This window comes from Paroedura picta, chromosome 5, assembly GCF_049243985.1.
Source record: "Paroedura picta isolate Pp20150507F chromosome 5, Ppicta_v3.0, whole genome shotgun sequence".
Lineage (NCBI taxonomy): Eukaryota > Metazoa > Chordata > Lepidosauria > Squamata > Gekkonidae > Paroedura > Paroedura picta.
The window spans coordinates 78,124,154-78,196,242 of NC_135373.1; the positions used below are offsets into that span (position 1 = coordinate 78,124,154).

The following is a 72,089-nucleotide window of genomic DNA, read 5'->3' on the forward strand; positions in this document are numbered from 1 at the left end:
GGAACTGGTACTGGTCCCCGGACCAGGGGTTGGGGACCACTGTTCTAGAAGAATGGTTTCTTCTTATGTATATTTGCTAGAGCATGATGCGGGACAGTTCCTATGAGAGCATGTAGAACAAATTAGTTAGCCTTTAGGTACCACAGGACTGTCATTTTACTATAATAGAGCCTATTGACAGTTCTCTATTTCACAACAACTTGGCAGAAGTCTGTTCCCATGGGTGTTCTAAGTGAAATATTGACATATTGTGGTCAAAATACTGACGATGGCCAAGTTGAAACAGTATACTTTCCCCCCTTATGTTGACAACTAGCAGTGAAAATGTAAACTTTCAAATTATGTGTATGCATTAGGCATAAATATTGAGAACAAAACCAAAACAAAATTATAATGTATTTCAAGACTGGTAACTGTCCAGGTGTCTCCTCCATGCAGGCAAAGATATGTGCTTATTAGCTTCAACTTGGAAAGGAAATATCTGCTATCCAGTCTGCTTTCTGGCATTTATATACTCAGAAATAATTTGCTGGTGGTGATCTTGGCACCCATCTGGAAATGGATCTTCTACACAGCCTGGTTGAGGAAAACTAAATTGGAAACAGCTAGATATCTTGATAGAGAGGTTTATTAAGAGTGCTTTGAATATGATACAAGATAGCCTCAATGCTGCAACTACCTGTTCTTGGCAATTAGTCCTCAGTCGGTGACCATGCCATAGTCAACCAAGGGATAGGCTTCTTTGTTTTGTTTTTAGGACTAAGACTCTTTCAACTGGTAATTATAATTCAGATTAGGTTTATGAATGGGTGATTTTAGCTGGTGGATTGATAGGAAGCACAGCAAGCTGCTTACTAAACAAACTGTCAAAGGCTTTTAATACAGCTTGACCTTCAAGTGTTGACAATAGGGCTTTGGAAATTGGCTAGAGCATTTAGGATAGTGACCAGACGTCCCGCTTTTGGTGGGACACTCCTGATTTTTAAAGATTGGTCCTGCAGCATTTTCTAAAAATCCTGATTTTTAGGCACTCACTACTAGGGTTGTGCAAAGTGGCCATTCCCACCTGTCGCAGCCAGAACATTGTTGGGGGGGGGGGGAGGAGCAGTCCAGTGCCGAGACCTAGGAGTGAAGTGGCCATTAGGAGCAGGCAGCACGGCGACCCTTACTCCCCACCCCCCTCGTGGGATGCTCTGCCAGGGGCAAGCCCTGGTCCAGTGGCTGTTCCACTTCAAACCTTTCCCTCCTTCGGGCCTGGCCCCCACCCCCCCTCCCGCCCACTGAGCCTGACACCGCGGCCTCATTCACTCCCCAGCTTCCTGCAGCAACTGTCTCACCCCCCCCCCCATCAATGGTGTCCCGCTTTACCATTGTTAAAATCTGGTCACCTTAATTCAGGAGCATTTTCAAGTAGTCCTGTGCATTCCACAACTTGGCTTTAAGCAACTGTTATCATTGTAGTAGTTACTTTTCCTGTGGGCTTCTCTTGCAACCTATTGCTGTGATACTCAGTGGCTTGGGTGTAACATGTGGCACTTCTAAGCACTGTTTCTCAATATGGCACTCGTTTCAGGACCGAGGACAAGTCTCTTAGCCTGGTGTGGCTCATGGTTGATAGGCAATTCACAAGTTTAGGCCTTATGATAAGGATGGAAGTAAATGTGATATTTGTGGTTGATGGTAATTGCAAATGTGATGCTCAGTAAGCTCTGGACTGTGAGGCAGCTTGGTGTAGTGGTTAGGAGTGCAGACTTCTAATCTGGCATGCCGGGTTCGATTCTGCACTCCCCCACATGCAGCCAGCTGGGTGACCTTGGGCTCGCCATAGCACTGATAAAACTGTTCTGACTGATAAGGGATACTTTCCCTCCCTGAAGAAGCAATAAAAGAAATTTCAAGAAAACTGCCTGATATTGTGTTAATCTTAAAAGACCCTATGAAATCAGTATGGTGACCTGCTTCATCAAATAGCCAACATGATCTTAGCAGTCAAAAGAATGTTCTTTAGCCTTTAAAAGCGTTAGACTTTCAATTTGTCTATTACTGAAAATCACCAAAAAAATAATGACCAAAAATGTATTTATTATCCCTGGATAAGAACTATGCAACACCCACTCAGTGAAAGAAAATTTGTAAAAACTAGAGTAATTATTCAAACCAACTTTTGGAATTGAGCATTTGTGAATTTATCTATAAGAACAAATATCCCAAAAGCTTCTGACAAGCAAACTCAGTTGATACAGAAAGAGTGTAAGAACACTGTAACAACTCAGTATCAGCTTGATTCTATGAAATGAATGAAAAATCCTGTGTAGATCGAGGACTAAACTGCATTGTAGAATGTCTCCTAACCATCTGAAGGTCAGCAATTGGCATTATGCATTTAGCTGTTCAAATGTTTGGGTCCAAAAAACCATATATGAGGCACTGCTTTCTTGCTTCTCTCCCCAACAAGTCAATACAGATGATAGGCCCAACAAGCCAATACAGATGAGACCACAGGGAAACACAACTGGCAAGGTGGAAACTGACTCCCATATCTGTGAGTAGAAGGCATATTGCTCAGCCTGTAGTCTTTTCCCACAAGTAACAAGTGCCTCACAGGAAAGGTGTACAGATAACACAGCGTCTTCGTACATACAGATGGCCATTCGTCTCAAATTCTGTATCTTGTCTTGAGATCTTTAACTGAAGAATCATTGAAACCCAACTGTTCCAAATGACCAAACAATGAATCTGCAGCTATAAAAGAGATAAGCATAAACCTTTACTAAATTTCCTAATTCATTACGGCATAATAATAAAAAGGCAGGCTTCAACCCAGCATATAAATAATGCTCATTTAACAAATCACTCGTTTTAAGACCAGATATACCATCATATGACCTAGTTTCTCACATTGTACTTTTCCAATGGTGGGAATTAACAATGCACCACCATAAGCTCTTTAAAAATGATCAGAATTATGTGTCAAAAGTTGTATAAAAATGGGTAAGACATATTTTTGAAATTAACCACATATCTGTGAGTAGTAGCCAACCCAAATCAGCTCATAAAATGGGATTTTTCCCTTACTTGAAACCATTATGCAGAAGCTTAGGTTTACTGAGCAATGCTCTTGAGATTCTTCTTGCAGAGACAGATGCACTTCAGCCATGTTACTGAGTTTAGGTATATTTGCACAGGATCAGACTGCAAGCTGTAACTCTTCTCTTATAGTCAGACACTATCCTAGAGTCTCATCCCTAGAATCCTGCAAATTATGGCTGTAAAGAAAGCCTTACATATTTCCACTGTACCAATTATGACTGGTAGGAATGTTCAGTCTTTCTAAAAAATTCAAAGTTACATAAATTGCACAGTGACTAGAAATTTGAGCCACACTATCACTGTTCTTAGTGCTTTCCAGAGCAAAGTATTTTTTCTCATAAGGATGGACAGAAATCCCTTCTTAAAAAGTTAAAACTCAAGGAGCCATTGGACAGATTCTTTTTTCCTTTGTTGTTTTTGGGATCGTCCACTTTCTTCTTGAAGCACTTAGAAGTTACTGCAGTCTACAATAGCAGCCATTGGTGATCTCAACTTAATAGATTTTGATACTAATCTGAACTGCATTTTCACTTACTTTTTTTCTCTGAGTCACACATGAACATTACTGCCATATCAAATCGTTTTGATTCTGACAGTTTCTGCAGAATTTCTAAGATCAGTAAAGGCTTCTCTTTTCTACAAAACAAGATATTATGAAAAGTAACACTAATTGGGAAAATTTATGATGCAAATATAGTTCTGTCAACCTAAAGTGGAAGCAGAGCATATGAATTAAAAACTAATACTTGCACATGAGCTATAATGAACACATAAAGAAGTGATTACGCTAAAAGCTCATCCTTTGACAAGCTACAAACCAAATACACACCTGATGATAATTTAAAAATCAAGTTGTATTGACAGAAGCAAGAACATCTTAATGAACTCTTCTTGTTAGCTCAACTTCCAAAATAAGCACCTTGATAAAAGATGTTGCAGCAAAATTCCATTTAAGGAGTACCTCAATTTTAAAAAGCACAATAGCTATAGCTGTTACATATGAGAGACATCCCATTACGGACATTCTAATGATAAAAGATGTTCTTGTTTCCCACCAACTTAAATTCCCACAGATATTTTTAGCCTTTGTTTCCTGTTTGACAACCTCATCTTACTTTGCCATAGCTATTTGGTTACTCCCACCTCAGCTTCTTCCCTTCTATATGTGTAGCATAAATACTAAGTTTTATATACAGAAGTGAGGGTGCAACACCATTCTCAATCTTCTGGAATGCAAATTAGGTTCTGGGGATTGCAGTTCATTGTGAGATACTGCCTCTCCCATTACTCTGAAACTGCATTGTTTCCAACTGAGCAGCAAGCTTCAAAAGTATTCCCAATGGCTCCAAAATACAGTGCAAACCCTGAGACCAATTTCAGAGAGGGCTGGGGCTTATCTTCAACTTTGTTCTATGCTTCAGGAACTCCAGTGCCTCTAAAGCAAAGAATGAAGTCAGATGATGGAAGAGATGATTGTCATGGCTACTCTGCGATCATTTCACAGTGATCTATCTCTAGAGTTTCATTCAAATATCTGGCACAAAAGGTGCTCCAGCAAAGTATTTCAGCATGGAGTAGCGATTTTGCTGCCACTGTTCCCTACATTTAAACTGCCTACTTTGTTTAATAAAACATCACATTTAATACTGCTTCAGACTACAGGAACTTGAAGTACTGACATCTTGTTTGTTTCAATCAGCAATGCAACAATTTCAGTGTGGCAGTACACATGCTGGGGAAAAAATGGCAAAACTGCTTTCCAGGGCAGAGTCCAAGTAAAAAGCATCAGCGTTGAACAGCAAACAATCTAAAAGTTCATCAACTTACCCAATATAAAATCTCTGCAGAGTTCTCAAAATTTGGCTAAATACATCTGGATCCAAGGAGTTTTGGAATATATTAGGATAAAGTGAAGGATCAATTTGCTTTGGGAAAAACACACACAGTTAAAGTAGATCTTAAATATGTTCCTTCTCTTTCCACAGAGTTGCACAGTTTTAAAAAATGGACTAATTAACATGCTCTATTATTGCAGCGGACGCAGGGGGTTGATGGAAGCTTATTCAAAGTGCTTCAGCGAGAACACTGATACATGAGGTACACGTTTCTATTAAAGACAGCATGCCCTTCTCCTGAAACATTAGTCTCAACCAAGTACTAGATAGGTCTTCAAGCAAACTTTTGGTTCATAGGACATCAGTAAAAGCTACATCAACAGAATGGATACAGATGAGGTACCTGTGACAATAAACTGGGTTGTGTGTTACATGTTCTTATGCAGCCAGAAGCAGGAACATCTACAGGGCCCCTGCTCCCTCCCTCCCAGAAACCCATTCATGTGTTCTGCCCTTGGACTTGTTTGCACTGTTATAGTTATCTCTGTTACAGTTATTCATGTTATTGTTGTTGTGGTTATCTATATATTATGGAAAATCTAAGTTCCTTGTATTGTTTCTACGTTCTATGTAAACTGCCCTGAGCCTCAGGGGAGGGCGGTATATAAAGATAACAAACAAACACATAAATAGACTATATATTGTTTTAGAAAGGATTACTGTGGGCTGTTGTAACTGGTGCCCTAGATATAGATATGCTGGACACCAATACAAGAGGAGAAAGAGTGCAGGAATACAGCCTTTCAGTCATAAGGTCCGAAGGGATGAACAAAGTAAGTTTTAAACTTCTTGGCCTCATTGCCATCACGGGGCTCCAAAATGCCTGATCCCAAGACAAACTTTGCAGCAGTTTCAGTAATTCTTCTGCACAGCCATTACTAAGTCCCTCCCACAGTCCAGCAAGGTAACTCCAATTGGAACAGAGGGTTCTTGTGGGTCTCTACAGACCAGACACATCAAGTGGGCCCTGAAAATCTTCTCTATGGGCTCTACAGACTCTTATAGCTAGAGCCAAGAACTGCACCCATGGGAACCATTCACAGAACTTAATATGATGAGGGCTGACACACCTGCTTATCCCAAACTATGAATGTAAAGTTCTATGTTCTTCACTTGCATTGTCTCCTACATAATTTTAACTCATGATTTGGTAAAGTAAACATTATCTTTTCAAAAGTGATTTAAACAGTGGCTTCTGCTATGTTAACTTTATATCTCAGAAGTTCACAACATGGTTTCTTAAATTAAAAACAGAGTCTAGAGAATATACCCATGCTATCAAAAAATCAGATAAAGATCCAAAACATTTCTTATACAGCGAAACAATACAATAGTGACTGACTTCAATACAATAGTGACTTAACTTCAATTAAAAATTCACTCTAAATTTTGCCCACTCTGATTCCTGGAAAAGCCAAGGCTTGTGTGTGATGAAGGCTTCAACTCCAACAATATTAATTTATTGATTCCCCTCTCTTACCATCAATTTTATTAACATAGAATTAATTCCCTCACCATGGCTATTATCCAGCATTTCCCATTTTGCAGGAAAGACTAAACTGATGTACAGCTGTCTCAAGAAGTCTAACAATGATCTCAGGAACCCAAAAGTAGTTCATCACTCACCCTGCATTGAGTTTCAAGCAGGGATGTCAGAAAACTAATCCTTGCAAAACCGAAAGAAGCAGCCAGACTCATATTTAGCTATTTAAATCCTATGTAACATCTTCATGCGCCCTCTTGCTCAGCTGATGTGGAAGTTTGGGCTGGGACGCCATCAATATGCAGATGACACCCAGCTCTTCCTCCTGATAGGATAGCTGCCCCGATTCTGCCCCAGATGCCTTAGCCAAATGTCTGGAAGCAGTGATAAGGTGGCTGAAGCAGAGTCATCTGAAGCTCAGCCCTTCAAAGATGGAGGTCCTATGACTGGGCAGGAAGGGTCCAAGCAAGGAAGAGCGTCTGCCAACTCTGCTAGGAACCTGGGCATGATCCTTGATACCTCCCTCTCTACAGAGGCGCAGGTCACAAGAGTAACACAGGTGACTACACCAAGCCAAACTACTAGGGGCCTACTTGGCCCCAGATCACCTAGCTACCGTGATCCATGCAATAGTCACGCTAGCTGGTGTAGTGGTTAGGAGTGTGGACTTCTAATCTGGCAAGCCGGGTTTGATTATGCACTCCCCCACATGCAACCAGCTGGGTAACCCTGGGCTTGCCATAGCACTGATAAAACTGTTCTGACCGAGCAGTAATATCAGGGCTCTCTCAGCCTCACAGGGTGTCCGTTGTGGGTAGAGGAAAGGGGAGGGAATTGCAAGCTGCTTTGAGACTCCTTCAGGTAGAGGAAAGAGGGATATAAGAACCAACTCTTCTTCTTCTTCTTCTAGACTTCTGCAACTCACTCTATGCAAGGCCTCCCCATAACAGCATATGCTGTTTTCTTAATATAAATGCAGATAAATAATAAGTTTACAGCCCAAACAGTTCTGCTCCTATGAATTGCTTTCATAGAAACAACTGTGCTGTCAAATATGATATTATGGCATGAAACATGTCCAACATACTATTATGATTTGGCGATGCCGGGATACAAGGGACAGCCTTTCAATGTCTGATCTCCTTTCTCTGGGATCATGGACAGAGAGAGATCATCAAGCCACCACCAGCTTGTTTGTGGAGTCCCTCAGGGAGCCGTTATCTTTCCAATCTTATTCAACATCTTTATGTACCCTCTTGCCCAAGTGGTGCAGAAGTTTGGGCTGGAAATATGCTGATGACACCCAGCTCTTCTTCCTGATGGATTATGATAATCACCTTTAAGGCCATACACAGTCTGGGCTCAGTGTACTTGAGGGATGCCTTTCTGCCTGCACTCCTCAAAGAGCCTTCTGCTCTGTCACCTCCAATTGGCTGATGATCCCTGGCCCCAAAGAAGCTCGCTTGACCTCAACTAGGGCCAAAGTGTTCTCCATCCTGGCTCCAACTTCGTGGAAGGAGCTACCAGAAGAGATCAGGGCCCCCAGGGCCTGCAAAAGGGAACTCTTCCACCAAGCATTTGGTTAAAGTTGATTTGACCCAATGCCTTCCATGGATCCTCGAGCCTCTCTCCCATGAATCTCTATACAGGAACCAATCAGCCATGGGTCCATCAGTATGCTTCAGTGTGAATTGCTTTTTTCAGTATTGTTCAACTGTACTATTTGTTCTATTGTTATTACTGTATATTATCATGGCTACCAATTTCTCTGTATGGTTCTGTTCTATGGTTCTGTTCTATATAAGCTGCCCTGAGCCTCAGGGGAGGGCAGTATATAAATAATAATATATAATAAATAAGTAATAAAAAGCAGGATGGAAGTCTGATTTAAAGAATGTTGCTTTGATTGGCCATTCTATTAACATATACATATACAGAGAGTAATTCCATTCAGCTATTGGAAAAAAAGGTTATTTTACCTTCAAGTAAGTGTACAACTGATCAGGGAAACCTTTTAGTTTTCTGAAATCAGATTCCAGCTGGAAAGCATTCACAGGGACTGGTGGCAGAGAGAATGTAGACTCAGGAAGGAGAGTTGGGCCTCCTGTCTCAGCCAGTTTTTTCAAACTGTAAGTCTGTAGAGTAGGTGACTGTTCCTCTTTCTGATTGCTAAGAAATATAAAAACATTACGGTAGATATGACAGGGTTCTGTTGAAAACTTGCTTTAAAAAACACATATTCTTTAGGACTTCTGCAAGAATACCATAAAAATGAATCAAAACCCGTCAGCAATTCTTTGGTGGACTGACCAGTTAAATCTGCACTAATAACCTTATCATTCATTTCACCTGCTGGTATCCCACTGGCCTCAACAATCTTTGAGTGTCTGCAGTACACACATTTTTTCTCCCAAAGTTATGTATTGAGTTTCCCCTCCTTTAAATTATGGCTTAATGTAACACACATGAACACTTATGTACCTAAGCCGCTACACAAAGTAAATTAAGGAGGGAAAGAAAATGAGACACCTACAAATGACAGCCTACCATCATGAAGGAAGAAAAGCCATACAGTGGCAAGAATGAAGACTACAATATGCATTTCAGACTATAGCTCGTTCAATACAGGGCATGATTTTGCACCAGCAGTAAGCATTCATAGGATGTTTTGGACTGGACCATTTTCCCAACATTTACATCAACCAAAGAGCTCTATGCTCCGCCACTTCCAATTGGCTGGTGAACCTTGGCCCCAAAGAAGCATATTGGGCCTCAGCTAGAAACAGAGCATTTTCTGTCCTGGTTCCCACCTGGTGGAATGAGCTCTTTGAAGAGATCAGGGCCCTGATTGAACTCCCACAGTTCCACAGGATCTGCAAAAGGGAGCTGTTCTGCCAGGCATTCGGTTGAGGCCCACTGATTCAACAACACCCACTGGTCCCCCAGGCCCCCCCACCGCACATTCTGGACCCATACCAACCAATCTATGGGATCATAGTTAAAAAGTTATTGTTGGAGAAATGTTACAATACTTGTTGCCTTCAGTTATGGAACCCACTATAATTGTTGTTGATGTTGTGAATTGTGCTATACTATCCCTACATTTTGTGTAAACCACCCTGAGCCTCATGGGAGGGCAGTAGAGAAATATTATTATTATTATTCGATTTATTGCCCACCACTCCCTTGCGGCTCGTGGCGGGTTACAACATTCTAACACCCCATAAAATCCATTAAAATCCAGTTAAAACAACTACAGCAATTATTAGTTAGCAAGCTAACCTGGCAAGATTGGCTAATCCACTACCCTTTTCCCCTACTAGCAGGTGGAGAGGGGGTATTGGTGGTACCCATCTCTAATCCCAATCCCAAGTCCCGGGGGGGGGGGGCATAGATGTTAGCCTTGGCCTCAACCGTAAACCTGGCGGAAGAGCTCCGTCTTGCAGGCCCTACGGAACGATGAAAGATCCCGCAGGGCCCGCAGCTCTCCCGGGAGCTCATTCCACCAGGCAGGGGCCAGGACCGAAAAGGCCCTGGCCCTGGTCGAGGCCAGGCGTGCTTCCGTCGGGCCGGGAACGACCAACAAATTTTCTCCCGCAGAGCGTAAGGCTCTGCGGGGGCATAGGGCAATAGGCGGTCCCTCAGGTATATAAGAAATAATCAACATTTTTTCAAAATGTTAACCCTGGAAACAAGAATTCAGTTTAAAATACATCGTTCACACAATGCTCTTTGAACAGATCTATTAATTTATACATAGTTATAATGTTTCTGGCAATTGCACAACAACGCTTGTACTCGAGTTTAATTTTTTGAAGTGGTGAAATATAAAAGACTAAAAGAAACAGAAGTATTGAAAAAAGCATTTTTGTTTCCATGTCATATTAAATGGAACTAAGAAATGAGAAAAAATAAATAGAATACAATCCGGCTTAATACAGATACAACCACATAACATATCAATAAAAACATATTTCAAAGTCCTGTTCTAGAACAATTCCTCACTTTTAGCACACTAAAAGTGATTTTCTGTAGCTAAAAAAGAAAAGCCAAATTTCCCCCTACAATTTCACAATAGATAAGAAAAAGCATGTCAAATGTACAAATACCCTCAGCACTGATTATAGTGTGGCTACTTGCTCACCTATAATTTATTTGTCATTCTATTTGGCTTATTTTCAAAAGATTGAAACTTGGCTACAAGAATGATCATTTGTCAAAAGTACACCATACATAATTTCTTCTGGAAGCAGTAAAGATATGCGAATAAAAGACCTCCATGATAGACCCAGTTGTATACTTACACATTAGATCAGGTATGCAGTTTTGAAATATGAATTTTAAGATTCATTTAAAAGAAACTTGTTGTACATACTGACAACCGCAACTGTTTACATTAACTATCTGAAACTAAATTTTAAGGTAGCTTAAAGGGAAAAAAAACCCAGAAAGTATCATCAGGCATTAACATCTCTATTTCAGTTCCTCCCTCCCCCACAAAGTAAAGTATTGGATCCTGAGTCTTATGTCTGCTTGGACTCCCTCTCTGTCCATTCTGGAGTCATTCTTCCACCGCACAACACAATGTTCCTCCAGCACCAGCTCTTTCTGCTCACTAGGCCAGGAGCTGAAAAAAGCCTGGCAAAAGAACAATGTGCTTCACAGCAAAGGATCACTTTTGCAGGACAAAGGAGAGCACAATAAGAAACCAGGCACTTGATCCCAGCCAACTGATCTACTTCAGCAAAAGATCCCTGCAATTTCTGCTCAGATCTGATACTAAAAATCAGTGCACTTACTGTATAGCTGAAGAATCACTTATGTCTTCAATTTTCAATAGTTTTGCTTCGGGAGTATCAGCTGGAGAACAGAAGTCCTCTTTGCCTGGATTCTTTGTAGGCACTGTGGTTACCATTGTTTTAGTACTTGAAGAAATGGGCTGACCAGGCTGTAAGTTTGTGGTAGCTGTTGAATTAGCACTTGGCATCTCATCATCCACTTCTTCAATAATCATTCTTCTCAAGGATTTCTAAACACAATACATCTGTAGTAAGCGGAGGGGATATGGGCTCAGTTCTTGCTGATAAGCAACACAACAGTTCTGCAACTGTGTCAGCATGTCATGGCAAAAATGAAAAGCACACAGCACACACCTGATGTAGGCAAATCACTCAAGCTGACATCTCACCCTCTCTAATACAAGCACTATGGAGAGCCACCTTACACAGTATATACATTGGACTAGTCTTGTCATGGAAATGGCCCTTCCAGAAACCCACCGTGACTCCTGAAAACAAAGTTAAAAGAGCCTCATAAACAAAATTGAATGAAAGTATCCCTACCTACCATTTCTGCTGGCAGAGCAAGCTTTCTACTCATGCCAATATATGTTGTGTGTGTGTGTAAATTTTAACCATTTCTCCTGCCTCATTTGACCCCCCCCCTCCCCATGCATGGTATGTTTCTACCAGGCTCTCCCAACACTCACAGGAAGATTCACAAGAAGCTAAGGCAATAAATATCCACCTCCATAAGTGCCTGTTACAAGCACTTCACAGGATCTGCCCTATAAAGCCTGAGGACTTGGTTTACGAGTGTTTAACACAGCAGTTTTGCTGAAGCCAAAGGAGGTTAAGCTTTAGTCAGCTTCTATAGAGGCTATCCTATGTAAGGAGCCTTGAGTACCAGAATGAAAGTTGAGATATAAATGAAGTAAATACATAACTACACAAGCTGAAATCCTTTATCCACTGAAATCCACTGCTTTACCTCTCATCCTTTGCTTTAAAGGTAAAGGTAAAGGTATCCCCTGTGCAAGCACCGAGTCATGTCTGACCCTTGGGGCGACGCCCTCTAGCGTTTTCATGGCAGACTCAATACGGGGTGGTTTGCCAGTGCCTTCCCCAGTCATGACCGTTTACCCCCCAGCAAGCATTTTACCGACCTCGGAAGGATGGAAGGCTGAGTCAACCTTGAGCCGGCTCTGCTTTACCTCTGTTTGTTTCTGTATTAAGTTCAGATGTACCTTTCTCCACTCTGTCATCTTTCTCACCTCCCCTGCACACAGCCTTGCTTTCTTTTACATTGGCAAGAAAGCGAGCCAAAGCTTGCTCTCCTTTTCCAAAATGTTTTATCTTTTTTTTTAAAAAAAACACAGCATGTCCTGCTCCCACCAACTTTTTGCTCAAAGAGTGCAAGGAGCTTAAATGTTAGGGCAGGGAGAATATGATTAGCTACTGGGGATGCACAGAAAAATAACTCAAAGCCAGCCCCAAGACAATAAAAATATCTTTACCACAAATCTGCAAAGATCAATGTGGAACCAAATCAAGGATATGCTTGTATTTAATTCAAGTTCTTGTTCATTAAAGTATTTGTACATGCAGGAATTCTTATTCAGAAACGTTACATGTCAAAATGTATTTACAAAGCTACAAATACATATACATTTCTTTTCTTTCTACTTACTGTTGATCTAAGATGTATAGGTTTATCGATGGGTTTCACCAGGTTTTGTGATTCAATTTCATTCTTTAATAGTCCAGGATATTCCTGATCTGAGCACTGACTTTTTCCAAATAATTCCTTTAAAAAGATTAGTCAGCCATTCATGAAAATTTTAACAATTTCAGATTTATAAAATGCACACTTAAAAATGCAAAACAACAGAAATTCACAAACACACTTACGTTCTTTAGCTTTGTTAATTCATTAACTGCTTGTTTATTTCCAGGTTCCAGCTTCAAGACCACTTCAAAATCTGAATACATGTAATAAATACAATTGGTCATATTTCATAGATTGTTTAGAAAATATGTTTTCAAAAAAACTGCTCTTCGTCTACATGACTATGTTAAACAGTTGAGATATGCAACCCATCCTAATTTAATTACATTTAAGAATTTGGAATTCAATACAAAATGAAGCACAAATTTCTCCAAACTATAAACAATAGGACTGACTTAGTAGCTGAGCAATTATATCCCTGTTATTAATAAAAGGACTATTTATCAAAATCAACATTACTGACTTACAAAGGATTAAAGTATGCAAGAACCTGGGCTCTATCAGTTACAGCACCCAGTCTATGAAATGGAATACTGGAAAAAACGAGGTGCTTCTGGCTTTGCCAGCTTTCGTGAAGAGACGCAAGGCAGTGATGTTTGGATTTGGTTGACATTGATCAGTAAGGTTTATTACTGTTGTTATGCCCTAGCTCGTTTTAATGACACTAACCTTTTTTTATAATGATTGTGCTTAAATGATGTTGGGCTATTTTTATAGTTGTGTTTAAAGGGCTTTGTATTATCATCATCTTGGTTGTACACAGGAGACTGTCAAAAGACACCCTCCTTTCATCAAAGCCTCACCTTGTATAGCTTCTTTGAATTTTCCCAGTGCTGCTCTAGCAGTCCCTCTTCTGGCATAGGCTTTAGAATACGAAGAATCCAGTAGTACTGCTTGACTACAATCTTTCTCTGCTTCTTCATATCTCAAAGAGAATTTTAAACATATTACACATTGCTGCTTACCACACCTGATACTATTTTGATTCCTCATAGCTTACAATTGCTCCAACTTGACATTCAAACGAAGGCAATATTAGTGCTCAACCCATTAGCTTTCAGCTATGTAGCCTTACAATTGATAATAAGCACCTATAACACTCATCTCTTTTCTAAAGCTTTATTGTGCCTACTTTTTTATCAATATTACCAACCAAAACAGGTCACCAAAGCTTAAACATACACTTCTTATGATTATTAATTAGACTTATTACCCGTCAGTCTCGGCAAGCTGGCTCGTGGCGGGTTACGCAGTAAAACCCTCACACAGAATAAAACCCCATTACAATTAATATTCACACAGCACAACATGGTGGTAAAAAGAGCCCACTCCCACAACGGTACAACTACTGGAAGGGGTGTCATCAGCTGCATCAGGGACTGCATATGCTGGCCACTGCCAATGATGTTCTGGAATTTGGTAGGATGTCTTCCTTGGGGGGGGGGGGCATCAGATCTCCTCCCTGCACTGGCCTCACTCATAAACCTGGCAAAAGAGCTCCATCTTACAGGCCTTGCAGAATACTGAAAGCCCCCATGGGGCCCGCAGCTCTTCTGGGAGCTCATTCCACCAGGTAGGGGCCAGGACCGAAAAGGTCCTGGCCCTGGTCAAAGCCAGTTTCTCTGGGGCTGGGAATTACCATTACTTGCTATAAACTATTAAGTGGTACATATTGGTATGTATGGCAGCCCATTTTAGTTCCTCACAGTGATGCAAAAGAGAACGTTCCACACCTTTCTCTCCAGATTGAATGGCACATACTTATTGAAGTGCTGGCAGAATATGTATTTCCTAATAATAATTTAAAGTAAATTAATTTTATTAATTCTTGTATTTAAAGTGACATTTTTGAAATTTTCATGTAAGTTTAAAATGCCAATGACCAGCTAGGCTCTCCCTGGTTAATGCAAACACTTATTTCAATGCAGTCACTGAGATTGGTTCAAATTGTAAGCTGAGAATAGTTTAAACCTTAAGGCTTCAACTGTTATGCACCCTTACTGGGAGCAAAGCACTGAACAAAATGGGATTGACTTCTAAGTAAACATTATGCAAAGGATGCTTGTATGACGTAGCTCTACAAAGGTTTTTTAATTTTATGTACCACCTGTTTGAAGTCTGCACAGCTGGCTGAAGTTCTGAGGAAAAAGAAAGGCCAATTTTATGGACTTTCAAGAGACTGGTAACAGTCCAATTCAGGTGACAATAGAATGTCCCATAATTTATGTCAAAAGAATTGCCACAAGATTGAATCCTGATATATGTTTTAAAGAAAATCTGAAATCTGTTGTTTTAAAACTGAAATCTAAGAAAATATGCAGAGGAGTGACTGTTAATGTAGCGCCACTCACTTTTGGATTTTTAGGTAGGCCATAGCTCTGTTTGCCGGGAGAAGAGCATTGGTGCCATCTGCTGCAATTCCACGTGTGTAACATTCTATTGCTGCTTCGTATTTACCTTCTTTGAAATATCCATTACCCTAAAATATTTGGGAATGGCAAATAAGCAATCATAGTGCAGGGAGTCAACATATTTATGCTCATCAATAATACTCTGAAAAATAAATTTATATTAAATAGATTTTTCTAAAGAGAATCATTAATCTTAAGAAAAATTAAAGACAACTTCCATATTAAAAATAAATCCTATACATGTAGGTTTATAAAAACAATACAAGTAATAACCTCAGCTTATCAGTACATCAGATATTTATCCTTGCAAACATTAAAACACCCTGTCAATAATGGATTTCCTAAAGCAAAGCCATTTGTTATTCAGTAAACAATGAAATGAGTACCCAGCTTGCTGGGGGGTAAACGGTAATGACTGGGGAAGGCACTGGCATACCACCCCGTATTGAGTCTGCCATGAAAATGCTAGAGGGCGTCACCCCAAGGGTCAGACATGACCCGGTGCTTGCACAAGGGATACATTTACCTTTAACAGCTGTAAACCGAATTGCCAGGGACAAATTGTAAAAGCCTTGATAAGCCTTCATTGTAATACTATAAACAGGTTACCACCACACCAGGTGTGGGGGGAGGAAACTCAGTTCAATTATTTGCTTAGACCAAAGTGTTTAACATCTAGTTATTCAATGATGGCTCAGCCTGTTACTTTGGTTTGTCACAGACACCCTGAATGAGGCTCTAGGTCCACAATTAACATGACTAAGATTCTAGTCTTTCCCACCATCCCACAAGTTCTTGTTACAGTTTTGGCATATTTACCAAATCTTTTTCGGCAACAGCCTTCTGCTTAAACTGCTCCATGTCCATTTGTTTAATTTCTTCTACAGTTTGCACTCTTTTGAGGGCATCTGTTCCTTCAGACTGAGAATTTTCTTTTGACATAATAGCCTGAAATATAAAGTTAGTTGATGATATATACAAACTATTGCTACTGTAAACCAAAACCAGTATTGGTATCCCAAGAACACTTACCTGTTCAATTTTCTGGAGTTCATTTTTTGCTTCAAAGTTGTCTGGATCCAATTCTAAAACTTTTTCATAATCTAAACAGTAAAACAGTAAAACAGCACATGACAACTGAGTATTTTCAAGCACCAAGTGTTACATGTGGTGTGAAGGGGGAAAGGAGCTGGTGGAACCATTTGAAAATCTATGATTAACGATGAAGTATTATGTCTGCTGTATTTCTTACGTGGGAGAATGATATACATAAATCACAGTGATATACAGAAGTAAGGTATACCATCTTCCAGGGGTAGCCAAACTGTGGCTCTTCAGAGGTCTATGGACTACAATCACAATGAGGCCCTGCCATTTGGCTATGTTGTCAGGGGCTCATGGTAAAGATAGTCCATTAGCATCTGGAGAGCCACAGTTTGGCAACCCTGCCATATACTATATGCAAACGGGACACAATTCAGACTTATCTAGAGGCTAGATTCTGGTGGATAGCTGTGTTGGTATGAAACAACAGCAGAAGAACCTTTTTTAAACCCTGCTTTTCACTAACCAAAGGAGTCTTAAAGCAGCTTACAATCAGCTATCCTTCCTCTTCCCACAACAGACACCCGCTGAGTTAGGGGAGGCTGAGACAGCTCTAGCTGGTCCAAAGCCATCCAACTTGCACTATACGGAGGAGTGAGGAATCAAATCTGGTTCTCCAGATTAGAGGCCACTGCTTTGAATCACTGCACCAAGCTGGGTCCCTAACAGAACAAGCAGAACCAGGTGTGAGTCTACTAGCTCCTTTAAGCAATTTGTTTGGTCTTACAGGTGCCACTGGACTCAAATTTTGTCTAGACATAGTAACAAAAAGCCTTCAACTTCTAAGTCTCTTCATTTCAAAAGACACCAAATAAAACCATCAAAACAATGTAAAAAGGATTAAATTTCAGAACTTTAACTAGGAAGGGACTACATGGGAAAATAATAATAATAATAATAATAATTAATAATAATAATAATTAATAATAATAATAATAATAAATTTTTTTTTGCCTGCCATTCTTGGCAAAGCCGGCTTGTGGCAGGTTACAAAATAAAATAGATAAAATACAATCCCCTAAAACAGTGGTCCGCAACGGGCTGTGGACCGGCGGTGGCAAGGAGGGTGATTGCCCAGCCGCGCATGCCGCGCATGCGTGGGAGTGCCACACATGCGTGTTTGCGGCCGCACATGGTGCAAACGCGCATGCGCGGCCCTGCAGAGGCAGGGAGCCGCGGCCCAGTGCCAGTGCCGGGCCATGGCCCGGTAGTTGGGGACCACCACCCTAAAACACAGCAGTTAAAAATTACAATCCAGCAAGATCATGACAGCTAACCAACCCTCCACCTACCCCTGCTGAGGACCTGGGGAAACAGCTTCCCTCCTTACTCCACTTTTGTGGGAGCCCACAGATATGCTCTTCGCCCTGGCCTCAAGTATAGACCTGGTGGAAGAGCTCCGTTTTGCAGGCCCTGCGAAAAGCTGGGAACTCCTGCAGGGTCCATAGCTCCTCAACATACTAGTTAGTTAACTCAGTAATCAAATGCTGTTTATTCAGATCTATACAGTTTCTGCTGGTAAAATAGTAAGGAAAGAAAAAGGCTGCAGTGCCAACTGCAGAGCTCCCATTTGTGATAGCAGCCATTGTGTGGAGAGGAATTGGGTGAGACTAAGTGAAAAAGATGGCTGGATCCAATCCAAAGAATTATAAACACCCCAAAAAGATATATAGTAAAAAACCCAAACATAGCATAAAAGAACCAAGCATACCTTCTTTAGCACCAATAACATTTTGCAGAGCAAAGCGAGCTGCTCCTCTTCGGGCATAAGCCTTTGTATAATTTTTATTTATGGCGAGTGCTAAGTTACAATCTGATTCTGCCACAGAATATCTGTAAAAACAGTGTATGTTGGTTACTCACAGTACAAATATTAATTTGAAGGCACATGAAACTTCATGAAAATTTGCAATCTTCAATTACTAGAGAACTATACTGATAATAAACTGGAGACAGCATTCAGGAATATTATATCCTGCACTACACTCTGTTCCCCATTGTCTAATCGTATAGTCTTGTTGTTTGCAGTTTGGACCCCCCCCCCTCCAAAATGAATAAGTCAATGCTGATTCACAAAATTATTTCAGAAGAACCAAGCCCTGGTTTCAAGATGGTAAGCCCATTCATCTTTGAGGAAGTCACTGGCATTCCATTCTAGTCCCAAAATATTGTTATTATATGCATTATTAAAATCACTGGTCTATACTGCTATTTCATGAGCTGTAGAGAAGCAAATATGTCTGGTTCAGGAGAACCTTGCAGAGCATGAACATTGTTCCACAGGTCTGTCTCTGCCCATTTATTTGTTCACCAGCTCTCACTGCTACTTCTCTGAAAACACAATTAAATATGCATGCAGATTTTGGGTTGCTGAATGAGAAGTCATCGAGAGCCTGCATCATATGCCTTTCATACACAAACATTCCTTGAATATCAGCAATATCTTAACACCGCCCGTGGCGCCGCAGGCGCCACGGACTAAATAAAACAGTAAGAGGTCCTGGGGCGGGATGAGGAAGGGTCCAGATTGGACCCTTCCTCATGACAGACAATCGGAGGGACCCATCGGCAGGCGCGAAGCGCCTGCCGATGGGTCCCTCCGATTCCCAGCCCCAGGAACTGTGAGCCGCGCGCAGCGCGGCTCGCAGTTGCTCCCGGCCTGACGCGGCGAGAGGCGCTTCACGCCTCTCGCCGTGTCAGGCCACCACCTGAGGGAGCCCCCGGCAGTTGCGCGGAGCGCAGCTGCCGGGGGCTCCCTGCTCGGCGGCCAGACGCAGCAAAGCGCCTCTTGCCGACTCAGGTGCCTCTCGGCGACTCTCAACTCAGGCGCCTCCGGCCTCGACTCAGGCGGCGGGTAGGGAGTCCCCGGCAGCCGCGCTCCACGCGATTGCCGGGGGTTCCCTCGGGCAGCGTCCTGACACGGCGAGAGGCGCAAAGCCTCTGAGTCGAGGCCGGAGGCGCCTGAGTCGAGCCCGGCCAGCCACCACCGCCCAACGATCTGCAAGACTAGCGGCATCGACTTCTTCCCGGCCAAAAGGAGACCGGCCGAGCCGCCGCCAAGCCGCGGCGGCGCCGGGGATGCGGTCGCCGTGCAGGGCCCGTCTGTCCGCGCTCACCCGTCGCTGCTCCGCGCTGCCGTTGCCGATGCTGCGGCGGCCGCCAATTTGGAACTCGGCCTTCCTGTGTCGGGAGCGTCAGAGCCCCATCGCCTCTTCAGTCGCCGCTGGACGCGCCACTGCAACGGGACATTGCCCCCTCGCCCCACCCAGTCACTGCCGCCCTCCGGAGGACGCCTTGGGAGCTCCGCCACGACCAACATACTTCAGGAGCCCCCAGCGCCGGTGCCGCAGCCCTCCACCATGGCCTGCCAGCCTACCCCGCACTCCAGGTAGGCCACGAGCCCCCGGCCCCACAGCACAAACCTGACCTTGCCAACCCAGCCCACTGAGCCCCGCCGCCCTCATGGCCTGCCCTCCTAGCGCCCACTGCATTTTAACTGCAGTGGGCTTTTTTACTAGTATATATATGTTGTTGTTAGGGGCGAAGTCGTGTCCAACCCATCGCAACCCCATGGGCAATGATCCTCCAGGCCTTCCTGTCCTCTACCATTCCTCGAAGTCCATTTAAGTTTGAACTAACTGCTTCAGTGACTCCATCCAGCCACCACATTCTCTGTCATCCCCTTCTTCTTTTGCCTTCAATCGCTCCCAGCATTAGGTTCTTCTCCAGGGAGTCCTTCCTTCTCTTGAGGTGGCCAAAGTATTTGAGTTTCATCTGCAGGATCTGGCCTTCTAAGGAGCAGTCCGGGCTATCTCCTCTAGGATTGACATGTTTGTTCACCTTGCAGTCCAAGGGACTCACAAGAGTCTTCTCCAGCACTAGAGTTCAAAAGCCTCAATTCTTTGACGCTCGGTCTTCCTTAGGGTCCAACTTTCACAGCCATACATTGCAACTGGGAAGACCATAGTCCTGACTAGACACATTTTTGTTGGCAGGGTGATGTCTCTGCTTTTTAGGATGCTGTCTAGATTTGCCATAGCTTTCCTCCCCAGGAGCAAATTAAAAATTTCTTTGCTGCAGTCCCCATTTGTTGTATCTTGGAGCCCAGGAAAATAAAATCTGTCACTATCTCCATTTCTTCTCCATCTATTTGCCAGGAATTGAGGGCCGGATGCTATGATCTTCGTTTTCTTGATGTCGAGTTTCAAGACAAATTTTGCACTCTCCTCCTTCACCCGCATCAACAGGCTCTTTAGTTCCTCCTCACTTTCTGCCTGTAGAGTGGTATCATCTGCATATCTGAGGTTGTTGCTATTTCTCCCTGCAATCTTAATCCCAATTTGTGACTCATCTAACCCCGCCTTTCTCATGATGTGCTCTGCATACAAGTTAAATAGGCAAGGCGACAGTATACAGCCTTGCTGAACACCTTTCTCAATTTTGAACCAATCAGTGATTCCATGCCCAGTTCTCATTGTTACTTCTTGACCTGCATATAGGTTTCTATATATATGTGCTTTTACTCCGTTCTTGCCTTGCTACAGGGTTGAATTATTTATCCACTCCTCATCCCAAACTCATCTTGTCAAAGTTTATTTATTCATAACTTCTTAAGAGTCTAGTATTTGACAGACAGCATCATATGCCTCTCTCTCACGAACTCTAGGAAATCAATATTTTTTCACTTGATATTAAAGACTTAGGAAAGCAGGTGATCAACTGGAGAACTGTCAGATGATTAGTTTCTTAGTTAAACTGAAGGGAAGAAGGCTGGCTTCATGCTCTGTTTACAGATATACCAAACGAGAGGGGCACCAGAAAAGACAGAGGGATGAAAGAGACTACACATTAAAGCTCCAGCAGAGAAACTGCAGACATAACAATTAAGGGTTGGAATAGCCATGCTGGGGCTACAATTGACGCAATACATACTAGATGTCTATATTTAAAGATAAGGAAGAGACAAGCTATCTCTCGTTTCCCGTTCTGACTTATGGTTTCACCCATGAATTCTGTATACTAGGAAGTCTTAACAGAGGGAAGGGGAGTAGAAGTTGCTGTACACTGGATGGAAGTGCATTTAATTGATTTTTTTTCTTTCAGCTCCTAGAATCACAGAATCATAATTGGAAAGGACCTCTGGGGTCATCTAGTCCAACCCAGTGCACAGTGCAGGAACTCTCAACTACCTGCCCACCATAGTGACTCCAACTTCATGCCCCCCCTCCAAATCTTGGGAATGCAGCCTGCCCTGGAGAAAATTCACTTACCATCCCTTCCTGTCCACCCACTAACAATCTTCCTAACTTCATAAAATCAGCATTTCTGTTGACTTTCTAGCCTCTGCTTAAAAATTTCCAAACCCACCACCTCCTAAGGAAGCCTGTTCCACTGAGGAACCGCTCTGTCAGAAACTTTTTCCAGATGTTTAGCCAAATATTCTTTTGAATTAAATTCAACCCATTGGTTCTGGTCTAACCGAAAACAACTCTGCTCCATCTTCTATATGACAGTTCTTCAAGTATTTGAAGATGGTTATATCACCTCTTAGTTGTCTTCTCTTCAGGCTAAACAGACTAAGCTCCCTCAGTATTTCCTCATATGACTTGGTCTCCAAACCCCACACCATCTTTGTAGCCCTCCTCTGGACACACTCTAGTTTGTCTCCACTTGGGGTTCACTATTTCTTTATTTCTGGGGTTTTCCTCTAAGCACCTCTCATGCTTTCATGGAACTGGAAAGAGCAGAACATCAAAACTTGTACACGGAATCTTAAGTCATATTCCAGAAATGTCCATAATATCTATGAAAACTGGGCTTTTTATTGATTTGAAGTCCCATAATTGTGTACATATGATTTTATATGACTCACAATCAGGATCCTAAGAAAAGTGCACCCCTGCACTGCAACTTCAATCCAAAGATAAAAAGCAAAAGACAAAGTTAAATATGTATTTTAGGTATGCTAAGTGTTAAATTCTGACATCTTTCTGTAGTAGTTTGTTTTTTGTTGTACAAGAGTGGAATTAAACTCTTTTGTGAAGGAGTGTGCTGAAAAATTAAAGTGTATGTTTTTGGTCACTGAAAGACCTAATTCTGGAGGAGTTATCAAAACATGAGCTTGCTTTTTTTTTGAGGAATCTCTAAAGCTGTAGTCATGGAAATGTGCAATCTATGAGAATTTTAAGGGAAAAAGAAGTCACTTGGTGATTACATACAAGGGGGGGGGGCATGGACGTCCAGATGTTTTTGAAGTGAACAATGCAACAACAACAACAAGCCTTTAATAGCATGTTGTTGACTTCCCCAATGCAAGCTCCTCTCAGATTGACTGCTCATTCAGCAAGTAACATTCTGATTTGAAGAGTATTCAAGCAGAGAGTCTAAGATTTGATCATAACATACACTCTGACAGGATTGGTGATATTCCCTTAAAACATTAATATTTCTAAAAGAGCTGATTTTAGAGACAATGAGATGAAAGGACAACAGTAATATTCAGATTTCATCAATGGAGGGGCTCTTTCTATTAAAGTACCTGCGGGTAATTAAGTAGTGCATTATTTTTACCTTTGAACTCTTTTTTACTTAGCGGATCTACAATATATAGCATAGAGCTTTAGTTCTTAGATTACTTCAGAAAATGAGAGAGAAAAATTCTCTCCTGTTCAAATTTTTAAAAGTTAATACTAAGCAACTTGTGAATTTGAAAATGAATTAGTCTCGAGGATTTAGCTTCTTAAATAATACAATCTGAATGAGACCTTTTGAATTAGACCCAAGATAACAGAATCTTTTAAGGAAAAATGGTGATAGCATAACAGAATCCTCAAGGATAAGCACACAATGAACTTATCATTAACCTCTTTCTTATGATTATACAGCAAGCAAAGCATACAAGTATACAATATAAGCCTTACTTTTTTATTCGGAAAAAAGCAGATGCTCTGTTCGTAGGCAAATTTGGATTGTAAGGATCTGCATTCATTCCTTTTGTGTAGCACTCTATTGCAGCATCATAATTTCCTTGTTTAAAATACTTATTGCCCTGGTGTTTTTTTTTAAAAAAAGGAGACAACATGCAAATTAGACAGTGCAAGTAGAGTACTGCAAGTTATCACCTCTCTATGGTCACTCGGCCTGCTTCAGGAATAAAGAGGTTTCAGACAGGGAATGGTCTCCTCACTACCTACCACCAGAACTACTTTAATTGAAGTTGGGAGGAACTGAGCCTAACCTCATACATACATACATACAGTTACCATGTTCTTTTGTCTTCTAATGAGATTCAGTAGTAATCATAGCATTGAGTTTTGACATCTTATATGCAACTAGCCAAGACTAGTACAGCAAACCTGGTTTGTGCTGCAGAGAATAAGTTCTATTGGCATTAACAATCTGGGAGGCTTGAATATAGAAACACTGTTCCAAGTCTAGCCTGAGCAAGCAATTACATTAAAATATTTCTTAATTAAAAACAAATAAGCAGGTACTCACAATAACATAAGCATTTTTTTGTAAGCCTTCAAAAAACAAGTCTATTAAGTAGACTTCTGGGAAAATGGCGACCTGACGATAAGCATTTCTAAAAGCTCCAGGCCTTATCTCACTGTAAACATATTTAGGCCAAGGTGGAGTGAATTTATTCCTCCTCTAATCTCATGCCTCTCCACTACAGGGGAAATCCAACTGCTAGGTGAACCCGGGGAGGTGTGTGTCTAATTTATTCAGACTCCACTTGGGTTCTGGTAACAACAAAGTCAGAGCAGAGTAAGGCTGCTTTTGTTGGCAAAGGTTATGGCTTCCTTTCTCTCTTTTTGATACATTAGCATTTTTTTTGGCTCACTGCCTTAGAATTATAATTTATCTTGGGGGAAAAATCTATCATATCTCAGTATCATGGCTAGAAGAGTGATGGTGCCAAATAAACTATAAATCGCAGCTGTGATTCAAAGAACGGGGGCTTCCCTATACTATGGGATTTTATTTTTTACTGAGGTCCAGATGTTTTTGAAGTGAACACTTCCATTTACTTCCTTGAGGATGTGAAGAACAATCACATGTTCTTGGAGAGATCTGGATATCCACCTTGCAATTTTAGATAGGTGAGAGTGACTTCTGAAACTCAGACTTAGCTACCAACTTTTTCAAAATAAAAAACAACCACAGGGCACAGAGACAAGTTGCAATAATTCAGATCCAGCCCCTCCAGAAACAAAAAAAACTGATGATGAGAGCAGTTATCAGGAATTTGATGTCCTTCATTTTAAAACAAGGCAATAACCTTTTCTTTCTCCTTTAGGGCCTTTTCTGTGTCTATATGAATCCCGTCTTCTTCAGAATCTGACTCTGGAGATACTGAGTCATGGGTACTGTCTTCCTTATCCAGTTCTTCAAGGATTTTATCCTGAAATGAAGTACATTTAAGGACAGTTAGAAGAACTGTCAAATGAAGTAGAACAGATATTTTAAAAATTGTGTTAGTAGAAAATTGGTATTATCAGTTCTTGAAATTAAATTACAGAAAAAGAATCCTGTTTTCTAAAAAAAATTCTTATTGGCACAAGCACCTCTAGACTAGTGCTAGAATGCATAATCTTCTCATCCAATTTTCAGCTATTCCATTTCATTCTTATAAAGATTACCTAAGCAGTATCAGATTGTCAGAGCCAGCCTGGTGTAGTGGTTAAGCATGGTGGCTTCTAATATGGAGAGCTGAATTTGATTCCCAGACAGTTGGGTGTCCTTGAGCTAGTCACAATCCTGTCAGAGCTGTTCTCAGAGCAGTTCTGTACGAGCTCTCCCAGCCCCACCTACCTCACAGGGTACCTGTTGTGGAGAGAATCCTCTCCGCTACCTCGCCCGCCGGCGGGGGGCCTCTTCACTGCCCCTGGGTCTGGGAATGCCTGGTGATACCTTGCCCCCGGCGGGGGACCTCTTGGCCACCCCTGGGCCCGGGAACGTGGCATGAGGCGTTCCAGGGCCCAGGGGTGGATCTCTGCTGTCTCACCCGCCACTGGGGGTCCTCTCCACCGCCCCTGGTCTTGGGAATGCCACGCGCCATGTTGTAGATGCGGCCAAAGGTGTTCCTGGACTCAGGGGCGGCTCTCTGCTGCCCCTGGTCCCGGGGATGGCTTGCGCCGCCCCTGACCCAGGGGTAGCTGCTGCTTGCCACCAGGCCTGCCAGGTAAGCTGTGTGTGTGTGTGTGTGTGTGGGGTGCTCTCCTTCCCTTCCCCTTACCCCCTTTCAAAGCCCATTTTTCATAAATGGGCTTTGAAGCTAGTCTAACAAGAACCTTAATTCAATTTAAAGCAGACATACTTCATCCAAGAAGCCCCATCTTTTTTGTGAATTACACAACTATATATCCAAATGAAATTCAAAGCAAAGAATAATTCACACATATAGGTCACATTCATTGGCTTTGTAAAGTTATAAAAATAGTTTGAATGATGAATGTTTGATTTTTTAACAGGTAAAAAGTGTAAATATATCACTGAGTGCATATTAATATCATCAGTAGACATGAAATTAGTTTAGCATACCAAAAACCCAAAGTCCTTTACAGAATTAACATACGACACATGAATGGCTGTATATATATAATACAACTATCTAATCGGGACATTTCAATTTTTAAAATTGCTGATAACCGACTTCAATCAACAATTAGTTTTTACAAAGCAACTTCAGTCACATGTGATCACTTAAGCCCTGCTTTAGTGCAACCTTATTAAAGAATGCAACAATGCAAAATTTTATTTGCAAGTACCATATAAGGTTGAACATTGCATATCCAAACTTCACAAATTAGAATTGCTGTAATGTGGCTTAGTCTAATTCTTAAAAGATTAACTCACCACATCAAGTTTTCCCCATGCTTCATAATCATAAGATTTTATCTTGTTCTTTTTATTTTCTTCTGTGGTTTTCTTAGAGATGATCTTAACTTTCTTCTTCTTTTTCTTATAAGCTTCATTTCGAATTGGAGGTAAATCCTAAACAAAGAAAAATGTGGCATTTCACTTTCACACAACATTTAGTATTTTCGAGATATAAATTACTATTATTATTATTATTATTATATTTATACCCCGCCTCCCCCCGAAGGCTCGAGGCGGCTTACATAATCCCGTCCCCTAAAACCATAAAACGACAATAAAAACCGATAATTTGCAGTAATGGCAACAGTGATGGCGTAATCTACTCATTTGCTCTCAGCATCCTCAACTACGGAGGGGGGTGACGCTCTCTACCGCCAGTTTGTGAGGGGGGCTGATCTTCTTTCCGCCCGGCCTCAGTTATAAGCCTGGCGGAAGAGCTCCGTCTTACAGGCCCTGCAGAATGCTGGTAATTCCCGCAGGGCCCTCAGCTCTTCCGGGAGCTCATTCCACCGGGTTGGGGCCAGGACCAAAAAGGCCCTGGCCCTAGTCGAGGCCAGGCGGGCTTCCTTGGGGCCGGGAACGACCAGTAGGTTAGCCCCCGCAGAGCGTAAAGACCTGCGGGGGATATAGGGCAAAAGGCAGTCCCTCATATATGCTGGGCCTAGACCACGGATGGCCTTGAAGGTCAAAACCAAAACCTTGAACCTGATCCGGAAGGCGACCGGTAACCAATGCAGCTGCCTCAGAACTGGCTGGATGTGAGTTCTCCATGGTGTAGCTGTGAGGACTCTAGCAGCCGCATTTTGGACGAGTTGCAGTTTCCGGATCAAGCCCAGAGGCGTACCGGTGGCAACCCAGCCCATAGCTCCGTACCAGTTGAGCCAGAGGGTGCATAAAGATGTTAAATAATGTAGGAGAGAGCACCGAGCCCTGTGGGACCCCACAAGGGAGTCGGTAAGGGCCCGATGCTTCCTCTCCCACGGCTACCCTCTGTGTCCGGTTTTGGAGGAAGGAGCGTATCCAGCGTAAAGCTGTACCCCTTATCCCCGTACCGGCAAGGCGGCTCGCTAGCAGTTCGTGATCGACCACGTCAAACGCGGCCGACAGATCTAAAAGAACTAGCACAGCAGAGCCACCTCGGTCAAGCTGGCGACGGAGGTCATCCAACAAGGAGACCAACACAGTCTCCACCCCATGACCAGGGCGGAAGCCAGACTGGTATGGATCGAGTGCCGAAGTATCTTCCAGGAACGCTAGGAGCTGGTCCGCCGCAGCCCTTTCCACCACCTTACCCAGGAATGCTAAATGTGCTACTGGGCAGTAGCTTGCAGGGTCATGTGGGTCCAGGGATGGCTTCTTGAGGAGAGGGCACACCATCGCCTCCTTCAGCACCTCAGGAAACTCCCCTAACTGGAGAGAGCAGTTAACAATATCCCTGAGCTGCTCACTTATCCGTCCATCCCTCCCCTTAAGGAGCCAAGACGGACAGGGATCAAGGGGGCAGGTGGTTGCCCTCATCCTCCCCAGCAACCCGTCCACTTCGGATAAAGAGAGCAGCCTGAAGCCATCAAACGTTACCTCCAAAATACACTCCCCCTGAAGATATGAACTGCAAGAAGGGATTACCGAGCAGGATACCGGAAGTGCCAACTGATGTCAACTGACTGAGTAGTTTTTATGGTTTTACTCTGATTGTACTGGCTTCTGCTGTTGTTGTGTACATTTTGGAACAGATATGGTTTTAAGTGTTGGGAGTGGTTGTAGAAATCTAATAAATAAATGAATATATTTCATTTATAAAACTAGCCTGTCAATACAAAATCTGCACTGGCTAATGCAGTACTTGCAGTTTGCTATTAGTTGTTGCAGTATTTGCTCCAGATACAGATATGAGACTGCAATATTCATTCATTCATTCATTCATTCATTCATTCATTCATTCATTCATCCATCCATCCATCCATCCATCCATCCATCCATCCATCCATTCAATTTCTATACTGCACCCCCTTGGCCCAGCTGTCTCGGATTGGTTTACAATATAAATAACAAACAATGGCCTTAGGTTGGATCAAGACTAAATTTTCTAATGGCAGAATGGAACTTTCCTGCCTTCTCCCTTTCACTGATCTCCACAAAACACTACTCCTGGAGGAGAGGAGACCCTGCAGAATGACATGAGGGGCACATAAAGTGCCAATGTGGTCTGGATCCAGCCCATAATCATTAATGGATTCTGAACTACAAGGGCTGGAATCATACTTGAGAAACTGAGAGGTTCCCCTTTGGGGTAACAGAAGTGATTTAACACTAATATTTTCATTTACTTGACAGTCATCTTTGCCATTCTTCAAGAAAGTCAAGAGTGGCATAAATAACCCTACATTCATGTTATTGTCATAGCCCGCAAGGAAGGCTGAGCAAAGTGTAACTGACACAAGGTCCCTTAATTGCAGAACAGTGATTTCCAGGCTCCTGCAACCCTATATACACACTATCAGTTACTATATGTTACCAACACTATTGCTCAGACTGCCATCAAACAAAAGCACCACTGCCAGTGCACAATTGCCTTGAGCTTCCATATGGAGTTATTTACTTGTTCAATTTCTGTACTGCTCTTATAGCAAACCAGCTCATTTCTTGTACAAGAAATGAAAACCCAGTAGTTTCAACTTTGGATACAACACACAGGTAAACTGTAATGCTAAATACATTCTGCTGAAACTAAAACAGTTTTATAGTTTATTTACCTGATGCATTTACCTGATGAACTTTTTGGCCACTGAATTAAAGGTAGATTACAATCACTTTGAATAGTTTTATCAGTTCTATTTGAGATCAAACTAAGAGGTACACATTGTATTTTAACATTCACATATCTTAATACTACAGCAGGGCATTTACCTTTACTAGGGCTCCACTCTGCTTCCTTAAATCTGAATCCTTTTCTTTAATATCCTTTTCCCAGCTTTCTAAGTCTTTCACAAAATCTTGTAATTCTTCTGCATTCTGCCGTACTTGCAGCTGTAACTCTATTGCTTTATTTGGTGAAGTCATCTGGTTTCTTTGTGTTGGAGAAAATCAAGACTAGTAAGGGGAGAAGGAGGAATGGGAAGGAAAGAATGCATTGGGAAAATTGAATTACTCCATAGGACTTCATCCTTGAGTTAGTCAGAGGCTATGAAAATCTGTTCCCCCAAGAAAGCTACAGAACTTCAAGTAACCAAAAGGTTTAATCCAAATGCAACAGGAGTGCAATGACTTAACACAACCAAATGCAAAGTCTACAAACAGTAATTTTAAGTTCTTCTGGTGATATTGGCAGCACAAAAACTGTACAGGTGCTCAATCCTGTTCACTGCTTTACAAATATTTAGGGCCAAGTTAGATGACAACCATGTCCCCAAATATGCCATACAGATATGACAGCATTTTAGAGCATAGGATGGATAAAAATCAGTGTTTCTTTTTAAACTCAGATTTTTAAAAATTAAAAATTGTTTTTAATATTTAAATCAATTTTTAAACAGAATGCTTTATTGAGGAAAAATCTACTCCTCAAAGGTTATCAAAAACTATGAATTAGTTTTTAATTTTAATTGTAGCATGAGGCTGTATATTATGCAATATTTACGTTTTTGGTAAATGAATTCCATTAATCCATTCAGAGTTTTCTAGAAGATAAATTTCAGCAATTTTTTTTTACTAAGAAGATATGATCACTGATGCATGGCTTTGGAGTTATCAAAGCTGGGAATTTGTGTCTGCAGAAGTGACATGCCTCTTCTTCACAGCAAAATGTTTTAAAATAAATATACAGAGTTGATTCTGTATGCATAATTTGCAGAGGACCAATAAGACTGAGGTCTCTTAAGTGCCGAGTTTAAAGAAGTTGAATGAGCATTATTTGGGGCAGAATAGGTCTAGATGAGGAGGGAGGCCTTATCATCATCAATATAAATGTAACTGAAACTTTTTGAACAGAATACTCCAGAAGCACAGGGAAGTTAAGAGACCATGGCAACAGATTGCTGTAATACGACACTGTCGTAACGATCTTGCAATTACCACTTGGCCCGAGACAGAGAAAGAAGCGCTCCAGTGGCGCAGAGGGGACCGAGGCAGGAAAAGCAGCACGTGTGAGACCTACACACCCACCTTCCCAACTACGCAACTTGGACCCGCACTTGGCGATCTTTCAGAGAAGATCCTGTCAGAGGGGGTTTAGGAAAGCACGGGATAATGATATGACAATTCAGGGATGATGTCTGCGGCTCCGACTCCCCGACCCAGCTCAGAACGGACGACAACCGAGAGCCAACCTTCCTATACAGCCGGCCTCAGTGGTACTGCTGCGCTTTGGGTATTTCACACACGCGCCTTCCACGGACCCACCCGGCTACTGAGACGCTCCTTACAGCGGAGTGCAAGCACAATCGCTCCAGGCTAAGCCCATTAAAACCAATGGTCCCGGCCTGCCGCCCCTCTGCACAGAAGGGTTTCTAGGCTGCAAAGAGAACCGCGAAAGGCAGCGGAACCTGTGCGCGCTCGAGGAGAGACACCCTCCTCCCGCGCGACGACTTTCTCTGCCCGCCGGCCCCAAGGATGCTCCCAGGGCCGCCGGGACGAAGCCCCCCCCCCGTCCCGCTCCTGCCAGACGCCCCGGCGGCGCGCACCTCGACCCCCACCCGCCCCAGAGCCCCCAGGGCGCCCACCTCCTGTTCTCGAATCTACCTTTACGTTTGTGACTCTCTCCTGCCCGCATGCGCATTGTCGCCGCTCCGGCTATCGTGGTTACTGCCGCGACACCGCCGAGAAACGCCCCTCCCAATCCGGCTTGTGATTGGAGAAGCCGATGAGGCGGGAGCGAGAGGTTTTAGGCAGCTTTATGGTTACGGTAGCCGTCAAGGCACAAGTGGAGAGACCAAGCGTTTCTCCCTCCTTGTGCTTGAGTACGCCAGGTCGATGGCTTCTGAGAAGCCGCCGCCGCAGTCGGAAAACAGCAGCAGCAGCAGCATTGAGAAAGAGGATGATTTCGGGTATGGCCTGATCCAGGACCGGCGTCGCGGCGACAGCCTCTTCACCTTCAACCACAAGTGCCAGCTGATGCTGAAGATCGCCTTGGACACCAGTAAGCGCCACTCCGGGGAAGGAGGCGGGAGGGCGGGGCAGAGGCTCTCCTTCCCGGGCTGGGCTTGGCCAAGAGCGGAGGTGCTCCTACTCCCCACCCCCTCCACAGACACGCACACTCCCCGGGCAAGTGACAGCCCTGTGTCCCGCTTTCTTTCTTTATTAATTTTCTTCGATTTGTATATCGCTCTCCCATACCGCCCAGGGAGCGTGGTGGGATACACAGAACGTCATACATTAATAACAGTCACAGCATCATAACGGTAACAATTCTAACAATAAATATAAGTTTAACAGGTTACCATAATTCCTCTCTTTGGCCCTCGTTTTGACTTTCAGGAACTTTATGATTCAGGTCCTTTGCCAGAGAAGTTAACTCTCAAGAAGTGGGGAAGGGGACACATCTTGCTAATGTGCACATGCGTATACACTAGACATAGGGGTGGGAGAACTGCCTTCATTATGCAGCGGGAGGGTCACATTTTGGAGTATTTTCTTGCATCAAAATCCTCCCTGCAAATTGGAGATCATGGCAAACCAAGAGGAAGGTGGTAGAATCTATGTCCCCACTATGAGAACTTTCTGTTGGCAGGGAGGGTTTATAGTTTTCATGCAAAGGAATGTCCAAAACTGCATCTCTAGCCACCATTTTGAATTGGTGCAGATGGTCCATTCTGCCTCCTTGTCTTTGCGAGCTAGATCTGAGGTAACCCAAAGTGTCTGGATTTGCACTTCATACATTACTATTGTTGAGAACAGGTTGTAGACTTTGGGTCTCTTATCTCAAAAGAACAGGCTCCAGTTTGCCAGTGTGGGCCAGCCAATTGCAGAGTAAAGTACAGTCATTAGGTTAGAACTTTTAGCAATGTATCATTGGGTGGGGGAAGTAGTCGTGTGAGTAGTGATTCTTGGAAGTAGAACTGGGATTTTACAAACATCATCTGTAATTACATCTGTAAATTTGTGAAATATGGGAACATGAGCCTTTAATGCCAGGATCCTGGCCACAGATAGGTGAATCATTGTTTTCTTCCGAAGACGCTTTCTTACCTTACTTTCTTACTGCTGCTTTCTTACCTTACTTATTTTCATTGCCACCAAAGGTTCTCACCTTATAATTATGAGTTGGAACGAAAGAACAGAATGGCTTAGTTGCCTATGGTAGAATGATAGTGGTCAGTGCTTGGGGGTGTCTCTGAGGTAAAAGGGGATCCTTTACATTAAATAATATAGTGAACCTATTAAACATAAATAAGTATAATACTGTAAACATTTTTGTGTGTTTATTGTTAACTAGAGGTAAAGCTCATTTATAAAAATGAGGTAGGGGCAAGAAGAATGGTTGGTGGGTCGGCAAGGGACGCGCAGGGTGGGGCATGGGGTGGGGGTGCGAAGCAGTCGGACAGCGGCAGTGGTCTAGTCGGTTGGGCAGGCGGGGGGGTGGTAGCGGGCAGGTCCCTGGGGCGGCAAGGGCTGTTGGTGGGCTTAGGGAAAGTTGGTTTCCCTGCCTGTTGCGGTGTGGGGCAGCCTCCTCCCCGGTGGCCATCCGCGTCCTCGGCTGACTCACCGTCTGGAGGGCACAGGGTCGAGGATGGCTGCTTCGGAGGAGTGGAGAGTCGGCGGCGAGGTGTTCAGAAGATGGGCCAAGTACCCAATGGGACGGCATGCTTTGCACGCCTCCCAATTGGCCACTTGGCTCCGGAGTGCCACTCGGAGGAGCGAATCAGGAGCTGCTTTGCGGCTCCTGATTCGCTCCTCCAAGTTTTTATCCTGGACAGCGCCCGCCCACTCTCCTCCCACTTAGCCCTTAGCCTTTTATTTAATACCACTCTGCTGGAGCGGTTTACAGATGGTTCTAGAGAAGGTCTCAAAAAGTTGCTTCATAACTTGTGCAAGGCTTAATTATCCTGGCTAGCTACTTAAGCTAATAACTTAACAGATTCCTCTGACTGCACTTCACAGCACCTCACTCTCTCCTTTTCAGCTGTCTGCAATCCTGTCAACTGCTCCCTAGACCAGTGGTCCCCAACCTTTCTGAGGCTGGGGACCAGCAGGGCATCGGGCTGCGCCCACGTGGACCACCCCTGTGGGCGATGCGCAGCCCGGCCCTGATTCCCTCTCCCCGCCCTCCCGCAGTAAGAAGCTTCCCGGGCCGCAAGCTTGCGGTCTGGGAAGTTTTTTACTGCGAGGGGGGGGGCAGGGAGAGGGAGCCGCGGCCCGGCGCCATGGCCTTCGTGGCCCGGCAGCGGGCCGTGGCCCGCAGGTTGGGGACCACTGCCCTAGACTACAGCTAGTATCCAATCTTAATGCACTTCAATTACCTATCTACTGCCTCTACAGGCTTGCATTTTAATCTACAGAAACTTGCATATAAATGCACATCACCCCTCATTAAATTAAAACACCAAAATAAAACACACACAAATTAGTGAAAGCATCACAGACAGTTCTGAATGCAGTGTTTCTTTTTCAAATCAATAAATAATGTACCATATCAGTAAACGCTGTTATTTAATGTCCTGTTGCTTTATTTTCTGCACAAGAAGTTTGCTTAGGAATATGTATAATAGCATTGCTGTTTACTCTAGGTCCATATGCTAAACTGCTGCTTGATGCCATGAACAGTTCTGGCTGGTAAGTAAGGGTTAAAACAACACTATTTTATATATTTATTGTATTTATGTTTGTGATAAAATTGGGACTCATGCTTGTACTTAGCCTGTATCACAATACTTTTGTTTCTTAGCACTGTTTTCAAAGACCGACACTTTTCCTGTGAAGAGTGCGATGGGTGTGTTAGTGGTGGATTTGATTCTTCAACGTCACAGGTAGATATTGTATTAGCAAAGAAAAATTGTTGCATGATTTTGCATGATTTTTCTCTAAACTGATGAGTCTATGTCATTTCATTGAGAATGTAACAAAGTTACTAAATGTTTGAAAAGAGTATACACTTTATAAATGGATTTTTATTCATTTATATCCCACCTTTCTTCTCAGTAAAGACAAAAAGCAGCATATACTGTTTTCCACTTCTCCATTGTATCCTCATTATAACCCTGTGAGGTAGGTTAGGTTGAGAATATGTGACTGGTTCAGGGTTTTCCAGTATATTTCCATGGAGAAGTAGGAATTTGAACCCAAGTATCCCATATCCTAGTCCGACGCTCTAACTGCTCCATCAGAAGAGTAGTTAGAATGGGAATAATCTATCACAGGTCAGAGAAATACAATTCAAGTTAATAGCACAGTATTTTTGTCCTATACCAAATTAGCAGTGATAAAGTTTGTATTGGCAGCAACTCATAAGAAAACCCAGGCTGCAAGGAACACTAGCCATAGCAAGCTGGGCTTACATTCATTGCAGAAATCTTTTCTTCATGTTCTCCTTCGTGCTGATTTCTAGGCTGAATCTGCACTTACTTTGTTTATTCCATTGTGGATCCTGCTGAATCCAGATCAATTTGAACTCGGGTCTCCCCCCCCCCATTGAAACAGATAAGTGTTCTGCACATGGTTAGGGAAGCTCAGAAGGGGAGAGGGTAGCCAAGCACAGCAGGAACCTCTTTCTTTCTTTTCTTGAAGGGGGGGGAGAGGAGAGGATTGGAGACTGCAGAAGAGGGTGAAAAAATACAAGAGGAAAATCTCTACTGAGAGATGTTAGGGCTTCTGGAGCCCCTGCTGAGAGAAGTTAAGGCTTCCCCTTTAAGGCAAGCTTGCAACCTGGGAACAGGGATCTGAAGCTTGGTCAATCATGGCTTCTCTACCACCTCAGCAGCAAATTTGGAACAGGCAATGCTCTGCATGCTTTCTCACACTGATTTTTCAAATATTGAGGGTTATATCCATTCTAGGATATTACAGGGAAAAGGTAGGGTCACTCTGAATCAATCATGTTTGTTGCAGAGGGAAAATTTAAATTGGACAAAATCAAAATGGAAATCGCATTCAGTGGAGATGGCAGGGACTGAATTGACCTGGGATTGGAATAAAAGCTCCATGCAGATTCAGCCCAGGAGGGCCTGTAAAATGGAGCTTTTCCGTCAGGCATTTGTTTGAGGCCGGGCCAGGAAGATAGGCTTCTTCCCTACACAGGCCTATGGAGGGCTTTAAATGTATGTAAACTGCCATGAGTTGGCTGTGCTGGGAGTGGTGTTCAATAAATAGAAGAAGAGCTGGAGTCTCAAAGTGGCTTACAATCTCCTTCCCTTTCCTCTCCCCACATCAGACACCCTGTGAGGTAGGTGAGGCTGAGAGAGCCCTGATATTACTGCTCGGTCAGAACAGCTTTATCAGTGCTGTGGTGAGCCCAAGGTCACCCAGCTGGTTGCATATGGAGGAGTGTGGAGTCAAACCCAGCTCACCAGTTTAGAAGTCCGTGCTCCTAACAACTATACCAAGTATAAATAAATGTATATGTAAGAAGCATTGCAACAGTTTATTGTCTTGGGTGTGTTCAGTGTGGCCAGGGGACAGAAAAGCTGGAGTGCTTCAGTGAAAGGTTATTAGGCTGGCCTCTCCTTCTTTGGAGAGACAAAATTGTGGATTCAGTCCCTATTACCCGACATGCTGCTTTCTGAATGGGAAATGGGGAAGAGATGAGGAAATCTTATTTTCTTTCAGGCTGTAAAGTGACCTGACAGTCCTCCCTCTCCCTGTTCCCTCATGTGTCATGTAGAAAAACTGGTCTGTAAATGTTGGAATGTCATCCTACCTTTGCCTCTTCACATTTCAGTAAAAGGAAATGCATCTCTCCCTCACCAAGTGCTTGCATTACTTAGCTCCTAGGGGGAAGAGTGGAAACAGCTCTTTGCCCACCTGTGCTGGGCTTGATTAACTCAAGGAGAATGTTTAGTGGCTTGTGAGGTTCAAGGTAGTTTTAAGATTGATATTTTTAATGCCTGTTTTACTATTTTGCAGGTTCCCCTGTAGGTTTTTTGTTACCTTATTTTGTAAATCCAGTTAACATCTCAGGTGATGACTGTCCCCAAGCGTTTTCATTTAGTATGTGAAAGGGAAAAAGTTGAGACAGAATATATTGCTCAGGGCTGTAGAGCAAATAGATATAAAGTAAAGGTATCATCTACCTTACTTCTTTTTGTATTTGTGTTACAGATTGTTCTATGTGAAAACAACATTCGCCACCAATCGCACATGAACAGAGTAGTCACACATGAACTTATCCATGCCTTTGATCACTGCCGTGCACACGTGGACTGGTTCAACAACATTAAGCACTTAGCTTGCTCAGAGGTAAGTTAAAGCATTTAACATTGCTATAGATGTATACATGTAATACCTAATACATACATGTAATACCTAATGTATACATGTAATACCTAATACATGTAACACCTAATCTAAAAATTATTATCACTATAGTTCAGCTGAATGATTTCAGGAGCAATCGTAAACAGGTTTACTCAGATGGAAGTTCCATGAGATTTAATGGGGCCTGTTCCCTGTGTTCTTAGGACTTGATTTTCTTTGTTCCAGTCCAAAGACATTTTTTTATTCTGTTCTTGTAAATGGGAGCAATCTAGGGCTGTATTCAAACTATAAATAAAATTCAAGAAATTACCATCTTGAAAAGGGGGAGTTACAAAGCAGCAGAACATGAGGGTGCAAGCATATTTCAAAGCCACCAATCTTTTTGAGTTCCATAGTATTTTTGTTAACTGTGATAAACTTTTATAAAAGAGCTATTTTAAAGGGGAGTGGTTAGGGAATTAAAATACAGACAATAAATGATGTGAAATATTTAAGCCTAATTCAATTGATTGATATAGCATATAGTCCTGGAAGAAGTGAGCGGTGACACACAAAAGCTCATACCCTGCCACAAATTTTGTTAGTCTGAGGTGCTATGGGACTCTTGTTCTTTTCCAGGATATAGCCTCATCTGTGTAAATAAATAAAAGGTGGTGATGCATCATCCTGAAAATGGGGGTAGTGGGGAATATATTTGTCAGAAGGCTGAACGGTGCTTCCCCAAAGTTTAGATATACAGTTCTTTTTCTGTATTAAAATTTGAAGCACAGTGCTTAGTTGTGAGGGAGGGGGGGAAGCTGGAGCTGTCCTCACCACTACTATCCCCCACAGTCGGGTGGCCTGTTGGTGGTAGCTGTGTCAGCAAAAGGGGGGGGGGGAAGTGAGGATGAGATTCCACCTCATGAGTCTTGTAGAACTCTGCTTGTAGAATTTGAAGTCTAGTTCTGTTACCTAAAATACAGGCTCACTGTGGCATTAGACCAATTAGCTGCTCCTCCTGAGAAAATGGGACAAATAGAATCATGGGATGATACAGATAGTGTATTTGCGATTTAAATCTTTTCAATGGCATTTGGATTGCATATTTAGTGTATAAAACCATCAGGAAAAATCAACTACCTTGTAATGTTATCCTGGACCAAACTGAACCATTCTAAGCAAGATTCTTTTTTTTTTTTAATATAATTTTATTATTTATTATTATATAAAGCATTTACAGAAAGTAAAAGAGAAAAAGCGACCAGCTGATATGGTTTGCCATCCTCTTTTAACATACATATTCACATTCATTTAACATACATATCCCATCACATATTAATCCTAATCTAGAAGTTTTTACCATATTTCTTAACGAAATAATTGTTAATGCATATGAGAGTATAATCTGTTATAAGAGTATATTCCATTATCATCTTAGGTGATATAAAGTCCCCTTCATATATTGGCCCTGACCTAAGAGTTACTGCTGCTATCTTGTTAATACATATGAAGTATAGTTTATCATCCTCTTTTAGCATACATATTCAGTTCCCATCACATATTGATCCTGATCTAGAAGTTATTACCATCTTTCTTAGCAGAGTAATTGTTGATACATATGAGAGTATAATCTATTATAAGAATATATTCTATTATTGTCTTAGGTAACATAAAGACAGTTCCCTTCATATATTGGCCCTGACCTAAGAGTTACTGCTGCTGTCTTTCCCACAGGAAACCAAGAGAGTGCTCCACTGTTCATCACATTCTTCAGGTGGTCGCAGAAAATGAAATTGTATTCTTTTCCATGTCGCCTGATGGTTCCTGCATAGAGTATTTCTGGTTGCCTTTCTGTCAGGGCCAAAGAAGTCTCTTGCTTGATTCTTGTTTGCAGTCGCCTTTAAGTAGGCTCTGTATACTTTGTCAATCCGATCTCTTCCTCTAGTCGCACAGAGATATCTCCTGATAGCTTCCTGCGTGCTGTCGCCTTTGAATAGATTCTGTTTATTTTGTTGATCCAAATCACTTCCTGCTCTAAATAGACTTCCAGGTTTTTGGTGCTTTCCTTCCTTAAATCTGTTTTCCCAAGTTCTTCCAAGGTGCTTTTGATTTTAACATCCCCAGCTCTCTCCCCCTCCTGTTGATTAACTTCCGGACATTGAATTCTCGTTTGATGTATTGTTGGCTGAGTTGTGTTTTCATCAGCTGTTTTTTTCAAACCGTCGGTTTTGTCTAAAAGCTCTTTCTTAGTCTTTTGGATTTCCTTTTCCACCTTGTTGACTGCTTTCAGTATCTTTGAGTTCCCTTCGCATAACAAATGGAAAAGCTGTGCCTTAGTTAATTTTTCCATAGTTCTAGGCAGTCACAAACTATAAACAGAAAGTCTTGTGAAGTCTCGCGGGAGCTCGAGCGATCCAAAATTATCAGTTTGTCGATCTCCGTATCAAGTCAGCGTCCCCAACTGAACTCTCTCCAACAAATCTTTAAAGTCTCTCTTTTCTTTAAGCTCTCTCTTTGTTTGATTAATGAGAGTATTTAGCTGGGAGCCTCCCACTCAACGAAAGGATTCACTTGTACATTGGTTGAGGAGGGGGGGAAGAGCTTGTGGGGAAAAAAAGGAAAACCCAGAAAACTCACAGTCTTTACTGTTGCAGACTCCGGCTCCTGTCAGTCTAGTAAAAGATGATCTGGGAAGAATGTAGGGTCAGCTGGTTGTTTCAAGCTTAGAAAGTTATTTACGACAAGGGCGGCATCATGACCTTGAGCACATGCCACGGCGATCCGGAGAACTCAGTCTCCACGGATCTGTAGGACCCTCAGGATGCCGTTCCCGGTTCCTGGGGCGACCGGCGAGCAAGATCTCGTATCTGCTCAGGTCTGCCAGGTGCATTTGCTCCTGACCCTCAGCATGGCTTAAGAGCCCGACACAAGCCCGGCTAGTATGGCGCCATCTTCAGTCGAAAGTCCTCTCTAAGCAAGATTCTGATAGAAATTGATAGAGAGGAAAAAAAAATCAAACAAAATACAAACAAATATAACAAAAGACTTTTAATTAGGATTTTCAAGCGCAAATCAACTCACAATAAGGGTTCCATGGCATATACTGATTTTCTAACCACGGTTTGTAGGACCTTTAAAACTTGATCCTTAATATTTTTTCAAGTGGGTGGTTTAAAAAAAAATCCAAAGTATAGATTAGGACAGAAGAATAATAGTTCTACTTAGCTCACTATAAAATGTTAATAATTAAATAAAGAATCATAATGATATAATGAAATAATTCCTAATGTCTTACTCCTATGGAGTTTCAACCCTCCTTTACTTTCAACCACCTTTTCAAACTAAAATGGAGATCTTCCACCAGGTCTATGGTTGAGGCTGGGATTGGCGAGGAAGAACATTGCCCCCCCCTGGGGGTCTGAAGTATTCATCATTACCCTCCATCCACCAATGTCCTTGTTCGGGTAGGGGAGAGTACCGCCGTTGGGTATTTACCGCCATATTGGGTATTTACCACCGTGTTGGGTATTTTTATAGTCTTTTAGTGCGGGTTTTAATGGGGGATTTTAAGACTACTGTTACCCGCCACAAGCCTGTAGGGAGTGGTGGGAAAGAAATCGAATAATAACAATAACAACAACAACTTGGTACCACTGCTGAGGGGGATTGTTCATTTGATGGTATTAAAGATCTGTTTTGTGAAACAAAGTGGAATTGTTATTGTGCGATGTAAGGAAACAACTGGGTGACTGCTTGTGACCAGGTTGACACTGCTGAAGAGCAAGGAATTTAGTGCTCTGTTTAGGTGGGCACGTTCCCTGCAGAGGTGACACAGAAATGTTTCTATGTGGAATGTTACTAAATGTTCTTTTGTAAATAACCGGTCAGTTTCAATCATTTCCTGAATATCCAGCAGATAGATTTCTCTCTGTTCCTTCCCAAAATTCTGTAGCTTTAAGTTGTTATGATATGAGACAATTAAGGAAAATTAGAGGTTCATTGGTCCAGCCTATTGGTTATTGATTACTTGGCTAGAGATCACTTGATATAAGTAATTGCATTGGCAGATTTCTGATAACCTTTTCCTGTGCTGCTGGTTTTTTTGTTTTCTTTTTCTACCAGATTCGAGCAGCTAATCTCAGTGGGGACTGCTCACCCTTGAACGAAATGGCCCGATTTAAATTTGGTTTGAAGCAGCACCGTCAAGTAAGTTGCACCTGGCCCCTGAAAGACACAGGAGAGTTGTATTTGTATGTTGCTGTCCACTGTGCAGGACTGTCCCTGTGATTCTGAGGCTCAAATCCTCTGATGGAAGGGGGACTGCAGAGACAAAGCGGACCACTAAGACTGAGAGAAGATTGCTGTTTGCAGTGTTACTGTCTTGTCCTGTGGCTCTACCTCAGCTATTGTTTTGCTCTTCTCTCTTCTGCAACATCCTGGCTACTCTGTGTGTGTGAATGCACATTTATTTCTGAACATGAGCACCACAGTATGCAACTTATTCACATCCAACAAATAAATTTGGTACACACTCAGGCATGCTAGCATTGCAAAAAAAAAACTTCAGAGCAGAAGCTGAGTTGTCTTTCCTTGTTTATTCCCCCCATTTAACCACCATCTTCTGTGTCATGTAGAGCAGTGGTCCCCAACCTTTTTATCACCAGGGACCGGTCAATGCTTGATAATTTTGCTGAGGTCCGGGGGGGGGGGTAGTCTTTTACTGAGGCATTGTCACCGCTGCCTAAGCCCCTGCTCTACTTGCTTTCCCGCTGGTGCCCCTGACTTCCTGCTGCACACTGGGGGGCGCTGCCAGCAGCAGCTGCGCAGTGCCCCGCCGAGGGGGAGCCCCAGCCATGGTGGCCGCTGGAGAGCACCAAAGGTGAGCCGGCGGCAGAGTGGCAGGGCAGCCCCCAAGGCTGCAGCCAGGGAGGAGGACGAGGAGGAACTGCGGCCCGGAACCAACTGATCCACGAACCGGGACCGGTCCCCAGACCGGGGGTTGGGGACCACTGATGTAGAGAGTACTGTCCTATTCATCTTTTAATTGAAATAAGTATTAGAATACAAGAAAAGCTGTCTCTCTCAGCCCTTTCAGAAAGCCAAAGGGGCCCAGGTGTAGCAGCTCCCAGTTCTGCACTCAAGAAGATGTTTATCTTATGTAGTGTAACGGTTAGAGTGCTGGACTGGGATCTGAAAGGCCCAGGTTCAAATCCTGATTCTGCCATGGAAATTTGCTGGGTACCCTCAGGCCAGTCACACTCACAGCCTAACCTATTATTATTATTATTATTATTATTATTATTATTTCCTCTGAAGTCTCGAGGCAAGTTACAACAATTAATAAAACCCCAATAAAAAACCCTAAACAGATAAAATACATTACAATCAACCCCAGTTGGGAACAATATGTGGCAGTAAAAAATATCCTATTCTAAAACTGTCCCAAAATCCAATTCCAGAGGGGAAGGGTGAATACATGCGTAAGTGGGTAGAGAACTATACAAGTTACTTTAGGTGTCCATTGGGGTAAAAAGAAGAGTATGATGGAGATAAGTAAAATAATCATTAAGCAGTCTTAAGGAGCTGTTTTTAGACTGGAGAAACACAGATGTGATGGCTGGAATGGTAGATACTGTTGTTGGCTTGCCCTGAAAAGCTGCTTCTCAGGCAAGTGGGAAAATGGCTTGTTTCAGTGTGGTTCTAATCCATGTTCAGATAAATGCTAATGTTTCTCTTAGCTTTGAATCAGCAACTGGCTGTGCCAGGTCAGCTTTCTTTGAATTTGTGTCTTTGAGTGATTCAATATCTGAGGTTCATCGAATGGGAGCTCAGCTAGGTAAGATGAAATGTTAGAATAGGTTCCTTTTTGTTAAAGGCAGATTGCTTCCACCACAGTTGCATTGATTAAGGCAGCTGTTCTCCAAGGAGTGACTCATACCTTGTATATATCCACCATAAACAATTTGATACTGGTTGTCAAGCTGAGCATCTCGGTACATTCCCAAAGCTATATGGAAAATTGAAACTAGTCAATTTTGCTTCAGTGAGCAGTATCCTTCTGAGCAATCGTAGCAAACATGGCTTTTATAATCCTTTTGAAACATTCCTGTGCTTTGTAATTTTCGGCACTGACTATTGTAAACGCATCACAGTTTCATAGCTTGTTAATTGACCCTGTTTTTTCCTGTCTTCTCCCAGACCTGTGTACGAGACAGAGCTGTTCGCTCTATCTTGGCTGTTAGAAAGATCAACAAAGAGAGGGCCGAGAAAGCTGTGGATGAAGTCTTTGAGTCCTGTTTCAACGATCATGAACCATTTGGCAGAGTGCCTCATAGTAAACGGGATGCAAAATATGCACATAGAGATTTTCAAAACCGTCATCGATACTACGCAAATGTATAGACAGAACTGTCGATTTCTAGGTGTTAAACATTTGAGGACAATTTGCAGAAGATGAGTTGTACTGACATAGTGATGATAACCCAACTCCAAAAAGAGGGCGCTATCCTTGTTATTTCCTCTTCAGATCTGTGTTTAATTCTGCATAGGAATTGATTTCAGAAAAAAATTCAATGCATGCATGAAAATGCGTGCAGGCATTCTGCCAGGAATTAGTTTCTCATGTGTCTTCCTCAAATAAATACAAATTCATTAATTTTTCTATATACATCTATGTTTTCTTGTGATTAGTTTGTTAAGCAATGAATAGTTCAGGTTGCAAAATGCCAGAGGTGGATAGTGTGATAGAACACTGCATTGTAGGACAAATACCCATAGGGTATCTAATAAAGTACAAACAAGTGGCACTATGGCATACACAGTTGGAGTGCAAGTAACAGGTAGGGTTTGGGGGATCTTCCTGAGTTTGTAGCTGTAGATATTTGGGACAGCGCAAAGATACCTTAATTTCTAAGGTGCCTTCCAGCAATGGAATTTTTAAATGAGTACTGATCAACAAAGCTCATAATAGCTGAGAGAAATGTGGTATATTAATGTTTAGATTTGAGAATGTTTAGCTCTGCATTTCCCTATGGAAGCCTTCTCATTAAGACTTCTGGAAAGACTGCTTAGTTCTTTGTCTATTAGAGACATGATGGGAGAACATGAAAACAATATAGTAAAGCAAAAGAAACAATTGTGACCAAGATTTGAACCTGGGTCTTAAGAAGCATGATGAAAAAAGGGTACCGTATATACTTGCATAAAAGCCGACCCGCATATAAGCTGAGGCGCTTAATTTTACCACAAAATCTGGGCAAACTTATCGACTTGCATATAAGCCAAAGATGGGAAATGCAGCAGGCTACTGGTAAATTTAGTGTGGCCTAAGCGCTTAATCCATTCTCAATCATCACAGGCTTTCCCATCCAGCCTCCCTCCCAACAAATACAGAAAAGTCAAGAGGATGAATAGCTGCTGATTTTTGTACCCCACTTTCCACTAACCAAAGGAGTCTCAAAACAGCTTACAATTGTCTTCCCTTCCTCTCTTGATGCCAGATACCCTGAGAAAGCACTGACAGAACTACCCTGTGAGAACAGCTCTGACAGAAGAAGCAAACCAGAGCAGAACAATAGTACCCAAAGTTGGCAACCTACTACAACAAGTACAAGAGCTACCAAACTGGGGGCTACAGTGACCTCCCAGAACAAAACACTTAAAGAACTGTAAAAATCAACTTTTAAAAGAAGCACAACCCCAAGAAGAAAAGGCAAACAAATGCTGCCCCTCAGATAAAAGAAGAAACACTGAAAAAACAGTAAATCCCAAAGCAACCCCAAAACCCACCACACCCCACCCCCAGACATGATTAGGAAAAGGGGGGAAAATATCAGAATCCCTCAGTCAAACCATTGATGTCCTACAAGCTGCCAGAGTAAGCATTCAAGATATTTGCAGAAGGCGATGGTTAGCTGGGAGCAATTAGCTCACTTGCAAAGAGCTTAGTTTTTAAGGTCTTTGCAGAAGGGCAAAGGTTAACTGGAGGCCACTAACTCACTTGCAAAGAGCTCAGGTTGCAGGTGCAAAGGTGCAATGGGCTGGCTGGGGGCAGGCTGTTAATCAATTAACCGAGTATAAGCCAAGGAGTTCTTTTAAGTGCTAAAAACTGCTAAAATCCTAAACAAAATTAAACCACAAATAGTAATCCATGGTTAAGTGTGTCTCCTTTAAGTAATACTGAGTGTTGATGCTGAAAGCTGAACAAAGTTCTGGTTAATCCTTTTTTCAAAAAGATTTCCTCAGTAGCAAAGCTAAAGTAGAACAAATAACATATAAACAATACAAAATATAAATCCCAAATTACAATTCCCCCAAAGGGACAAAAAATAAGTGAAACTTACCCTATGAGGCATAGAAAACAGCTCTAGGAAGGAACCAAGCTCATATTGGCTGTTTTTTCCCATCTCTTTTGGATGTGTATGCTGTTTCAGTATGTTAAATGAATATCCCCGGACAGGTCAAATTATGTTTGTGCATGTGCATCTATCCAGCATGGCTAGGATTAGCCTTATTCAAGCACAAGCCTGTGGATGAGGCCTTAATGATAAGCAAACTATGTGATAAGCAAACAGTATATAACAACTGTAGAAAAAATATAGGAACCTTAGTGTGTCTAGGCACAAATATGCCTAGAAATGCTAAGGTTCCTAACTGGAAGCAGTGACAAGATGGCTCAAGCAGAGCCATCTGAAACTCAATCATTCATGCATCTTTTAAACCTGTATTTATGTCCACCACCATACGTTTTGCCTACTTAATCACATTACAATATAGAGTAGCTATTCTCTGTACAAAACCCATTATTACTATTGATTATATTGCAAAATCTTCAATGATCTGGATATAGAACATCATTTCACTTACCAGAGATACTTTAGGTATGACCTATTTTCATCTTCCTACACTTCTAAAATGTTTTCTGTATAATGAGAAAACTAATTACAAGTAGACAATAGAGTTACAATGATAGCAATCTAATTTTTTGTGATGGCTGATGGATCCATGCTGAAGAGTCTTCAAGAAGGGGATTGAAACTGGATTTAATAGAATTGCAGTCTGAATAGGTCAGAGATTAAAGTTTCCAAGACTGACATTCAGTATGCAATAATATAATTATAAAGTGAGTTCCATTTGACTGCCCCTTTGTGAGAATGTGGCTCAGGATCACTATCTTGGGGGATCAACTATCTTGGTTATCTCACCAAGCACTGCTTCACTTTTCCCTCCCAAATTTCATGTGGAGAATTTCTAATCTTGTTGTCAGGAGGTAATTTTATCAGCAGCCTCCTGTTGCACAGTTACTAGCTACAAAGTGACTGAATATCTGAACAAAAGGAGTTAGAAAAATACTTTATATGCCCATGGAGAAAATTGCAGGCTAAATTCTAAACTTATGTCCTTTAATGTAATTTAGCTGACCTTGCATTCTTCTAAATTCCCTGGGGATCAGCTGGGCCTTGTAATGGCATAATTGTGCTTGTTAATATTTCTTTTAACTTTTAAAATCCCTTCTAGTGAATTTATCCATGGACACATAATGTTCTATTTCAAGAGGTCCTTGAAATTTTCTTATACTACCTGTACTCTGTATACCTTTAATTACACCATTGTTGCTAATAAATATTTTAAACTGATGTGAAGGACCTAGTATCCTGATTACTGTGTGAAAGCAGGGCTTCCCATAGGTATAAGCAGACTGGCTGTTAGGTGGGCATAAACTCCATGTTCCTGTCATCAGCCCTCTGTGCCAAAAATCTAGAAGGTCATCTGGCCGCGGGGGGGGGAGCGCTTCTCGGGGGCCTCGCAGAGGCACCGGGTCTGCTTGCCAAGCCCCCGGGGAGCGCTCCCTCTCCCCCACCCCCTCGCCCTCAGCACTTCTCGGCGGCCTGGCGAGCTGTTGGGAAGCTGACGGAGAGGACCCTTCAAAGGCCATTCTTATGAAGTTGGTTTGAATATAAAAACGTTTGAACATTACTTCTAAAAGGTAATGCCACTGAGGAAGTATTTGAAAATGAACAGTGTGTAACTCTGTGAACTCGTTTTGGTGTTTGCACTTGTCTTTCATGCTCATTAAACAACGGGCTTTTTTTCAAAGACTTTATTCTATGGAAATCGTTGGTTTCTTTGTTCTTTTTTACCCCACCTGGAAGTTGGCAACCCAGCTGGCTGCATATGGAGGACTCAGAAATCAAAGCCAGCTCTTGCGACTGGCTGCTACTCTTTAACCACTTTATCACACTGGACCGCAAGATCGAGCGGGGAGTGGGGGCGGGGAGGAGGACCAGAACCCAGGAAGGTCACAGTGCAAGTGTATGTGCTAGCGCCTGTTGTATTCCTAGGTGCAATGGGCTTTGCCTCTAGTTTTTAAATATTCTACTGTTTTAATTGTGACACATAAACCAACTTAAGCCATGAGGAAAATATACATCTTTTAATAAAATATGCCAGTTTTTCCTTGATAAATAAGCAGACTAAGCACCTAGGCTGGCAAAGACGCAGAGGAGGCGTTAGATGGCAACATGAGCAGAAAAGGGCTTTGCACCAAGGGCAGTGGGGGCAGGGAGCTGCAGCCCCTGATTAGTGTTGCTGAAGTTTTATCTAGAAAGGGGAAACAGGTGAAAGTTAAGCCTGTGATTGATATCTGTCTGCACATTGGGAATTCCAAAGCCATCACAAACAATAGAAAGGCACTTTCTCATTGGCTCTACCAACTGAAAGGTGGACATAGCTGCTTTATAATCCCCTTCTGCCTGTTTACTCTTGATTAATCCTCTGCATGCTGAAATGATCCTCCCTGCATCCATTTCCTAGATGTCCTACATTTGATTGGCATTCCACCCCTCAGTGAATATATTTACTTAATATTTAGGATTAGGAGTTTCAAAGATTAATTAGATTGCAGATTAATAGAGAAAGTTTATATTTAGTTTGGGTTCCTTTAGAACATGTAAGGATAAGGTTTGTTGGATAGCATAATTTAGATTAAATTTAAATCTTATAGATTTATAGATTTTGTCCGTACATACTACGTCTACATGTAAAAGATACATGGTCAGGTTTTTTTTCTGGCTGTGTTCTCCCGTGGCAGATGGCTAAAGAGGTGAGTATGCTTGTTCTGGCAGGATAAGATGTGGGCATGGTAGAGGATACCGGCATGTGAAGACACTCCCTGAATCCACTGCAGAACCATCTGTCTGAGAATAAGGAGAACGCTTGTTTTACGTGTCCTGCTCCAATTCACTACACTACCCTTCCACCTTGTTCAGCACCACCACTTGGGGGCAACAACTGATAGGGCTATCAGTGGACTGCATCTTAGCAATGGGTAGCAGAGATGGTGCAGTTTCAAGTTCCAGTGTCACTTGTGCATGAGAGGGTGAATTAGGCATGTATGATGCCCCCTTAGAATCATAGAGTTGGAAGGGGCCATACAGGCCATCTAGTCCAACCCCCTGCTCAACGCAGGATCAGCCCAAAGCATCCTAAAGCATCCAAGAAAAGTGTGTATCCAACCTTTGCTTGAAGACTGAGTATTTAACAGCACAAAATAAGGCTCTATACCATCTTGAATTGCTATCTGGATCATGTACTTGATGGTTTGAACAGTATATTCTGCCTGCCAATTGACCAGAGGTATCCTGGACTCAAATAGTCACAGATTATTTATTTTGGTATGCTATGGTGTGCATAATAAATTTGCTGATACAGTTATGACCATATTGTCAGCTGGGTGAAGAACTTCTGAGAACTTAGAAATATATACGATTACCAAGTAGTTGTAGCCTTGTAGCTCAAATATGACAGCAGCTACATACAGCCATGGCAGGTCCAGGATCTTATGTGAAATCATCAGTTCTCTATGATTGGCTGGCTAGAGTTTTTGGCCCTATCTCTGCATTCATATTTGGCCAATACATCAGTGCTTTATCATTTCCATTGAGACTGTTGACTTGTTGCTGTGGAACATTCAGCAGTTTTGACATGTATTCTCTTGCACCCTATGGAATGATTTTTGTACCTATTATCAATAAGTTCTACATCAGCTATGGAGGGATCATCTTAATATCATACTTCTGTAGCTGTATTAACTGTCTCTGCACACTAACTGACATCATTCCATTTGGCCTGGCAAGAATAGCTTCTAAGGGTTTACATGCAGACTAGACAGTGCAAAGACCATTGGCAGCAGCTCCTATTCTGCCTTGGCCAGGAACCAGGGTGCATATTGTATTGGTCTCCCTTGAATCAGTCTTGACTTCTGTGTGTTCTCTTGAACTGAAATACTGCAAAACTAGTGCTGCTAAGATGGCCATCTTCTATTTATCAAAAGCTGCTTGGTGGTCAGGGCCTTACCAAGAAGCAGCTTGGTGTAGTGGTTAGAAGCACAGACTTCTAATCAGGTGAGCTGGATTTAATTCCATGCTCCTTCCACACATGCATCCAGCTGAGTGGCCTTGGGCTTGCCACAGCACTGATAAAGCTGTTCTGACCAAGTAGTCAGTCTCACCTACCTCACAGGGTGTCTGTTGTGGAAAGGGAATGCAATTGTAAACTGCTTTGGGACTCCTGGTATAGAAAAGCGGCATACAAGAACCAATCCTTCTCCTTCTCCTCCTCCTCCTCCTCCTAAATGATGCTATTGTGCAAGAATCTTGAGAGATGTTGTCATAGTGGCTTTTTTAGGTATATATTGAAACAGATACTGAATGGTGATAAAAATCCTTTGTTGGGGGGGGTGCAACTGGACTATTGCTCCCACTTTGCTGTTATCTAGTCCCATGTCATCCTTAGAGAAGATTTGACCAGTGTACTTAACAGTATTCACCAGAGATTGAATTTTGGCTTTGTTTACTTACCTTCTTCATGCTCTCTCAAGGGCCTGCCGGAACACTTCACCATATTCATCTATGGGGAATGCTGCAATAATAATATCAACTAAAATCATATGATCACCTGGGATATCACCAAAACATTTATAAGTTTTCTGCTAAAAGACCTCACCGACAGACATGATGAGCACTGAGTGCCCTCTTTAAGCCATGTGGGGTGGGCAGAGGACTAGCATGAAGGACCTTGAAATTATGGTCCACATCCCCCAAATAAAATCAGCTTGGCACAGAGAATTAACTTTACTTACAGCAAAGAATTCTGTGTTCAAGGCTGCCTGAAAAGACAAAATGATGCTAGAAAGTAATTCATTAAGATACTTATCAGCTCTAGATTTCAAGGCATTGCTTTATGTATCACATTACCTTGGATCTGAGTTGCTGGGGGGGGAGTTTCATTTTTGTTGTACATCTTATGGAGAACTGTGAGCACAGCAGAGGGAGCTGGAGTACTGCTGAATGGCAGTCAGATGTCTAAAGAACCCCCGAAGAGACTTTTTCAGCCTGCATTTCCATTTTTATTTAAATCTGCATTTTAATCAGATTTACATAACTCTAATGTTAAAATAGATTAGAAATTAAACATACTTCCACAGCATTGTTCAGCTCCTAGAGAGTTCAAAAATGAAATATTTACTTCCTCATAATAATGACCTGGAAGATGCATGCAGAATATATTTGATTTACTGCAGAATTTACAGGGAGAATGTTGTGATTAAGAAGGTAAGCTGCTGTGCTGGAGAACTCTGTGTGTGTGAACAGGCTTGGGTGTGAAATATATTCTGTAACAGCATGCCAGCCTGATCCAATTGTCAAAGGGCAGGGAACATACACAATGTCAAACTGTGAGGTAGCCACAATTACATATGCAATGATGACATATACTGGACTAGTGGAATACAATTTTTAAAACTTCCCTGAAAATTCAACCAATTCACAATGTTGCAGTTCAAATTTTAACAAGAGATCATGCAAATTACAATTATTTTATCACTTTTTTTGTTCCTACTATGTTTCTGGTCCTAGTTCAAATCGTTAAATGGTTTAAAATCAGGATACCTGGAAGACAGTGGTTTCCAATGAGAGATCATCTGGTGAGGCTTTGTTCCATATTCCACTGCTGTTAGAAGTTCAGTAGATGGTGACATGCCATTTGACAGGATTTTCCCTGTGACGATCTTACAAATATTCTTTCTGATTTTCATCATTTTGACTTTCTTGTCTGTGAGGCTATCATAAGCTACTTTGTGGAGATAACCTTGCTGCTCTGCCAGACCTTTCTCCCACCAGGTTTGACGTGAAATGTGAACTAGAGGTCTCTTGACCATCTCAGAGTCCTATTTTGGACCGCTTCTCTCTGGGAGAAATAGACAAGGCCCTAGCAGTGGTTCAGCCAATCACATGACCTCTTGACCCATGTCCCTCATGGCTGGTAGTGCTGAGGCATTCCGGGGCCCTCCCTGAGATATTAGCAACTTGCCCCTGACTTCAGGGACATTCCTGGAGAGGCTGAAAGCGGCAGTGGTGTGGCCTTTATTGAAAAAAACAGGAAATGGATCTCACTAACCCAGCCAACAACTGTTCGATTTCACATATAGTGTTCCTGAGTAAGATAACTGAATGGGCAGTGACAGGACAACTCCAAGGATTCTTGGAAGAAACTTCAGCCCTTGACTCTTTCCAGTCTGGCTTTCAGCCTGTCCATGAGGTGGAGACAGCTATGATCTCCTTGATGGATGATCTCTGGAAGAAGTTTGAATATAGGCAGGTTGGCACAGCAGCGGCCTTTGATATGGTCAGTCATAAACTATTGACCTACCACCTTGCTGAGATAGGAGTTAGAGATACAGCCTTGAAATTACTAAAGTCCTTTCTCCAAACTCGAGGACAGAGGGTGGCAGTAGGGGAACGTATGTCTGAGTATAGGCCCTGAAATATGGGATTCCAAAGAGAGCCATTCTTTCCCTAATGCTTTTTGATATCTATATGCACCCCCTTGCCCAGCTAATATGAAGTTTTGGGTTGGGTTGTTATCAGTATGTAGATGACCATCTATCAACACCCCCAGACAACATCTGGCCAGGTATCTGTAGGCCATCACAGATTGGCTCAAGCAGAGTTGAAGTTGAATCCATCCAAGATGGCGGTCCTCTTGTTGGAAAAATAAACAATAATAAATCTTGTCAGAATGTCAATCAGAAAGTAATTTGAAGTCAAACCTGAAGGGTTGTTGTTAAGTTGCTAACCAGCTAAGCAGCATTCATATGATTACTAGTGACACCAAAAAATCACTGCTGGGATCGTAGGGACTTCAAGCCATGTGGAGTGGAAATTTCAAGTACCTGTAGCTGGGAGATCCCTTTGTTTAAGATGGGGAACATTTGGCCCGGTGCACCTCATTTGCCCTGTTCTCCTACAAAGTTCCCAGTACAGAAATGGTCAGATCTGTGCCTAATCTACAAAGGATAACCTGTAACTACAAATGCTCTGCAAAAACTCTGGAACAGTTATTCTGGAAGGATTTAGGGTTAAGTCTAGTCTAAAAGTCCCAACAAATTTGCAATCACTCAGTCTTATGGATATACACTTCAGTGCATCTGGTGAAGTAAATTCTGATCCTGGAATAAATTTTGCTAGTCTTTATGGTGCTACTGGTCTCCTCTTTTGTTTTACTGCAAGAGACTAACACAGCCACTCATGTGAAATTTGGCAAGAGATTAAAAGGCAAGGGTTGACAATAAAATGGCTATCATTGTAATGTCCCTGTATAGATCTATGGTGTCATTGCCAAGGGCGTGAATTCAGATACATCTGAGCTGAAATGAAACCTGAAATTTGCTATCTAGTCTGGTCTATCAAGGTCAGTATTCCTTTCCTGAAAGGAAAATAATATGACTTCTTTTTTTGAAAGGTGCTTCCCAGTGGTTGTATTTGGAATAACTTGTACAATTCTCCATTTGAAAAAGGATATCATACAGATTTGCACCCAGACAAGGTGCATAAAATTGCAGCTGAAATAATCAAACCTTCAGTTTGAGGAAAGCCTAAAGACATTAGAACATTGTCTGGTGAGGAGAAATAGAAGATAGAAATTATGGCTAACCATTATTGGTGGATCTGTCACTTATGTGTTTTTATAATGCTGCTTTAAAACTCTCTGAGCTTGTGATATACATCTTGGGGCAGTGAGTTCTGTCAGTTAACTATGTGTGCCATCCACTGAATCAACTTCATTGGGTGCCCTCAAATTCCAGCATTCTAGAAGGACATGGTCCTGCCAATGCTAATTTCTTTTAAATCACTATTGCTTACAGTTTGATAGAGTCAAGGACATACTTAAACTTTTTATGACAATCAATGGGGCAAGTAACATGATATTTAACAACAACAACCCCCTGAGAAATTCAGATAAGCACCTTATTTTGCTCTAAAAAAACCCTTTAAGTCAGGGGTAGTCAACCTGTGGTCCTCCAGATGTTCATGGACTACAATTCCCATGAGCTCCTGCCAGCAAATGCTTTAAATGACTGCTTTAAATGACTAAATCAGTTGAAATATACCATAAAAGATCAGTGAGGATAAAAATAACAAAGTTGGAAGAATTGTTATCTAATGCAGAGGTTACTTTAGCAAGATTGAGTCCAAGATGGTTTCAAAGTCCTACACTGGTATCTGGCTATACTGGCCCACTGGATTACCAGTGTTCTAGAGGTAATTGTATTTAAAGAAAATAGCAACACTATATTCTTTCCTTTATGCCTCACAACCTGCATTGTCATGATTTGCGATAGCCAATCAGATGTAGGCCTATGATATAACCCAATCAACCTTTGATGTAACTAACCAAGTGATGCAACCAATTAGCTAAAATTGCCAATTAGTCTCTGAAGCTGTTGTATCAGATTCAATTAACAAGAACTCACAAATCTTTATGTTAATGAAGTAGAATGTGTAAGCCCACTGAGATAGCTTTGAAACACTCAGAAGTATGGAATGACCAGTGCTGCTAATCTTTAAGTTTCCTCATTGGGAATTTGCTGTCCTGACTCCCATACGGGAGCATGAATCCGGGGTGGATGAGGTGCACCAGGCCAAATGCTCCCCTGTGCAGGAGCAGGAAGAGATGGGGCAGCCTGCTCCAGCTCAAACTCCAACTTGCAGCCCAGAGCAGAGCCTACCATGTAGAAATGGTCTTAATGCCCACTTCCCAGATTCCTTCAACCCAAGAAAAATATAAAATCTTTTTGATGTGGAAACACATCTTCTGGCACATTCAAGGGCTGGAGCAGGATGGAAATGAATATGGATGTGATGTCCATCTGTCCTGCCCCAGCCCCCATGACAGATAGTGAGGCCAGCCATGGAACATAGATGGTAGAGTTGGTGCCTGGCCAGGCCTAGCACCGAGGCCTGCTTACTGCATCGCCACTACCACCACCCATCTTCCATGGCCATCTTTGCTGTTAGGAGTGGGGGCTGACCATGGGTGGCAGTGGTGGTGCAGCAAGTGGAGCTTAGTGCTGTGCCTGGCCAGCTGCCAAGCCCATTTGTCCTAAACCTTCACTCCAAATGGCAGGGCCAGCCATGGAAGACAGGTGTTGGAGGCAGTGGCATGCCAGGCCCGGTGCTGAGTCCTGCTCACTGTACTACTGCTGCAGCCACCCATCTTCTACAGCTGGCCCTGCCATCAGGATGGGCAGCAGAGGTGGCAGAGGCAACGCAGTGAGTGGGGCTCAGCACAGTCCCATTCCTCCAGTGGCTGTGGCTGAGGGTCAAGGACCATGGCCAAGAGATGATGTAGGCAGCCATGGGGCCCTGGCCAGCTGCCATATCCATTATATGGAATGTGTTTCCACATAATGGGTGACAATCTGAATCTCGCATGTTTTTACTAAATATTTTCGATGAGTTGGATCAATAGGTGTCGTTGCAATCACTGAGGGAATTTTTCTGTGAGCAGATGACTTGGTGTGATCTGAATGGCTCTTTTGGAGGCAGTATACTGTATTTTGTTGCCTTATGTCTTCTGATGCAAGAATACAGATTGGAAAACCTCTCTGTATCAAGACAAGTAGCCCCAGCCAAATGTTATAGAGGAAGAATAAGTGAATAACCCATGCTTCTGACCTAGATGTTCTTTTAACAGCCAAGACTATTTAATTATTTAGTTTACTTTCACTCATTATTCAAGTAACCTGTGGGATGTATCTTCCCCCAATTTTCTATCACAATTTGGTGAGGTAAGTTAGAGAGAAAAATGTTAAAAATATATGTGTGTAAGAGGTGATTCATCAGTGTGGTTAGTGCTAAGTTATACCTGACTTCTAATTTCCTATGGAGGAGAAGCAGAGAGGAGAGGAGGGAGGCCTAATGTGATGTTTCATTAATCATTTTGGATTCAACCATATGCCTGGCAGAAAAGCACCATTTTCCAGGGCCCATCAGAACTTTGATAGTCCTAATAGGGCCCAGATCTCTTGTGGCATCTTGTTCCAAGAGGCTGGTGCCAGGGCCAAAAAGGCCCTAGCTCTAGTTGAGGCCAATCACTGTTCTTTGGGGCCAGTGACCGCCAACAGGTTGGAATTAGCAGAGAGCAGTGCTCTTTAAGGGAGATAATCAGAGAGGCAATCCAACAGATACACAGGACTCCCTAGGAAGGTCCCTGAGAACAGGGATAGTTATTTTCTGGAACAATTTTCCAATCCTCTAATTGCTAGTTTTTATAAGCCATTAGGGACAAAGGTCCAGGAGGTAACTGGTCAGCCTCACTGCAGTTAGCACCATATTCACCTTGGTTTGTATAACCCCCTGAAGCTTTCAAAGCCAACTCCTGAAGGTGGCCATAATATTACTATATTAACAGTTGGGGAAAGGTTACTGTGAGATGTCAAGATCTTATCCACAAAATAGCTCACAAAGGCCTCACAGCTAATAGCCATTGAGTATTATTTGAACACCCTTCCTCTAGGTGGTAAAAGACTAAACTACCCCTTAGGTTTGTTTTTATTGAACAATTGAGCATATATTGGTATTTTTTTTCAACATTCATTACTTAGTTTTCACATACAAGAGCATATATCATAAGGAAACTACAGGACAACAGCCAGAGCTTGTGTAGTGGAAAGTATAAAAAGAAAACTAAAGGCTGTATCTTTTTTTTTAAAGCTCAAACTGAAACAATCAATATATGTGTGTGTGTATGATGGAGCACCTGCCTTTTGGGTTCATTTAGTGTTCAGCACTGGCAAACAAGAAGACAATTTTTTTCTATAGATTGTCCATCTGTTTTATACTACATTGCCGTGGTTCCACAAGTTGCTTCTTCCTTTTCCTGCCTAACAGTGGACTATAGTGTAACTGGCTCTTGGGGCATGTGTTTTTCCACACAGACCAATTGAGTTCTGCTTCCCTGGTCATTGCTGCACCTTGCTCCACTCAGCCAGCCGATATTGCAATGGACAGTAAAATAGACAGTTAGGCATGCCGAGTTCTGAAAAATTCTGTTGATAGGCATTAGAATCATTTGGTGCTAAATCAATAAGTTCACTCTCAAATACATGCAATGCAAAATTTGCATCATTTCTAATGTGTATCTATGTTGTGTAAACAAAAGCAGCTTTATTCTGCAAGGCTTAATCGTGTTCCTGGCTACCGCTGGGAGTTCTTTCCGTACGCAGTCCAGTGCTTGCTGAAATGTATAAGACATATATTATATATATATATATATGTAGTTCATATCCCTTTCAGAAATCAGTTAATTGTTGCCCATGCAACCCTTCCCATTTCCAAATTGAAGCTTATTTAGAGTTTGGATTGGTAAATATTGGTTTCCAAGTTATCGCTAGAAGACATATGATACAGTAATTTTGCTGAAGCTAAACAGATCTGGTTCTGACTAGATGAGAGTTTTACTTGGAACCCCGTGTTCACATTATGAAAGAAGGGCTATGGATTTAAGAAAATTGATTGATTGTTGGATTTATATGCTGCCGCTCCTGGCGAGCTAGCTCAGAGCAGTTAAGAGCATAATAGCAAATTACATATGATCAAAACTTTAACACAATTATCATATAATTAAAATAATAAAACCAGTTAAAACATTTCTTTAAAATTAAATTGTCAAAACATATCTAGCAGTTGCCAGTAAGTATTCCTCATTTTCAGGGTTCATTTGTCACAGGAGAGGGCCAACACAGATGTTACTAGTTATTGGCCTCAACCAAATGCTTGGCGGAAGATTTCCACCCTCCTCCAGAGCCTCCAGTTGTTTTACTATATCAAGAGTGGGCAGGGGGTTGCGGCAGTGCTACGAGTCCTTATCCACAAAATAACTTGCAAATGCCTCACAGTTGATCTCCAATTGTCTATTAATTGAGTGCTCTCCTTCCAGGGCAGTAAGCAATTGAATTATCCTAAACAACTGTGCTGGGCAAGAGCTAGTGGATGCGATGCAAGTTGTATAGAACTCATGTTTATCAAGTTTCATTGCCATCACATAGGATCTCATGAGCGTCTATAAGATGTTCTTGATGCTTTGTCTCAAGACTTCTTCCACGCTCAGTCTAGTAGTCTCAGCTCCCTTTTCTTCTTGCACAGCTCCTCAGTATACCAGGGGGCTCACTTGAGGTGGGGGCAGAGAGGGTACCAGGGAGCAATCTCATGCATGGCAGCTAACATCCAGTTATGCCAGTGGGTGACAAGCTCATCTAATGAGGCACCAGGAGGCATCAATCCTGCAGAGCATTCAGGAAACCTTCCAGACCCATAAGTCTTCACAGGCTGGTTAAAATACACCCTCTGCCCAAACAGGGAGGAGGCAGCATCCTGAGACAGGCGTTCAGGGCATAGTGATCTGACCATGGAATAACCCTCTGGTTTCTGCTGACCTTTAGCTTGTTCTGCACTAGGCTATTCATAGTTGCCAGAGATCCATCTTCATACTCTGGGATTTGCAAGAGGGTTGATGTAGAGGCTCTTATTGTGAGTCCATAAAGTAGTGGATCATGTAAATAATGCAAAGTATATTATCCATCATTTCCCCATGTTTAGCAGGATTTGGGTGAAAGGCATGGGCTTATTGAGCTTAACCATTGTGAGTCATGGAAAGGGAAAGCCAAACACCCTGAGTGCTCATGAATCTTTTCTTCCAGCACTCCACAAAATTAATTTCATGTACAAAAGAGATTTTGTGTCAGTGTTGTTCCCCAAACATTTCATCTTTCAGGCTTCTGCTGGGTGACATCTCTTTGGCTCTAACTGCAAACTGCTATGAATGTTGCAAACCAGTGCTGCCAGCTGCCTCTGCAGGCTTTTTGTCAATTAGCTGGCAGGGTTTGTTTATAATGTCCAAAATGAAACGTGCATAGGAAAGTTGAATAAACTCTATTCATGTTTTTATCTGTGCTCCTTTCCCATGAAATTTCTAGTTTGGAAGCTACAAACATCATCAAGTGACTACAAAAACAGCCATGCTGATAGCATGGTTAGAAGAAGAAGAAGAAGAAGAAGAAGAAGAAGAAGAAGAAGAAGAAGAAGAAGAAGAAGAAGAAGAAGAAGAAGAGTTGGTTCTTATATGCTGCTTTCCCCTACCTGAAGGAGGCTCAAAGCGGATTACATCACCTTTCTATTCCTTTCCCAGGGGCTGCGGCTTCATGTTGGAGCATCTGCTTGGCATGTAGAAGTTCCCAAGTTCAATTCCTGACATCTCCAGTTAAAAGAATTGGGCATTAAGTGATGTGAAAGACCCCTGTCTGAGACCTTGGAGAGCTGCTACCAGTCAGAGTAGACAATACTGACTGTGATGGATCAAGAGTCTAATTCAGTATAAGGTAGCTTCATGTGGCCACTTATTTTTAACATATGGTTCATCTTTTGTTGTGAAACCATATTATTCCAAAAGATATGTCCTACATTTTGTAAGCAATAAGAGCTTAGAAGGTCATTAGTGCTGTATGGAACACTTGGAAATACAGAGTTGTTTTTTTGACGTTTTGTAGAACCTGAGTTCTCAATTCTCCTTGGAAAATGTTACAGCTTTTTGTACTCTGCTTCGAAGAGGTATACCGTTAAACATTATTTCACCCCAGAAGTTGTGATCCCTGCAAATAATTTGGTACATTTGTAAAGCACTTTGGGACGTGAAAGCCACTAAATAAATGTAAGATCATTATCAGTGTAAGATTGTAGACAGGAGGAGAAATAGTGAGATAAGCTCAGCTTCTCTCATAAATCTTTTCAGCATCCTCATCCCATTAAAGCCTTAGGCTTTATTCATTCAGGTCACAAATTACTGAACAGAAGTGGAAATAATGGGATACTGAGAGAAAATTGTCTTTTTCCACACCATGACTATAAATAAGTTACCTACGCCAACTTTTCAGAAACTGATTTCACTCTAGTCATTTAAATCAAGATCCAACAAAAGGAATAATAAGGAAATGATTAATAAGCTTTGCCAACTTTTTATACAGATTATTTATTATATGCCATATGCATAAATATGTTGAAGAGAAAACCATTTCTCTGGGTCTTTGACATTTTCCTGTAGACAATTTTTTGGGGGGAAGGAAGTCAGAAGGGAATTATATTTTTATAAGTACAATTACTAAGACAGACTGTATGAAATTATGGTTATAAGTGGGAGACTTTTATTACTTTCTATCTAATTTTAATGAGATTTTATTATCATGATTATTTGTTTCCTCACAAAGTATGTTTACTTTCACCAACCATGGATTTGCTACCATAAAATGATAGGTATTTGGGTTGCCAGCTCCAGGCTGAGAAATATGTGGAGATTTTCATGGCAGAATTTGATAAGAGTTGGGCTTGGGGAGGTGAGAAACCTCAGTGGGGTATAATGCCATAGACTCAACTTTATGCGAACAAAAACTTCCCTTTAGTGTCAGGGACAGTTTCCCCAACATTGAAGGAAACAAGGACTCTTCTATTCAGATGAAATACAGTCCAGCTACTCATGTTCCTGTGCCTGTTTGAAGATTTAGGGCCCTAAATAGCAATACAGCCACTGAATGGCAAAACATGATAGTTTATTGTGCAGCACTGGACCTCCACATCTTATAGCTTTCTCACCCCTTTCAGCTGCCTTTTTGTGCTCCCCCCCTTATTTGCTGCCTGAAACTCATAAGAGAGCAATGCATTTTAAACTTGTGCATTGGCCTGTCAATCACTTTAAGCAACTAATCCCCTCCTGGCATATCTTCCCGCTGTTTAAAGGTCTGATGATGGCCGCAATAATTAAAACTTATTCATTGAAATGCAAATGCTCATAATCATAGAGGCATAGGGTTCTTGAATTAAATTTCAACAATCCACAGTTTTACTAGTTATAGGCAGATGTTACGTCAATCTTTCCTTCATGACCCCATGACACACCCATGGGTCACCTGAATAAAGCCTCCAGGAAGCATACCTTTCAGCCATTGTCTGCTTCTTCTGAGTGGCCATCTCTGGAGCAAATTCAGGATGGAGACTCTCCTGCTCAGATCTTCATCCTCATGGAGCAAGCTTATGCCACTCTCCTTTTAATGAGGGCAGACAGCATTGTTCCATGAGAAGATGATGATGATCCAGAGGAAGGTTCATCCTCGTGGATCCTTCCCCTGGTGAGCCCCGCAAAGCCAGACATTGAGTCTCTCCAGGAGGGCTTGCAGGGCAGCAAAGGAAAGGAGGTTTGCTCACTCCGTGGTGTGTTTCCCCAAGCAGGAGTAGGTGGAAAAGAGAATCACAGACTGGTGGTATAATTTTGTACTGGCCACTTGGAGTGACAACCACTGGATCCTCAACTTCGGGTTGTCCAGGGAAACCTTTAACAAAATGGTCAATGTGCTTCAGGGGTTGGCAGCAGCCAACATGCATGCATACACCAGCCAATCCCAGTGGAGAAGAGGCTGGCTGCAGCCATCTGGTACTCCGCAGCGATATTGTACTTCACCAACTCGACATGTTACAGGTTGGTTTTGGAGCAGTTTGGGCTGGGAATGTCCACCATTGGCAAGATTGTGCTGGAGTTTTGCTTTGCAATGGAGACTGAGCTGTACAGCAAGGTGATGTGGCTTGGTGATAGAATTGGCAAGAACCACCATAAATGAATTAAATTGCTTTTTTTTTTTTTACTAGGGAGGATTGCAGCAATGAGTATGCATTTTTGTTTTTCCCCAGCCCAGCAAATGCCTGAGGACAAAGAACTTTGCACATGGTTTTTCGACTGAAATTTTTCTCCTTTGTCTATTTCTTCACAGCAGAGTATCAACATGTTTGGAAGGCTGGGCTTCCCACATTATTTTGCCATTGTGGCATATCTTGTCCCCTTATCTGTCATCTTTTCAACTCAAAGATACTTCATGGCCAGAGCTGCAGTAGGAGTAGGCTATAGAGCTGCAAGTCAGCCAACTTGCTGGATGAATGTGTCCTTTTAATGAAATGCTTGTAATTATGTACATAGCACTTTCATTTTTAGCATAGTTTAAAGCCTACTTGCAAACTGTAATATTAACGCACAGCAGGACTATGTCTTTGACACCTTTATAATTATCTTCTCTCTTTCCAGCACTAGCTATCACAACCCAATTGGTTTCATTGCTCTAAATGACGGCATATTAGCAGGATTATATTAATAAGATCACAGGAGCTTTTGGGTGGTTTGTTTTGTATAAGAAGGCCAGAATGTTAAGAAGCAAAAGACCTTACGCACTAATGAAAAATAGACCAATATTTGTATATTTCCTTTAAAAAAATCTAAATTGCCTTGCAGTTCTATGCCTAATTGAATGTCACAATACCAGTGAGTAATTGCACTGTCTATGAAAGAAATTTGTTCCAAAGTCAAAATGTCACCTTGCTGTCAAATAATCCCATAGATTACCATAAACAGAGCTAGAGAAATTGTACTGTGACTGGAAAGATATGTGATGTGAATCCTAGTCATTACCCAAGACATGACTTCCATTGTAATTATCTGCCTATCACAATAGCTTCCTTTTTGCCATCTCCGCTTACCTGCTGCCACACACAAACTCATTAACATTTGTGTTGATGTAATCCTATTTGTCGTGTTAACCTTTCCTGCAAAGTATGGCAAACTCCTGCATTCTGGTGAATTCTCTGTCATATATAACAACTAGATCAAATAACTAACATTTTTCTTCATTTATGGATAAATTAAGTTAAAAACTGGCCTAATTATGATATCCATTATGCAGATGAGGGGGAATGGCTTCCCATGTAGATTTCCAGAAAGTTGCTTAAACAGACATGAACCAAAGCCTCACAGAAATGCTACAGTAGTGCTTGTGAGAGGTACTAGTCTGGGAGTGGTAGCTCTACTCCCATATTCACTTGCTCCAGAGCAGACTGGAGCAGAGGATAGCCTTGCCCAGGCAGCCCAATATAAGTTTGTGGGACAAGGATGAAGATGCACCTGAAAGTTTACCACCAGTAGCCTTAGAGCCTCACTTGTTCAAAGCATGCCTCAGAAGGGAGGTGGGGCTCAGGTAGCAGGCTGACCCTGGGAACAGCCCAGAGGAGGGGACTGGGACTGTTTCCACACTAGGATTTTGGCTTGGATTTGCATTAGTATAGGGTTGAGTTTTTCGTCCATTTCTACAGTGAAAGTCACCTTTTCAAGCACAGACCTGAATTTCCCCACAGCAAGGGAATCTTCAGTTTTCAAATTTTGAAGTGGGGGCTAATGGGATCTAAATTGGGGGTGGCCAATGCAAAAACATAGACATTTGGGTTTTTCCAGTCTGTTTCCAACATTGTTCCCTACCCACCTGTAGTGTCACTTCTGTTGTCAACTCCCCCAACCTCCCCTGCCCTTAACAAAAAAAGGCTGGATATATTGCAATGCTATTCCAATCTAATGAAATAGTTCCTCCACCACCACTGTCATGTTTGGTCAGCACCTTCCCTCTCTTGTTCCCTTAAGTTTAAACTGTTGAAATCTCCCATACAGGACAGCAGAAGTTTCTTTTGACATCCCAGAACCCTGATATAATTGAACCAGTTGCAAAGTTTTTATATCTTGCCATGAGAAATTGCGAATGTATTATGTCCTACCCTAAAGCATGATCTTTGCCTTTGTTTTCACTAGCAGTGGATCCTTTTGCACTTTCTCTTCTTATATTGTACTTTTATATGCTATTAAAGGCTTGTTGTTGTTGTTTAAACTGTAGCCTTAGTGTTGACATCAGTGACAGTCCACATGCTTCAGTAACGTCTCCTTTCAGAAATACAGATGATCACTGCTGACTGATCATGCTGTATGCCTTTACATCCACAGTTTTGGGGAAATTGGGGGGGGGTTCATCTATGGATGCCCCCAATAGTGGGGTTCCCTGGGACAAATGCCCTACATCCATGGCAGAGCACGTTAGAATTCCTGAAAACAAAGGTGTTGTTTCTCCTTTCCAATCCACTTCCACATCAATAAAGTGGCCAGTGAAAACAACCAGTACCTGAAGAAGAATGGAGCAGAGAATTTTCTGTTGCCATACTTGTCTATTCTTTTAGTTGGCAATTCTGCAGGATTTGTTTGCCAATTGGTGAACGTGGTTAAGTAGAACTTAGGCTTGAAGGTCCTGTTAACTTGATAACTTGATCACTTGCATAATTTCACAAAATGGTTTTTCATGCTGTGTTTGTGTGCTAGGGGAGAAATGGCATGAAACAACAACCCACTTTTTCTATTCCTACCAACTTGTTAAGAGCCTCTTGTGGCGCAGAGTGGTAAGGCAGCAGACATGCAGTCTGAAAGCTCTGTCCATGAGGCTGGGAGTTCAATCCCAGCAGCCGGCTCAAGGTTGACTCAGCCTTCCATCCTTCCGAGGTCGGTAAAATGAGTACCCAGCTTGCTGTAGGGTAGACGGTAATGACTGGGGAAGGCACTGGCAAACCACCCCGTATTGAGTCTGCCATGAAAACGCTAGAGGGCGTCACCCCAAGGGTCAGACATGACCCGGTGCTTGCACAGGGGATACCTTTACCTTTACCAACTTGTTTGTGTCATTACAGTTTTGCGTTATACTGCAATTGGGGTGTTTATTTTTTAAAAACAAGAATGATTTCAGACTTGGAAGGGGGGCATTCAAAGGTAACAAAATGGTGCTGGCAGATTTTTTGGTCTTTTCATCACATGACAAAGATGGACAAGTTTTAAAACGGCCACTGGGAAGTTTTCACTTCCTGTTCCTCAACATCAATGTAGAAACAAATCAGGATGCTCAATTTCTAGACACACTAAAATCTTTTGTTGTCTTTTTCTTAATGTCTATCTTTTCCGAACCTTTCTCTTCCTTTGTTTTGCTTTTTCTTTCATGATTTGCCATTCCTATATCACCTCTACAAATTTTTCTTCTTCTGCCTTATTTTTCATTATAATACCCCCTGCCACCATTTATTTTCTTGTTCTCAACTCCTTTTTACCCATCCTGGTTGGCAATTTAGAACATATTTAATAGTAGCATAGCAACAAACCTTTGTTGACTTGCAGTGGTGCGTGCAGGCTGCAATGAGATGCAACACAGACATACTGGCTTTTATATGGCCACAGCTTTTATTTTTCAACACATACAGGGTGGCACCAATGAGAAGAGAGCCTGACCTGCCAGTCAGCCGACTGGTTACCAAACCCCAGACTCTGAGAGGGACCCTGGAACTCCTACATGTTCCCAACTGGGAACTTGGATCTCTCTGCCACTCAGAATCCTGCTTTACCAGGGAGGAGACCTTTTTGTGGAGGAGCCAAAGGGCACCAATCTCAGTAGGCTACTTCCAGGTCCCCTGGCCAATGGGTCTGTTTAAGCAATGGGTCTGTTTAACACCCAGCCATGTGGCTTTCCTGTTGCTGTGCCACCTCTTAGGAGGTCCCGCCAAACCTCCAGGGGCTCCTGTACACAGACAGGGCCCTTGCCAACAGGATCTTTCTCATGACAACCCCGCACAGCTATGACAATACATTTAACACACAAACCAACACAACCTTCATAACAGGGTGGGAGGGAGGGAAGCTGTCTGCCAAAGAGCCATGAAAAGAGGTGGAGGCCGAGCACGTGACACCTTAAATAAGCCTGCTTGGCCCTGCCCCTTGCCGAGCCATGGCAGCATGCTGCTGCCATGCTCACCCACATGCTTGCGAGCATGCCATCACGCCTCCCTCACAGCCACCCCCGTGCTGCATCAACACACAGCCTCAGTAAGTCTTGGCTGCGGTATTAATATTATGAACAGAAGTGGGGTAGTTTAAACGGATGCTTTCCCCCCACACTCTTTATATGCATGCTAATAGAATGTTAATCTGCCTTAGTGGTAATAAATGAGGAACAGAAGTTAGAATTCCATTGTAAACCAAATGCGGTATGTCTAGAGATAATCTAGGCTAAGATATTTCAGTTCCTTTTGACTTTGGCCCTGAAACTCCCACAATCATCCTGACTGGGAAATCTGACACTGCTTTTCAATAGGTTTGTCCCATGCTTTTCATGTAATGTTTAAATACTTCCAGCTCAGTGGGTGGGGCTGATTTCATGGCAATGTTATCAGTGTCATTTTCAGGTTTTGGGGGGGAGGGGGCTGAGCAAGATGCCTTCAGTGGACACTACCCCCTTCTTGAGCGGGCATACATTGTATAATAGCTGGTCATTCATTTAGCCTCTTCCTCTGAATATCTGGGGGGCTTTCCGCACCGGGATCCTTGTAGCAAATTGTTTGCTGAACGAAAAATCGCCATTTAAAATAGTGCAATTCGTCATTATGCATACCTGACTTTGTAGTGGAATCCAGTTGCGTTTCTATCGTTTCCCACAAGCTTCCGGTCTCAGCAAAAATCGCTAGACAGAAAGCGCTATTGCTGAGCTCGTCCCGCCCCTGGCCGTCAAGCAGCCAATGGGCAGCCGTTAGCATGCTCCCAAACAGCCCCTTTCCCTTTAAGAAAGGTTTTTTTTTTAAAACACACCCATTGCAACGAATATGTGTTGATTCGTTGCAACGGAGAGACCCATCAGCTGGCAGGTGTGTTTGAGCTGTCGTTTCATCGTTGCCACGCTCCCCCCGAGTGAAAAAAAAATCCCCCCCCTCACGGGCCCGATTTTCGGCCGAAAACAGTGTAAAAAATAAAGGGAAAATACATCAGCAAACGGGCTTGTCTGTTGTTTGTGCTTAGTGAATAAACAGCTCTGGGGAGGGACTGAAGCCGGGGAAGCCTCTAAACAGGCTTGCTGGTGGGCTGAACTTCGCTTGCTCGGAGAAAAAAAAATGGCGATCGCTTCGCTGGAAGATCAGAGGAGAGAGCCAGGGGGAGGGACTTTGTAGAAACCACAACAATGGGAACGCACAGAACTTTCCCGCTAGTGTTGCAGATTGGTTGCAGGAGTGTAGCGGTTTCCGGAGGGTGAATCCACTTTTGGGGATTTCCCTGAAAGCGCTACAAGGAAGCGCTTTTTGCGGATCGGTTTCAGGTGTGTGGCAGATTGTCAACGACATTGTGCATAATGGCAAATCAGTAGCGTTTTCAATTGGCAACCATTGTGCGATTTTGAAGGTGTGCGAAAAGCCCCTGGGGATTTCTTTTCAAGGAAAATATCTCATTGTGCCCATAACTGGCCAGAGACAAATGGAAAGCAAAGAAAAACAAGATATTGTTATCCATCACTCAGAGAGCAGGTCATGGATTTATGTCCAGAGAACAAGACTAGGGTTTGGATCTCATATTTGGTATCCTATATTTGGGATACAGTCCTATTTTCCAAGCTGGGGTAAGAATACAAATCAATGATTAGCAGCACACATTATGTAAATAAACCATCCTGCAGAGAATGCAAAATAGCAACAATAGCAAAATATTCTGCACCTTATTAAGGCCAATAAATAAAGTCGGCGGAATTTTGCTTATCTAATAACTGTCTTTAGTTAGTCAGCTTCCTGCAGTTCTTACAAAGTGAAAGTGAAAATTGGCAGCAGCACACACAGTTACATGCTGGTAAACTAAGAACTATATTTATTGGGAGTAGTTCACAAAGATATCAGTAATCGAAGCTGCTATTGGAGTGCTCGGAGGGGGGGGGGCTCTTTTCATAAGTGAAGATGGAAAAACTCATTACTCCCAGGTATCTGATGCATTCACACAAGAAGATCCGAGAAGACAATAGGTGAACACAAAAGCCTATTAGTCTAATACTTGTATTTTGTATAGGAAGAAGGTCAACAACTTCTGTGACTTCCCTCCACCAATAGTAACTAACCAATTGAGTTGTAAAAGAAGATTTCTACTTATGTATATAGGTTCTGTAGACATGATTCTTAAGGCTTTTTCTCTGTTGCTGAAGCCATTTCTCTATGGCTCTCCCTGACCCATTATGCATGGAGCAGCCACATCAGGCTGCTGCCAGTGCTTCCCGTGTACTCACAGGGGAGGGAATCCCCTGGTGCATACAGCTGCCCTGGCGTAGCACACACACACACGCAAAACACCAGGGCTGGAAAGCCCAGCACGCTGCCTGAAGGCAGCAGCATCGGGGCAGGGAGAGGGGGAAATGGGGACCCCACCACACAATGGTGGGAAGCAGCATGCCACTCTCCCACCAAGGTGGGGTGGGGGGGTCCCCGGGCAGCTCCGTGGCTCTCCATAGGTCAGGGGAAGGGCTGGGTTAAAAGGCCCAGCTCTGCTGATTACACATGGCGCTGGTCTGCCCCAGTTCCTACTCACGCCCATGGCATTCCGCGTTCCCTTGCAGCAGGTTTTCCGGGGTGCTGCATCGGGCCAGGGCTGGGATGGTGGCAGCATCATGCATAATTGGGGCTGCCCTGCTGCTGCCATCCCATGGTTCTTGCCCCATGCATAATTGGTCCCTGAGACAACTGGGCACTCCTTTCTTCCATTCTTTTCCATCTTTCTGAGACAAGATAGATTTTAGCATTATAAGAAAGCTTATTTCGATCATAAAGGCTGAGTCCTAGTGCAACTACAATAACAGACCTTGCACCCTTGTGACCACAGCCAATAGTGGAAGAACACTGTGCTATGGAAGAAGAATGTTCAAAGTAACTGACAATCACTGTTGAAAGTAACTGAATATTCAGTGCAAACTGATCAAATTTGTGCAACCTAAGCAGAATCTTTGTGTTTTATGCTGAAGCCATGGAAGTTTTGCACCAATCTGTATATTTGGAGCAGCACAGTGTGAAGCCACACATTATGAATTATTTTGAATTGAACTGAGCCAAGTTTTAGTAAGCTCAGTTTTATCCAGCCTTTTCGTGCAAACCATTAAATTAATTTGAACAGTTATCAATAAAATATATTCTTAAAATACGTTTGCAGAATTTTTTAATTCTTTATTTTTTACTTCAGGTAAACAGTTCTGCTCTGAAGCTGGAAACACATCACTTACATATTCTTTCAGTGTTCTCTTTAGATCAGTATTTTGTCACAAAGAAAATAATAAGTTCTGTGCTCGGCAGACAACACTTGGCATTAGATGAGCAACATTAGCATTTGAATTCCACTATTTGGATTCATCAAGCATTTTGACAGGGATTGAGGTTTCTATTTAAACCCTCTCTCTCTCTCTCTCTCTCTAGTAAAGACTGAGATCACTGAGGAGCCTTTGCCAATGAGGTGGGTGAGAAAACAAAACAAAATCCCTAATCTTAGAATGGCAACTGGCCTGCCAAAGCCTAAAGCTCTTCATCTCATTTATTCTATTTTTACAACACAATAGAATACAATCATCCCAAAGCAGTTTACCGTAACCACTAGTACAAACATCTATCAGTGTTGTATGAATGCTTACCTGTTTGACCTACAAAATGCAAGCATCATCTTTGAACCCTTGAAAAAAAGCATGCTGTTTATCATACTATGTTTTAAATTATATTGCAAGTATTTTTCAGATGTAGTGTCACACTGATTCCCTATGACTGTTCTGCCCCCCCCCCCCCATCCACTGAGGGCACAATAAATTTGAGAGAGATATTAATTTACAAACTCAGAATTTTTTTTGGTCTTGTCTCATTCCAACTTGGTTTGTGATGGAATGCATGAGGGGGTTGGTAGTTTGTCTCTCTAGTATTCTGGCTCTGCTAATTTGTCTCCTTGATTTCCAGAGCAGAATACTCTTTTTAAATGGGATCAAAATGCTTTGCACTCTCACAGTGCCCTATGGGAAATGTAGTTCAATTCAGTAATTCTGATCATGTGCCATTCTGATGAATGCCCCTGAAGGATGAATGCTGCCGATACATAGGAGCAACAACAAACATATACACTCAAAATATATCCAGTTTAAAATTATGGGATGACCTGCCTACAATATGCCTTGGGGCATATATAATTCAACTAAGTCAGTGTATTATGAGCATGTGATATAAGAAGCTACCTGGCTATCTGCTATGCTGCATACTTGAAATACAGTTTGGGCTAAGCTGAAAACAAATAGCTGTAGGTTATTTGTTCAATTTGTGAACAAATTATCATCATTAACATTTAAAAATATAGATTTCCATAATGTATTCCAAGGGGCGCTACCATTAAAGAGCTTACAGAAACATCAATCAATCCAAAACATGGTGGTTTGTGTGTTGATAAGTATGGGTCAATGGACACATTGTCAAAGTAGGGTTTGTGCTCACTTTGTAACTAGAATAATTTAGGATGGCATATATCAATGACCTGCATGTTATATGACATGCCCACCCTCTATTTTGATTCTTATATTTTTGTTATGATGCCACTTCTGAATATGGATGGGTATGAAGCAGGAAATTCTGGTTAGGCTTGGCAGTGTTCCTGAACCAAAGGCCATGAAATGAATCAGGCAGTATGGGTCTGTCAGTTTTGTTTCCTCACTTCCAAACAGAAGGAAGCAAAAGCAACCACTTGCCGTTTCAGCCTTACAGCAGACGGGAGCACCTGCCCCACTCTAAGACTGAAATGACTGCCAGCCATTTAAATGTCTGTCAGCCACCTGTTAGGTTTTGTGGCTTGCAACGATTCCAGTGATCCATTTTGCTTCCCTCTATTTAGAAGGGGGAAATGAATCAGAGGCATTTAAACTTAAAAGCTGATGGGCAGATCATCCTGCTCAGCTGCAAGCTTAAATTTATTCATACTGTGATTTATTGGCCACCACTTTGGGCCAGGCCAGCTCGCGGTGGCTTACAATAATAATAAATACAAAACTAACAATGAAAACCCCAGTTTAAAACCCCCACAATAGATCAACAATAAAATTGAACTAAGACAGGTCAGAGCAACCAGCGCTGTCTCCACCCTGTGGCCGGGATGGGAAGCCAAATGACCTGAACACTAAATTGAACTGGGCAAAAGTTCAAGAAATATTCAGGGGAGTTATCTCCCCCAAAGCTCAGTTTGAGGGGCACAAACCAACCAAATTCATGAGGAATTTAGGGTCATGTTTTGTGCTCAATCCTAGTTCTGAGATCAGTAGCATCTGCACACTGGCCTCTACTCTATGGCTACAACAGTGTGGTGCAGAAGATCTGGAGACCTACATCCAAAGCTTTACTTTGCCATGAATGGCTGATCTTGGTTCATTCACACTCAATCTAACCTACCTCACAGGTTGCTGTGATGATAAAAGGAAGGAAGGGAGGGCAATGTTGTAAGGTGCTCTGGGTCTCAATTGAGTTATGGCTATTTAAATAATTAAATAAACTCAGCATGTGCTACTAATGCAATGCTGGGCTTGTTAAGTATTCCTTGGTATGGAGACATTATTAAGGAATATCTCATCACTTGTTCCCTGTATACTTCCAGAGAGCGATCTTAAAGAATTTTGAGTAAACAATCATGTCCAAAGTTGCTTTGATTTTCAATCCATTCTTTGCCAAAAGAAAATTTGACCCGGGTGTAATTTGGGTTGTAAGCAGGTAATTATTTGTAATACATGCTTGCTAACAGCAAATATTTTTCTTTCTTCGCAGCATGGCTTACGTTGGCTGCTATGCAGTACTGGCAGCAGTACATGAAATTGGCAGGATCTGCTTATGATAAACAAGTCAGATGATCTGTTGCCACAAACAGGAAGAATAACAAAATGAGAAGAAAAACAGAGGGGGTAGCCCCACTGAATAGGGGAAATGGCACAGATCCCAAGGAATATTTTTCTTGAAATGAGCTACTGTAGACTAAGGCATTAAAGGGCTCCTTTCAGTACGCTGTGTCTTGATGCCTGTTGAGGCCACCTCTTTCTCAGAGAAAAAAAAACTGCTGTCAAAAGCCCATCAGGAGTCCAGCACCATATTGAGTTATTAGATACAATTTTGATTGTGGCTAGTTTATAATTACAAAGAATTAATCAGCTTGCTTCCACCGCGTTCTCGCCCTGTATGGTGCCACCTTGCAGACTTGGATCCCCTTTGTGGTGGGAAGGAAAAGGCAGATTACGAGTGTCCTAATAAATAAATGCTCTAATAAAAAGAAGGTTGGAGGCTTTTAAATGCTTTGAGAAGAATAACCAAAGCAATGGTCGCTTATAATTTTCTTTTGTCGAAACTGTTATCATGCTTATTATAATGAAGGACTAAACCAATCTGCAAATTATATACTTCCACATAACTTAGTTGCTCCAATGCAATAGTATTTAACTGGAGACTTGTAATAATGTGATATGGTTTCCATCACCATTCTGAGTCATCTGACACTTCATTGGGGCCTGAATCCTGCCACTTACCTAAACAGAGAACAGTGACCTTTCCTAAGCAATGGTTTGATAACATAGAATCATAGAGTTAGAAAGGGCCATAAAGGCTATCTAGTCCAACCCCCTGCTCAATGTAGGATCAGCCTGGAATGGCCGATTCGCCACACATAACCCTAGTGACAACCCCTGCCCCAGGCATTTGCTTGAAGTCAACTAGCCCAAAAACACCCACTGCCCCCCAAGACACTCCCTCTCATGACCAAAGAATCTGACCAACCCAAAGCTGTGTCACTGTTCCTATTCCTGTTAAATATTGTTCCGGTTGACATGTTATGATTGTTATATATGTTATTTGTTATATATTGTTATATAATTTTTTTTTATATTTGTTGCAATGTTCTATGTAATCATGTTATGTTATACTAGTAAAAAAGCCCATTGTATGAAGAAGACAATGGGCGCTAGCAGGTGGGGACCAGAGCGAGCGGCAGGCGAGGGACAGAGCGAGGGACAGGCTACCTGAAAGAGGAGGCGGACGGCGGCTCCTCTGCATTTTTTTGTTCTTCTGCGGCTTTCCCGGCGGCTCCATTGTGTTCTGGGGCCATGAGGGCAGGGAGCACCCAGCAGCTGCGCTGTGGGCGGCTGCTGGGGCTCCCAGGGCGCCGGCTTGAAGTGGCGAAAGGCTCCTCCAGGGTTTTTTTTTT

At 42.3% G+C, this 72,089-nt stretch overlaps 2 protein-coding genes across 4 annotated transcripts; one reads left to right on the forward strand and one right to left on the reverse strand.

Moving 5' to 3' along the window:
• Window positions 1–2,062: 2,062 nt before the first annotated feature.
• Window positions 2,063–31,313, reverse strand: RPAP3 (RNA polymerase II associated protein 3). Of its 3 annotated transcripts, none has more exons than XM_077338654.1 (17): window positions 31,173–31,313; window positions 29,343–29,525; window positions 26,412–26,549; window positions 24,835–24,957; window positions 23,471–23,598; window positions 18,262–18,383; window positions 16,479–16,549; window positions 16,266–16,394; window positions 15,387–15,514; window positions 13,839–13,960; window positions 13,158–13,228; window positions 12,937–13,053; window positions 11,268–11,497; window positions 8,448–8,637; window positions 4,918–5,015; window positions 3,626–3,726; window positions 2,063–2,742 (listed from the first exon to the last, which is right to left on the reverse strand). In XM_077338654.1, exons 2-17 carry the CDS (start codon window positions 29,493–29,495, stop codon window positions 2,657–2,659), a joined length of 2,007 nt encoding a protein of 668 aa, XP_077194769.1. In that variant the 5' UTR covers window positions 29,496–29,525; window positions 31,173–31,313; the 3' UTR covers window positions 2,063–2,656. The 3 variants fall into 3 exon arrangements, with proteins under 3 accessions (XP_077194769.1, XP_077194770.1, XP_077194771.1); XM_077338655.1 differs by having other exon boundaries at window positions 31,154–31,294; XM_077338656.1 differs by lacking the exon at window positions 31,173–31,313 and adding an exon at window positions 30,597–31,032.
• Window positions 31,314–31,341: 28 nt separating this feature from the next.
• ATP23 (ATP23 metallopeptidase and ATP synthase assembly factor homolog) lies at window positions 31,342–43,483 on the forward strand. The gene is made up of 6 exons (XM_077338657.1): window positions 31,342–31,569; window positions 34,157–34,202; window positions 34,315–34,396; window positions 36,684–36,821; window positions 40,941–41,024; window positions 43,017–43,483. The coding sequence occupies exons 1-6, from the start codon at window positions 31,404–31,406 to the stop codon at window positions 43,218–43,220; spliced, it is 720 nt and encodes a 239-aa protein (XP_077194772.1). The 5' UTR covers window positions 31,342–31,403; the 3' UTR covers window positions 43,221–43,483.
• The last annotated feature ends 28,606 nt before the right edge of the window (window positions 43,484–72,089 follow it).

Bases quoted from the DNA above. Each gene is read 5' to 3' on its own strand.
- RPAP3 (XM_077338654.1), bottom strand. From the start codon at position 29,495: ATGACTTCACCAAATAAAGCAATAGAGTTACAGCTGCAAGTACGGCAG. The intron at 16,395-16,478 runs GTAAGTGTTCTT...TTTATATTTCAG, and splicing joins AACTCCAGAAAATTGAACAG to GCTATTATGTCAAAAGAAAA. The intron at 13,961-15,386 runs GTGAGTGGCGCT...ATTCTCTTTGAG, and splicing joins GCCTACCTAAAAATCCAAAA to ATATGAAGAAGCAGAGAAAG.
- ATP23 (XM_077338657.1), top strand. From the start codon at position 31,404: ATGGCTTCTGAGAAGCCGCCGCCGCAGTCGGAAAACAGCAGCAGCAGC. The intron at 31,570-34,156 runs GTAAGCGCCACT...TGTTTACTCTAG, and splicing joins GAAGATCGCCTTGGACACCA to GTCCATATGCTAAACTGCTG. The intron at 41,025-43,016 runs GTAAGTTGCACC...GTCTTCTCCCAG, and splicing joins GTTTGAAGCAGCACCGTCAA to ACCTGTGTACGAGACAGAGC.